The sequence below is a fragment of the Perca flavescens genome, chromosome 9 (assembly GCF_004354835.1).
Source record: "Perca flavescens isolate YP-PL-M2 chromosome 9, PFLA_1.0, whole genome shotgun sequence".
Taxonomy (NCBI): Eukaryota; Metazoa; Chordata; class Actinopteri; order Perciformes; family Percidae; genus Perca; species Perca flavescens.
The window spans coordinates 31,703,559-31,775,647 of NC_041339.1; the positions used below are offsets into that span (position 1 = coordinate 31,703,559).

The 72,089-nt window shown below is 40.1% G+C and overlaps 1 protein-coding gene across 1 annotated transcript; it reads left to right on the forward strand.

Annotated features, from left to right (window-relative positions):
* The first annotated feature begins 15,936 nt into the window (after window positions 1-15,936).
* On the forward strand, window positions 15,937-51,023 carry LOC114561897 (BMP/retinoic acid-inducible neural-specific protein 3). Its single transcript, XM_028588051.1, has 8 exons — window positions 15,937-16,222; window positions 31,551-31,741; window positions 37,162-37,352; window positions 41,291-41,396; window positions 41,620-41,856; window positions 43,858-44,080; window positions 48,797-49,139; window positions 49,776-51,023. Exons 1-8 carry the CDS (start codon window positions 16,002-16,004, stop codon window positions 50,544-50,546), a joined length of 2,283 nt encoding a protein of 760 aa, XP_028443852.1. The 5' UTR covers window positions 15,937-16,001; the 3' UTR covers window positions 50,547-51,023.
* The last annotated feature ends 21,066 nt before the right edge of the window (window positions 51,024-72,089 follow it).

Here is a 72,089-nt window from a genome sequence, read left to right on the forward strand (position 1 = left end):
CTTAGCATTTACTTTATCAGCACTGATCCCTGTTACTATAATGTCTCCTGTCATAGTCATAAAAAAATGCCAGCATCTACTTCATTCACTCAGTGGCTAATGCATCTGCTGCATGTTGACTTTAGCAGAGCTGCCCTTTGCAGTGCCACTAAATGACTCATGGTTCATGCTTAGACATGCTCCACAAGACAAAAACCGAAGGGGATTAAGCTTTATGCTCAACACCTTCGCTCTCCTCTTCTTACTAATGTGACAGCTCAGACAGTTACGGACTTAAAAGTAGACGTCCTCTCTGGTGTTGCTTTTTTTTCTCTTCTTTTTGGATGACTGGACCAGCCAAGCAGTTATGGGGATATTCAATTACTCCATTGGCCCCTTTATAGATAACTGCGACATTAAAAGAACGATATTAGGGCATAAAGTAAATGACAAGAATGTCATTCCATTTAGTGCACACCAGTGCTTTTCATTCAAAGTTAGAAGGAGAGAGGAAGACTGGCAACAAAACGCGCGTTATCATTCTCGCCACGTCGCCCACCTTAGTCTTCACTCCTTTGGCAGCTATTACAGAGGGTTACTTGTGTCTTAAACATGTGACTAAGTGAGAGAGGGGCACAGGGAGATCTCAGGCGCCCATGCCTTTTTTCTGCTGCTGGGCGCCTACTTTTTTTTTTTTACAGGATCTGGCTCCTCCGCTCCTCTCCACCACACAGAGATGCGGAGTAGGCGGGTCAAGTAAGAAAAAAAAAAAAAAAGAAACCGGCGCCGGGGTGGAATTCTTAACGGGATATTTAACCATCTTCGTGGGGCGGCTGTCCGCGTCACGGTAGCTGCATTCCGTTGCATCTGTCCGACACAGGACCTCATCGGATTCTGGCTGAGACAAATGCGCAAACGTGTCTTTTTAATCTTCTAATCGACATCCCCCTTTGCGCTCCTTGAGTCTCTCTCCTCCTCCCCCTCTCTCTCTCTCTCCTCCTCTACTCGTCTCTCCTCTTGACTACATCTCCTGCTGGATGATTTCATTTTGTAAAGTCATTATCCCCAGAAAGGTCAAAGCCTCTGCTTCTAGGAACTGAATTACACTGGGATAAACCGACTTTTCACCCCCCCCACCCCTCCAGCGAAAGTCAAAGTTTCTCATTGGTGTAGAACCGTGCGACGGATTGGTCCGGAGCAGTCTTCCTCGCCGATCACTTTTACCTCTTTTCGGATCCCTGAGTGTGTGTAGGCTACTAGTGTTTTTGGAGTGCTGTTTTTTTTTTTTTCTCCGCGGAGTTGCTATTGAACCTTGACAAACCCTGTGAAATGAGTTTACAGTATCGGCAGTTGAGAGCCACCGAGATTCAGCAAGAGAATGGGAAATACTGAGTTAAACTTTATCTGCTGTTCCAAACCGCGGTGAGTTCTTGAAATTTCCATCTATTTGTTGAATTTGGATGTGTGAATACAGAGTAGAATTCCTAAACATCTTAACAATAAACCTGTGGATATTTACTGCTATTTTAGTAGGGGAAAATTACGACACACCAACAGTGTATCTCTCTCTCTCTCTCTCTCTCTCTCTCTCTCTAAAATCTGCTGTGTTGTGACATGTGTGCAATGCTTTCCGATGCTTGACCACAATGCAAACAAAAACTTCCACAGAGACACAAATAAACACACTCATCTGCACAAACATGACTACAGACTTGCACATGTATACACACACACACACACACACACACACACACACACACACTCACAAAACAATATTCATGCTTTCATGCTTGTCTGTATATACATGAGCACTCAGACTCATCTCCTTCCTTTCTCACTACCCGCTTCCATCCCACCTTCCCCTTACACTGCCTCCCTTTATCTGCCTTTCCAACAAACAAGACAAATTTCCTTTGGGATAATAAAAATCTATGTTATCTTATCAAACATCTCTAATCTATATTGCTCAGTGTGTATTGGCATTCTAGCATGTAGAGGATCAGATCTCTAACACTGATGTGTGCGCGGAGCAGGGTTTGCCAAGCACCAGCGAGGCAGAAAACCCAGCTCGCTCTCAGCCTGGAAAAAAAATAGAAGAAAAAGTCCCACTGATTTCATAATTATACATTTCACCCTCAAGCGTCACCCTCAACGAAGGCACATGAGTCAGGGCAGCCTTATGGGATCGTCAGTGGAGGCTCTGATAATGAGCCAAATGCCCTTGAAGAAAACAAATACCATTTTAAATGCAATCATACTGGCCCAAGGGTAGGCTGACATAGGTGTTATTTGCAGTATTTTGAATTTAACTTTGTATTAAACCACTATCTAAGAGTGAATAACCCTCTCCAGTGGCAGAAAGTTAGGTTTGTAGCTTAGCTTTATGGAGGAAAAAACAATGATTCACTGCTGTAATTCTCATTGCCACTTGCCAGTGTTAGGCAGAAGTGCCAAAGCCTCAGAGTCTTTATAGGGCCACAACAGGGCCACTGTTCAGCGGTGTCCTCATCTATCCTGGGAGACTGGTGAACCCGATCGTGTCCAGGCCTAAAAGGCACACTGTCTCCTCCTATAAAAAGAGAGATTTCTCTCCTTGTATCACTCACCTGCCCCACAAAAAGAAAGTAGTGACCAGCTTAACACATTTCTACATTTTCTAATTGTTACGATGTGCAGCCAGGCTGGACGTATTGTGTTCTTGTTTTTGAGTGTGTGGATTTGTGTGTTGACGATAATACCAGCTGCCTGTGATGGGCACATACCTCAGAGGAGACAAATTGAGCTTAAAAAACGCTTTTACACAGCAACTGTGACTGAGCAAAGAGCCATCTATAGGCTTCCAGTCTAATGCCAACAGGAGGAATTACATGCCTGAGAGCGCTACAGTTTAGTGCTGGGTGCCTGATAGGACTGGATGAGGCATCATTCGTAGGTGTGATGGCTGGGGAGAGAATGGGAGAGGAGGGATGAAACCAAATGAAATCTTCCACCCCTCCTCCCACAACTGTAAACAAATCACACAAGGGAATGAAAAGACTCTGTGGAGTAAACGCAGTTTCAGTTTTATGCAAAATGGTTCTCCGTTGCTTGGCTTTGGTGTGATGGTGGAAAGCTAACAATTGTTCAACCTAATGAATGAGGGCCCTTCCTTTGTGAAATACCGCTAGCAGTATTTTTGATCATAACAGATTTTTGCTGGGAAGACGGAGTTGGAAGAGGCAGGTAAAAATAAAGTCTTAAATAAGAAGATAAGGTGTAGAAAGAAAGGAAGGAAGAAAGAAAAAGAAATAAGCATGAAAAGGGGAAAAAGAAAACGATTGACGATGCAGGTTTTGGTGGTATTTCGGGGTCAAGTTTTGCCAGGATCTGCTCAATATCCGCAGCCCATTATTTTATGATAATGAGCAAACCGACAAGTTTGACTTCAATCTAAACTGATGGAGACGAGCAGTTGGAGGGAGAAAATGGAAAAGTAGGAAAGATGAGAAGAAGAGAATAAAGCTAAAGAGGGTAAAATCATAAAAAGTGATAAAAAAAAAAGTCTCAGAGTTTGTCTCAGGGTTTGAGACTGACAAGGGCGTTAAAATAGAATATCTCAGATTAAGTGCGACTGGGGCATTAAACCAAAATCCCTCCCTGAGGCAACTGGTAATTGAATGTAGAGTCTCAACATATTCTGTAAGAGCACACACACACCAGACACAATTCTACTCTTACAGCTAATTTGCAGTCAGTCAGAAAAAGTAATGGGCTACCATGGACTGAACCATACACTTACATGACAGTAATGACTCACCGTGTAAATGTACGTCAAATAACTCATCCCTAAAATTAATCAAATAATTGCTATGAGAGAGCATAGTTAAAGCTGCCTTCAAAAAGAAGTCGTGAGCTTGTGTTTTTGACATGAGACAAGTTGATAAGTTGAGGATCAAGTGGTATTAAGTTGCAAGAACACTCAAAAAACCCTGGTTCCCTTTAAGGGGATGCTTAATAATTGTATGTTTCCTACTGTATTACATGCCACAACAAGTGCGAAAGGTTGAGCTTTAAAGAAGATGACATGAAAATTACAGTTTGAAGACATTGAATGCTTTCGCCTCATTTTCAGGGAGAGAAAGTGAGAGAATAACACAGTTACAGTATGTCTAATTTGCTCCATGTGTGCGTATTCAGAGGGCCAGTGTAGCAGTAGTAGACACTAGCAAAAGAAAAAAGAAAAAGAAAAAGTCCCTTTAATTTATGAGCGACCTCTGTCCCTGTTTGGACAAGGCCACCAGCAGAAGAGGTCTCTTTGTGTTTTACCTTGATTTATAGAGACCAGGCTCTCTGTATGTTCCTGGCCACTCGGTGATCTGCAGCCATATACTGTAAAAACCTGCGAGTGAGAAGTTTACAGTCGGGTTAGCTATTAGTAAGGTGACTTTTCCCCTTTTTGCTTTCAACTTAAGTTTTTTTATGTACAATATCTTAAGATTATTTACTACAACACCCTTGCATATTAAAAATGAACACTTCATTTTAACTTGTTAAAAGCTACATATGTGCACACATAGAGACCCCCAGCTGAGTAATTGATTGAATCTGCCGGAATAATTAATCTCCTGTTGCTACCAAAAAGACACACACACACACACACACACACACACACACACACACACACACACACACACACACACACACACACACACACACACTTCATGTCTGTACTTCCATCGTTGTATTGATTGTCAACACTCAAAAGTCAAGGTTTGTTTAGAATTGATTTTAAACAGATGAGAGGCAACTTTTTTTGGATCATATTTGTTCATCTTTGCATAATGATGTGAATTTTTTATTACAGTGTATGAGGTGACTGTGCTCATTTCTATCATCTGTCATCTACGGTCTTATTTTGTAAATAGCAGTAGAAAGATTAAATGGGATTTTACAAAGGCATGATGTGACGTACATTAATGCTCCTTAAATAAAAGTACACATGGAAATAAACTGTCCCACAATGCATATTGGGCACTAACACTGTGCCCTGTTTATCAGCTGCTTCCATCTCATATGGAGAAAACAGAAATGTTAGACTGTTTGGAATTCTGTCTAACATTAGTTTGAAGCAAATCAGATCTTTAAGCACGTAACCCAGAAGCCTTGCTTATACTAAACATTGTTTTTATCAGCTTGATACATCATGGCTTTCACTAATTTTATGATAATTGCTTATTAACATGATTTGGATGACTAATGACATGTTTCAGAAGCCAGCTACAGAAAATGGCTTCTGTTTGGGCTCTCAGAGACTCGTGCTGTAAAACAAGGTTAGATACAATAGATTTTCATACGCTCTATAACCGTGATTGATGTCTAGTCTAGTCTATTTTGTACGTGAGTTTTTTTAACAATTTGTTCGCGAGTTCTAACATGGTCTCCTAAAGCATAATACATGTCAGTAATGTATGTAAGATAACATACAGTACATCTTTTTTTCTGTGGATGACATTTGGCAAACAAAGGGGATATATAACTGCTGATATAACACTAGATACATTTAAATCGGTGTAATAACTATATGGTAATTTCTGTATTTCAGATGTTTTTTTTTTTTTTCTGATCAGCTCAATCTGTTTCTATCTTTCCAAAAGCATTACAAATCACTGTTGTTTAATGATGTGGCAACACCATAGTTAGGGTTTGGTTAGGTCAAGGCACAAAAACGACTCGTTTAAGATCGTGGTTTAGGCTAAAATAACTACATAATTAAGGTTGAGCACCTCCCTAGGGTTAGGGTTGGGGTATAACAATGTCAATCTCCCTTCCTCCTTTGTTCCTGTCATAATGTTTTGGGGCACTTGCTAAAAAGACTGATGCCGTCATTCTTCTTGGAGGACAATCTCAAGGATGTGCAAGACCAAACTGTGGCAAAGAGAGCAGTTCAAAATGTCTTGGATTGTTACATATTGGGTTTTACTAAGGTCTAAAGAAACGTAGACAATATATAAATGTCAAAGTAAAGTTGATTTGCAATTTATATAATTATTTTTTTCAGCATACAGCAGTGGGGATTAAGGGACCCCAAACAATGAGGAAGGTTTAAGAAAGCTATAGTTTGTGTTGTCTTCCTATTAAATATGTCCACATATACAGTGTCTCCATGTGCAATATTCTACATAATTAAAGCAGCAGCCCATGTAAATAACAAATGTAAATAAGTTCATGTGTTGTGTGGCTTCACTAAACTTATTTACATACAAAGAGGATTATAAGATATAAAGAATATTGCAGCCAAAATGCAAATCATCATAGTTAAAGTCAGAATTTACAGCAATAAAAGCAGGAATTATATATTTTTTTGAAAGTTAATCTGCATGAAATTATGGTTCATAATGTCCACTTACAGTACTAAATCTCAATTTAGATTTGAAGACTATGGTTAGAAAATATGTCTTGAGGTGGCTGAAGGAACAGATTTGTTTTAGATCCTCCCATCAATAAATGTGATCCACAGCTTCTCCGGGAGGCTCAAAAGTAAATCCAGCAGTCCACAGAACAACACCTACACACTGTATACTATACACACGTTGCGTTGACCTTCCCCACAGCAACCTAGCACTGTTGTTGTGCATGTACTATTGCTTCGAAGCTTCATGTCCGACGCTCATGCGTGCTTGTAGATCTTGTTCATGATTGCGCGTGTAAGAGCTTACAAAGGGACGTTATTTTGTCTTTGATGTCTTCTTCCTAGGACACCACGGGAGCTCATGCTTTGTGTTTGTTTGTGAGACAGCCGGATGAGTGCAACTGGCAGTCATATATTATAATTTCACAAGAGCTGTGTTTCACCCCTGGCGCTAGTATGAGAAGTATTGTTGACAGTTGTAGGAGGAAATATAACTGGGTTAATTAGGACCAAAAACCTCATTAGTCAGCACGGAGGGGAAGATGTAAAGTTTATCAGTTCCTGTTTCCCTACTTTGAGGATGGTTTTGGGGTTGGCTCGCAGACAAGTTACAAAGTGGATCCTGTTGAAGAAATTCTAACGAAATGTTTTAATCAAACCCTCCAACCCTCCCCCCTTCCTGCAAAGCGTGCCCCTTTTCTACCATCGTTTTCCTTTAAACACATTCAAAGTGTGAGATACAACAAAAAGAGACTCATTTCAATTTACATACTTGCAGTGCCAACTAAGAGGATCTGCTGTGGTTCCAATCATGGAGATGAACACTGCAAGAATCACACACACACACACACACACACACACACACGGCTCAGGTAGGTGACCGTTACAGCTCTGGCATCCGACAATGAGCGAGCAGATGTTTCGGGCCTGAATGCTCTGTTTTGTGGTGGTCTCCAATGAAAACGGCTGCTAAAATCCTCAAGGAAGATTAGGCTTGGGAGTTCTCACATCTCATCAAGCTTCCTGTTTCCTCCAAAAGACAGGGCGAGAGTCGAGATCCAACACTGCAGTCAGTAGCCAGGCCTATAACTCCTGGAGGGAACATGTCATTCTGGCAGTCACACAAAGTTACAGATTACAGCCTGAAAGACATGCTTCGAAATCTTGCAAAGACATACATCTATTCATCACAAATGCCACAGGTTGGTAGGAAATGCCAATAAATTAGCTTGTTTCGGATGTTCTTGTTAGAATCAGTCAAATTAAATAACTCAAAGCGGCAAGACTGGTAATTGGTAATTTAAGAATTTAGCTCAATACCTCGGTGAACCAATCACATACTGTAATTTCTTGAATAATGTCAAGATTAGCAGCAATCACAGCTTCAATAAAATTATGTCTTTCACTGAATGACACATTTGTAAGCATTTTAAGTTGTTTTTCTGTGGCTGATCATTTTGATTTCAACTCCATTCCAGTGAAGGACCCAACATTATATGTATATTTTTTATAATTTGAAATTGTCCTTTTTGATCATTCATAGAAAAAGTGGAAAAACAAAGAGTTATTTCACACAGAGGTTCTAAATTGCCGCAGGACATGCCCGGCCCACACTGTGTACATCAAACTGTAATGTAACCACCAATAGTGCTTGTAATGAAAAAATGCCTTTGACTCACTGTCTCATCATTCTGTTGATTTTTATTTTTTTACATCATGCCTCAGGGAAGAAGTTATGTTTAAGTTTACTTTTGCTCGAGTGGAGGTCTTCCAACACGGACTCTTATTTTTCAATCTCAAGTTGCTTCGATTCCTTGAATGAATTCATGTTGTGACGTTGTCCATATCTTTTTTTTTTAGAAATGATCGTAGCAATTGTTTTGTGGTTTTTTGTGGTTTAGGTTTTCATTCCTTTCAGAGAACTTCATTTTGAAATCATTTGATACGTATTCTGTCTTAGTTCAAAAGTAAATGGCATGAGGAAAAAAAAAAGCAGGAAAGCACAGCACTCTATGCTCTGCCATTGATCAGCTCGGCCTTTTGGTCATTAAACCATTGTAGATGACAGGAGTCATTACAGCCGACTTGTTAAATATTTTCGCTGCTGAAGTATTTGATATCCAGTGGTGCTTTCTGAATATAGCCTGTCATTATGACGGGCAGTGGGCGGAAAAATGTTGTAGAGTTTGATCCACTGTTGGCTGTGGCTGTGCCTCACTCGAATGGCCATTTGTCCTTTCTCCATCAAACTGGCAGAACATAAAAGATGGATATTTTTTCCCCCGCAGAAATAAACAGAACCTTGTCTTACTGTTAGGTGCCATTTAAAAGATAAATAGCAATCTCTGTGCTTTCTCTCTAAAGAAATAGATTATATGTTTCCTTTGGAAAAGGTGTTGGACATTTTTCAAACAAATGAAAAAGAAAAAATTGTGCTTCACATGACAAGGCTGAGGCTATTATGCATGGGGTTACATGCTGACTGTTTATTTTGCCAGAGAGCCATTTCTAAACCTTGAGGGCCCCATAACAGATGTTTTTTCGAAAGCAGGAAAAAAAAATGCTTCCGACAGCTCATACCGTGTTTTAATTTCACTTTTTAAAATTATGATTACCTTGGTGCTTTGAGAGTTTGTCTGGCAATGTTTTCATGATATGGAAGTAGATTCTGAAAACATTAGAAAACAAAACAGTCACTTAACAGCTAAAATCAACATGGTAAAGGGCTGTATTTGCCGTATGATGCTACTTCTTGCCTTTCACCAACACTATTCTTGGCATTTGTCTGTTCAGGGAGCGAAAGTCCTCATCACATTCATGTGTGGGAAAATCTATTCCCCCATCAATTGCACTCTGCTCACAATTCCATCGAGAGGACCTCACAGGAACAAACAAGAGCTTTCATTTAATACTGTGGTTCCAAACAGCCCCAGGTTATTGGTGGCCCACGTTGTGCAAAATCATATTTGAGTGGATTCACTGCAGCCCGGGTGTTTGCGTACCGCTTGAATTGAAAATCCCTTCCTGTTGTATCTCCCAACATTTGATTTGTTGTTTCTAGATTATGTGAGGGCTTCCTGCCTCAAGGAGGAGCGTTTGCTAACGTTGTTTGATGAAAAGCTGTGTTTGCATAAGGTTGGAAATGTGACTTAACGCCCTTGTAAGAGAAAATGGCATGTATCTGATATCTTCCAGGCAGCTGATAACAAAGGCTTAGTGGATGGCTTTGTTTGGGTGATAATATGTTTATAAGGTTGGCGCAGTCCTGTCTAAAAGACAATCTTTATAGACAGGACTGTCATAGCAAGTTTGTTAAAAGTTTGTTGAAGACTTATTTGATAATGCAGAGGAGGAAGAGAGTGGGTTGTTTGAGGAAGGGAAAGACAAAGGTGCGTGAGAGGGAGGAAAAGAGAGTGAGTGAGCAACGGGGAACAGACAGTGTTCTCCTGCATCCACTTTTTGGACAGCTGCCTGTCAGATGATAGGATTAAAGAGTCTTTTAAAATGACCTCTGTGCTCTATTTCACTATTAACACACCGCACAGTCCCCTCTGAGATAGGTCACTCCATACACAACATGCACGATGTAAAGCAATACTATTTAGTCAACATGGGAGCGAAGGGGGGCTTTTGATTCAGCTAAACAAAAAGATGCACTGGTAGCTGTTTTGTGGCCAATTTTTTTGTTGCAGCAGAGACACGTCGGCATACGTTATCATACTGCAACTTATTCTCAAACCTGATGCTTTAAGATAATAAGCCACAACTCCAGTGTTAGATTTTGTCAAACCATACACAAAGTGCTCATTGTGGGGCCATCAGCTGCTGTAGGAATAGAGAGAATAGTGAGGCCGACCATAGAGCATGGCAGAAGATAACAGGAAAGCCGGGAAGACAGCTCTGTCTCTGTGCAAATGAACTCCTCAACACTGGTGGAATGAGAGCAGAGATTTCTGAAGGACTCGATCAGTTTAACTGCATCAATAACAAAAGAAGTTAAGAGAGAATTGGGGGAGGATTTGCTCAGTTTCAGTGTTGGAAAACTTTATCCCTGCCTCTATTTAACTGTTGGTAGCAGTGCTGGGCAGGTGTATTGCTGCATTTCATGCAATACGTGAGATCAAGCGTAATGCGTGCAGAACTGCAGACGTGAAACTGGAGACCTGAGTCACACTTAAGGCATGGACACACATCGCAATTATCGTGCCGATTACAATTTGGCAGCATGACCATGTTGGACTATTACAATCGGCACCCGTTGGTGTTGACAGTTGGGATATAAAATAATACAGTGAGTGATTTCCTTATTATAATCACTGGCCTTCTGGTCAAGTCTCTGCCCGTTTATCCCAATTCCATTATTTGAAACGTGTGATTTCATCAACTGTAATCAGGACCAAGAACAAAAACAAAACAAACAGGCTAAGCAATTAAGTACTGGGGTGTGTTGAGTAAGAATAACTCTGATAATTAATTTATGCTTCATTTCCGCACTTAAAAAGCACAGAAACCAACACAACAACTCTTATCACTGTATACCTGTTGTTCAGTGTGTTGTCCTCCTTTCTGCCTGTCAATAACAAAACAATATGTGTATGTTGGTCGAAAAAGTTATGTGAGGTGTGTGGTCTTTAGTTTCAGTAAATCTAAGGTCTATGCTAGTCTCGCTTTGCCAGACCTTCCTCCACAGCGCTGCGGAGGACGGTCTGGCTAGGCGACACAGCATTCCCGGATGGGAGAAAAACCTGCTCTGGTATATTGGCGTTTCTTTTAACCAATCACAATCGTCATGGGCGGTGCTAAGCACCGGACGGAGCTCCGGTGCCGCTGCAAAATAGCATTGGGAAGGAACTTGTTTTGTGTACGTTCAAAAGTTGATTTAGTCGTGCAACAGAAAACTCACATTGAACAGATCTGAGGAGCCAGCCCGGTCTCATGGAAGTTCCTGTAAATGTGACGTTATTTGAATCTATTGATACGTGTTCACAGAGACGTTTTTGTCGGTTTTTACGTGGTGGACAACACAAAAATGTAAAGTAATGTATTTCAGTGGGAAGCATATTTTGTGTCCACAGCACGAAATTGTAGGGAGTAATATAAGAAGCCAAAAATACGCGTACGGAGGTTGGTCGGGGTGGTGGATGGGTCAAACAACACAGAACTTTCACCCGGGCGAGCGGGGTTGTGTCCCGCGTGCGGCGCTTTGTTTCCCGGGGATGGCGTCCCTGCGTGTGCCGTTTTGTCCCGCATGTTACTGTGGCGCGTCTCCCGGTGTTTACGGCGCCCTTTCCCCGTAAGTTTTTCCTAAACCCAACCTCCGCCATCCCGTTATTGTGGGGCGTCCCCAGCGGGCCGCCTTGCAGGCCGTCTCGCGGCGCCCCGGCTTATGGGCGTCCTGCCGCCTCCCCGCCGCCTCATCCATGGTCCCCAGCGGGCCGTCCGGGCGCCTCGGCTTAGGGGCGCCTCCCGGCCGCCTCATCCAGCGGGGTCCCCAGGCGCCCCGGCTTATGGAGCGTCCTTTTCGGCCGCCTCCCGGCCGCCTCATCCAGCGGGTCCCCAGCGGGCCGCCTCGCGGGCGCCTCCCGGCTTAGGGAGCGTCCTTTTCGGCCGCCTCCTGGCCACCTCATCCAGCGGGCCGCCTCCCGGCTTATGGAGCGACCTTTTCGGCCGCCTCCCGGCGTCCTTTCCCCGAGAAAATAATGTGACATTTACACGTAAAAAATAATGTGACATTTACACGTAAAAAACGAGAAAAACATCTCCGTGAACACGTATCAATAGATTAACAATAACGTGGACATTTACACGAACTGCCGTGAGACCGGGTTGGAGGAGCAGTTAACCATAGTTTACCGTCCTCATAAATTCGACCAGAGTCTAAAATTCCAACACAAAGAAAGCGGAAGGTGACGGACATCCGGTAGAATTTCTGGTGGCACCGGAGCAATCCCGGAAGTGAAACGTTGTGGTTGTAGACTAGGTATATGCAGACTGAAGTCACACAAATAAGAATTTGAAACTGGAGTTGGACCTGACCGTTTTGACACTCACACTACTTGAGACTTCACAGCCATACGACTGAATTCGCGATCCAAACTATTGAGTCTCAATTTAACCAGAGACTCAGGTCTTCAGTTCTGACCACACAGAGCTTTGAAAGGGATTTGTGCAAATATTGTGACAGACCTGAAAACCTTGGATCGTGACTTTGCAATTTGCTTAGAGGAACTCCACCGGTTTCTTTACAGGTCTTGGGGAGTTGTGTATTTAAAAAACAGTTGTGTGAAGCCTTTTGTGGCTCCAGGGAGCTGCAATCTGAAAAAAAGCCTTTAAGTAAAATCACTTGAAGCAATTTATAACTTTTGGAAGTCTGTAGCCTGCTCTTCGTCTCTGCTTGAGCCTAGAGGTTTGAGGCTACATTAGCTGCTACTAGCATAACACATCGAAACACACCTGGATCTCCAACTCAAAAGTTGCATTGTGGGCAGTGTTAAAATTAAACTATAAGACTAAACTAGACAAGAAACAGCTCTGTTGAATATGCAAGTTTTTCTCAAAGAAAGAGTCACACAGAGATATTTAGCTAAATAAGATGTGCTTTTTAAAAACAGTAAAAACTACACATAGTGCCATTGAAATCCCATTGTCATGATACACACACATACAAAGGCGCACAACAACAACAGGCCTTGTCTGGCGAGCGATGACAGAAAGCAATTTCCTAATTGCCAGCTTATAGTCTCATTTAAACTATTAAATGAAAAGAATCAACTGAAAGAGACAGAAATAAGAGTTGATTATTGAAACTGTACTGGATATTATATTATATTATATATAATATTATATTTTAAATCTGTTTCTCCTCGTTCTAGCTGTTGTGCGCTCTTCCCATGCTGTCTGCTGTGTTGTCTGAGAGTAATGCTTTTTGAAACCCACGCACATGTGCACACAGCCACACGGCTGAGTTAACTTGACAGATTGTCATCAGAATACTGTAATGGGACTCAAACCCCACCTACACCCCAACATACACTCACACACACACACACACACACACACACACACACACACACACACACACACACACACACACAAATCAAAGAAGTGTCACTGCAGGGGAGATGATTGACAGGTCTTGAGATAGTGATGGAGAGTAATGTGAGCCCTGGACCACAGTGTGAGCAGCAGGTAGTCTGATAAAACACAGCAACCGAGACTTGGCAGTTAAACTAACTAAAGTGTGTGTGTGTGTGTGTGTGTGTGTGTGTATTTCTCTCTTGATTTGCATGTGAGTACTCTTAATTGTTGCAGGGTTACAGTAAAGCAAGTGTTGTCTTTTGTAACTGCACAGCAATTATCCGCTGAGTTAGGGAGGGATGAATTCACAAATAGAATCATAACTTCTAAGTTTAGAAGCAGTTGTACTTTTATATCAGAACATCTATGTAAGTCACAAAGTGGGGCTGCAACAGAAATGTGTTACATTTCTTATCAAGAAACATACCCATCACACTTTCCCAGACTTAATTCCATTTTACAGTTTTACAGTTTTCATAGTCTGAAATTATTTATTTTTCTCTTGCGGTGTAAACTGTTTAATTTTACTTCTTGTTTGGATCAGATTAACTTGACAGTGGAGGACAAATAAAAAAACAACAAAGTTTGATTAGAGTCAAACAAAGTCTGTATTGATTTATATTACATCATCCAAAGATGTGTGTAGGCAAGCCTCCCAGCGTGCACCAGGGCGTTAAACTCATTGATTTCTTGCATTGTCTCTGGTGTTATTCTGTTCTACATCATGTTCTACAGTACAACATATCTACTGTTTAAATTTAGAGAGCTGTTCTTCATAATTAATGTGAACCATGAATCTCATCAACCTCAAGCCCACCCAAAATTTGTACTTATCCTTACCTTGCCCTTATTAAAGCACTCTAGTGAAAATTATATTGCTTGCAATGAAATTTGCTGCAGTTAAATCAGGTGTAGTTGTATTAAATGATAGAGACGAGGAATGAAAATAATTCACTTTCATCTGCCTTGGTTGAATTGACTTCTCTGTTGTAATATGTCGGTTTAGAAACAGATTCATGTTGTGGACAAGGTAATTGCAGGCGTGTTTTTTTTCAAACTGCATATGTGATCAAGTTATGTGAACACTATTCTAGTTGAGTTCTGTTCACAGTTGCATATGGTTTTTAATAGAAGTACATTTGCTTTCCCTTGATAACATTTTTATTGTACCATCACAATGATGTAAGGGAGAAATTCAATACAACTGCTAGTCGTCGCAGTGGACAATATGCTTTATGAAAACCCTATTCATGGTTTATTAGTAGGCAGACTGCATTAGTTCGCCTGTGTTGCCATGCAGAAAGGTTTTCTCACAGCCGACGTTGAGGTGGCTGAGACACTTCAACTTAGATTCAAAAGCCACAAAAGAAATACAAAAGCCACAACACTAATGCTCTGAAGATCTGACACATGCCTGAATCATCATGTATTTTGAGCAGCGACGTTACTATCTGCTGTCTTTTGTCATTTTCTGCTTCCTTATAAACCCTGAGGGAGTCACCGTAATCAGGTGGTCAACTGAAATATCTTCAATTGGCACTGGAGGAATATTATGATTTGTCATGGCATGGAGTCTTATTTCTTGCATTGCTGCTGGTTATATTGTGCTCTGCATCATGTTCTACAGTAACTGTACTGTTTTTACACATTCACTATTGCCATAATTAGTTATTGCCAGTGAATGTGGTTAGATTGTGCGTGAAGTTGTGTGCACAATCTGTGACATTCTCCCCAATTTGAGCACTTAAAGTAATGTGGATCAAAGAAAGTCTGAGGCTGTCCATGAGTCTGGGGCTTGGCAGCCTGAGCCCTGGCTCTTCCTTTCCACATAATGAAGGATCTTTGATGTAGACGCTAACCCCCAATTCCCTCTCAATAAATAGACCATGGTAAAAGCACTACAATAATAATGTACAAGGTCACAACCAAAAAAGAAGATGACATATTTCAGAAAATGTGAATCATTACTACAGTGTTTAGAGGTTGAGACAAGGTTTTTTTTTTTGTGTGTGTGTGTGTGTGTGTGTGTGTGTGTGTGTACGGTGACAGTGTCACGTTTCGTGTTTAGTTCCAACAAGAAACAAAGAAGTATTAAAAAATATATATGTAAAAGAAAATCTATGAGAAACACAGCAAATCTTCACATTTAAGAAGCTGCAGTGAGTCAATGTTTGCCATTTTTCTATTGATCAATAACTTAAATGATCAATTAATTATCAACTTCGTTGACAATAACTGATCATCCCACGTCTTTGTAATGAAACCCCCTTAAAAATATTGCCACTGTAGGCATCTAGCTGCCACATGGATCTGTTAAAGTTTGTAATATTGTAAGGTTTCTGGCTATCCTTTATTGTTGGACGTGGGTGTTTCTATGTTTCCTTATCCGTGTGTTTGTTTTTCTGTAGGTGTTCGGGGGGCGTTGAGGTGATGCAGGTCCCCCGGTCATCCCAGTGGAGGAGCCAGATAATGACTAGTGACTTTGGCTGCTGAACGCCCCCCCTCTCTCCCCTCTAACATCACCACCCTCATCCCTCCTTGGCTCCCTCCATCTCTGATGGCTCTATGGGGCGTCGTCAGTCTCAGCCTTCACTGCTGGGTGTGTTTACGTTCTGCAGTAACAGCAGCAGCAGCAACAGCCAGCCTCCCCAATGACAAGCCTGGGGGCCCCCTGGACTGGCTCCTGTCTGATAAAGGACCTTTCCACCACTCCCCAGAGTACATCGACTTTGTGGAGAAGAACCGGCAAGGCTTCTCCACCAGATACAAGATATACAGGTGAGTAATGACATCAGGAGGAAGAGGCACTTTACACTGTATTTACTCCTGCTTCATCACTACTCCTATTATATAAATGACAAATCTCCCAGCAGCCACATCAAAAGGTCTCCATGGTTGTCCTTTCAAAGATAGGCTGCATGTATATAGAGGCCATATACAGAATCTGATTATGTTCATGTGTTTACATATTAGGATGAGTATAACTCACAAAGTCGTAATCTGTAATAGAAATAAAAAATAAATATAACCCACAGTAAAACCACAAAATGTAATTTACACTTATTTTTGTATAAATTAAACCCCTTCATACTTAACATACAGACATGAGAATGGTATATTTCCAAAAAGGTCGAACTATTCCTTTAAATGTAGTTACCACAGCATTAACACAGTTAACTGTTTACAACCACAGCTGCCCAAAGCCTGAGGACCTCCAATATAGCTCTCAGACACACTGCAATGATTTTCAACTATAATTTCATTATTATTACTTTCATTGTGTGTATGTCCAAGTGTTGGTTTGGGGGGGAAACATTTTGCACGGAGGATTTTACAGTATAAACCTAATGAGCATCTAATCAGCATCATTCTTGGATGTTGAAAGAGAAAAGGCATGTTTTCATTCGTATTGAAAGTTTCCTGTCAGTACCGCAAACCTATTAACAGTCAGCTGTTGCATATTTTGAAATTTTAAGTAAGAGAGAAATATAGATTTAGTGAGGCGTTCTTAATAAATGTGAACTGTGAACTTCAGCAACCTCAAGCCCACCCAAAATATGTTCTCACCTGACCCATATTAAAGCACTCTAGTAAAAATGATATTGCTTGCAATGGAATGTGCCGCAGTTAAATCAGAAGAAGTTAAATTAAATGATAGGAGGAATGAAAGGAGTGAACTTTCATCTGTTTTGGTAGAATTAACTTAAACGTGTTCGTGTATGTGTTGTCATATGTTGGTTTGGAACATATTAAAGTTGTGGACAATTATTACAAGGGTATTTTATCGTATAGTAACAGCATATATGATGAGGTGTTCATAACTGCAGAGGGTTTTTCTTAGCAGTACATTTGCTTTTCTTTGCTAACTTTTTTATTGCAACATCAAAATGATGTAAGGGAGAAATTCAATACAACTGCATTTTTGATATTAGAGCACACAGTGGATACTCAGCTTAATGAAAACCCTATTCATGGTTATTTAGCCTGCATTAGTTTGCCTGCAGTGTCATACAGAACAGGTTTCTCACAGCCGATGTTCACTAGATATCTGGCACATGCCTTGACAGAATCATGATGTATTTCATGCAGACACGTTGCTATCTGCTGGCTGTACATCACATCCTGCTGTCTTCCAAACCCTCAAGGAGTCACCTGATCAGGTGGTCAACTGAAATATGTTGATTAGCTCTGGAATAAAAGGATGATTTGTCTTGACAGCAACACAGTCTGAGGTATCGGCATGCACGCGAAATTAGTGGAGATTGTGTCATGAATCATTTCCATCGTCATTTAGGAGGATGTTGTCCAGGCTTCTGGAAATAGACGGACAGGGTTCCTGACATCTATGGATCAGTACAAGGATGCTTTATGGCTTTTGTGATCGGTTGCCGCGTTAGAGCTTTTTAATATTTCCGTCTCTGGCAAAAGGCAGCGATCCATTGCTGTGCTGCATGGGCGGCAAGATTAATAGTCTTATCATGTGGCCAAGTGATTAGTGAGCTCTTAGTACTTATTACTCTGCATTATCACAGAATCCCCTGAGAGGCTTCTGTCAGCTGCAAAGTTGTGTTTGAGGCTCTCTAGATTACCACAATGCGGCATTGATTAATAGTGATGATATTAAAAGGAAAAACGTGAAAAGTAAATAGTCTGTAAATCTTCTTAAATTGAATTCACTTGGATTCAGTCCCATTCAATTTCAGAAATAAAATCTGACGAATACAGCGGTGGCTTCTGTTTTGGAAAATAATAGCTCTCTTTTAGTGCCTGTGTTGGTGGGGTGAATTGTGGTGCTGATGATTTTGGCAACTAACACCTGCAGCTGGCTCATAAAAAAGACAGTAGGGTTGTTTTATTATATATAAAACATAAGAAAGTGGGCTCACTGCAATCTCTCGAATGGACCGCATTTATGCTTCTGCTGTGCAACAGAGGTCCTTACATTTCCAAGTCAATCTCTAACCCCCGTGTACAAACAAGAAGAGAAAGTGATTCTCTGTGGCAAGGATTCCCGATCCATTCTATTTTGTAAATGGCAACAACATGTCACTCTCAAAAGGTTGAAACTGTTTGATAAGGAAACATCAGCCTTTGGTTGAACTGCTCACAGCCCAGAGAGTTTATTTTCTGATAAATTGCAAAATGATACTTTTTACATTTAGTTCAACAGTTCGACTGACAATATGCCGAAACCTCTCAATGCATCAGTGCTTTACCAGCTGTGCAAGGCAAACTGACATAGGGATGTGTACTGAAAGAATTGTTTGTTATAAGATAGATGTTTAGTTCATGTGTGAGTAAATGTTAGTGTGTGTGGGGGGGCATGTATGACACACCCACCCTTTAACTTTATCAAAAGAAAGCAGCCGTTTGATGTAAGAGCCACTTCAAGCACAATGAACAACAGCAGATTTGCTAAACCACAGGGGAGTCTGCAGGTGCTCTGAAGAGGGTTGAGGGGAGTGTTTTAGAGCAGACTCCCTCAGCGCTGCTCCTCAGCATCCCACTGCTAGATTCCTACTGATGTTCTTTGTCCCTTTTCTGCTTCTGAAATTCCCTCAAAGGTTTTTGCATCTGCAACTTGCTCCTTGTGGTAAAAAAGCTGGTGAGGGAAGGGTAATAAATAGTAGTTTTTCATCCTAAAGACACCTTTCCTCAGCCGATGTAAAAAATATCAGAGAAAGTCATAAGTCATAAGAGACATTATCCCTTGAATCAGCTGCATTAAGTGCTCCGTTTCTACTTTAGTTCTCACTTTTATTCAATTTGTTAATGCTGCAGGCAACTGCAGGCAATTTCTCTCTAGTTAAGCTGTCTCGCTAGTTTGATTCAATATAGTGTATTAAAGTGTAAGCACTGTAAATAGAGGGAAGCCTCATTATGGTTTCCATTTTCATCCTCATATCAGGTTTAGCTACACTAGTGGCATGGATAGATGAGTGTCAGTCTGTCGGTTGGTTAATCGATCTACCACTTTGGTTGAGACTGAAATAGCTCAAGAAATATCGGCTTAATTGCCATACAAGTTTGTAGAGAGATTCATGGTCCCCACAGGGTGAATCCTACTAACTTTGGTGATTCCCTGACTTTTCTTCTAACACCCCCATGAGCCAGTGGTTTCATTTACAGTAATCCCTTAACTTTCCATATCATCAGGTCACATGTTTTATTTGTGCAATACTTTGGTTTATGACCTGCTGATACCTGCAATACAAATGACATTGCAATAAGCAGCTGACATACTTTACGTTTAGTGCTACTTAGCAAATGTTAGCATTCTAACACACTAAACTAAGATGGTGAACATGGTAAACATTATACATGCTAAAGTTGCACTCTTAATCTTGCTGACTTAATGCCATGTCAAAAATCGAAAAAGAACCCATTAAATATACATTTTTAGTGATCTGCTTTCTGACTGCTAATAATATTCACACAGTGTGTTACATTATTGATGAAGTTTATGATGCAGATTTGTCAGAAACTGGTGCATGAATGGAATTGTGACAGCAGCTTTAGATATAAAATAAAAAACAGCTTTTCTGGCTTTACAAGAGCTACATTATGATAAACTAAAAAAGGTCCATGCGCCTGCTAAACTCTAATTGTCTCAGCAGTTTCTGTGCTGAATATTCTACGTTGTGTTTCTTTTAATGTGAGGAACTTACATCAATGAGTGTCAGTGACCATTGCTTACATCCAACAATAGTAATGTGGACAGATACTAAGCTTGTGTTTGTTGTAAATTATAATTTTTGACTTTCAATTTTTATTTTGTAAAGAAATAGAGGGCAGAGGTGATTGGAAGTGACAACTTTATTTTCTGGTCTGGTCTTCCTCATGTGTAGCCCTTTGCTAAATCCTAATAAATGCTTGATGACTTAGGAAGATGGATCACCAGTATCTGAGCTTGGAGTTACAGTGTTTCAGCTACCTCAGCAATGATGGAGTAATAAATTCACACCATGTTACTTAATTTCCCACAATTCTTACTGATTGAATTTGATTGAATTTTTAGCAAGTCGGAAGGAAGGAAATGAAAGATGGTTTGTGCTCTTGTGTCTGTGTGTGCTTTGGCGATTCACTGGAGGGCATACCCATTGCTTTGAGTGCAAACACAATGTGGGCCTTCCGCCTTAGCCACCTGTCCACAAGAAACACTGCCAAGGGAAAGCAGCCATATTCACCAGGGTGAAGGCAGGAGTGTTGACGTGTATTTGGCCGTGTTCTAAACATATTGCATTTGGATAATGGATGTGATTATTTTTTTATTGCATAATAATTAATTATACATGTTATTTAAGTGTGGAAAATTCATTAAATAGTATAAAACTACTTGAACATTAGGCCGCATGCCAGCGAATAGTTGTGGATAGAACAACAGACACACAGTGGCTCAAGAAGTATATATATATATATATATATATATTATAGCATGCCGTTTAGGAAATTATATATATATATATATATATATATATATATATATATATATATATATATATTTATAGCATGCCGTTTAGGGAATTATTATATATATATATCATCTGAATATATTGAATGAATCTTGAATATATTGAATGAATGTCTGAATATATTGAATGGCAGTCTGAATATACTGAATGAATATCTGAATATATTGAATGAAAGGCGTGTTGAGTGAGCCTGATGAAAGGGACCTGCCTGACCAAAGACGTTCCTTTCATTCAGTCTTCCACGATGAAAAAGTGAATAAACTTCTTCATTGGGAGAACGGTACTGGATACAGTTACAAAATAAAAGCCCACAATGCAGCAAATATGCCCTTGCAAAATAGATAGCGGAGATAGCGGAATGTAAGAGATGTCAGGTTTTATCCCAGCAATGTTCATTTTCTGTTGTAGCTGTTCAAGGTGTAGCTCATTTTACCTACTTTATATGCAGTTGGGTAGTCCAGTGGTTCCCAACCCAGGGGTTGGACCCTATCCAAAGGGTCACAAGATAAATCTGGGGGGTTGTGAGATGATTTATGGGGTAGGAAAGAAGGAAAGTTCTGCTAAACAAATTTGTATTTTTTTTTTGGACTTTTCTCCAATCTTTGCTTTTCTTGTGAACTATTGGATGAGTTTACTTCTTTGGACCTTAACATTTATTAAAATATGACCATCTGGGAAGAGGGAAATCATTCTATGGAAGTGCTAACAACTCAATAGAAGTAGAAAGAAACATAAAATAGAAATACTCAAGCTCAATTTATGAGGCACTTGTACTTTACTTACTTACTTACTTACTTACTTACTTACTAACTACCAGTACTTTAGTTAATCTACCTGATTAATTTCCACCACTTGCAGACATGATGAACCAGCCAAGAAGAAAATGGGCCTCTTTGAATTTGTAGAAAATTCAACAACTGAAACAACTTGGCTATGATAGCATCCAAAGTGTTAAACCAATGAAACTGATGTACCTTGGTGAAAAGGAGCAACGGAACTGATAATAATAATGACTTAGCTGGTTGTAGGGAGGATTGCAGCCCCGAAAGTCAACTCTGTGGTGAAACCCATTTCATTTCCTCCTCTCTCCGCAGGATGAACCATTTGGCCTAGCGAGGGGTTTAAGATAAGACGGAGCTAGCTTATCACATTTAACGATAACTGAAGAAATGAACGACAGCGGGGATTTGCGAATACTCTTTCTTTACCTGTTTTCTACCCCCCCCTCTCTCTCTCTTGCGCTCCCTCCTTGTGTATTCCTCTTCTTCCACAGAACGTGCTGCGGCAAGCTGCAAAGCACAACTCAAGAGACACAGTGTCCCATTTGAAGAGGTCATTTATTTGTATGGCATGAAATGAGGTGAAGATTAATAGCTACACTAGATATATCTGAGCAAGAGATTAGTCAAAGGCTTTGTCTGAATACTACAGCGTCAGCAAAAAGGTCATTGGATAACATATATCCATTTAAAATCATTATGTTTACTTCCCACGCTCTGCCTACGGTTTCTGCTTAACATTATGCGAATCAGTGTCTTGGTTCGTGATTACATAACAGAAATTGGAATTGATGTATTGCAGATCTTTGCCACCAGCTTATTCTAACTTGTGTGTGCAGCAGTTTAAATTTTCAGGGATTTACACTCTGTATCATTCAAACATCTGGGTATTTGAGCTTTCCTCATTACTCCTGGTTTAATGTGATATATACCCTTTCAAAAGGCCACACTCCCTCAATCCATCATCAGCAGCCAAGGTTGCTCAACCCGTTCTGATTACAGCAGTCAAGCTTTTATTTTGGAGAAAGAAAAATGCAACATTTGACTGATAGAACGATGCAGTTCACATAAATTCACTGACTGTTTATTTTCTTGTCACACAATGTAATCTGACAAAAATAATGCTTCAGTCTAGACAATTAATCATGTTCATTTCTACTTGGCTCCTTCATGGTTTTGATACCCACGTAGAAAGGGTTATTTTGGATGCTTTCTAAAAAGTATCAGATTGTAGCCATTCAAAAAACTTTTTAAACGAACAGAGTGCTTTCTTAAAAGGCAGACGGAGGAACTTATTTCCAGTTCCTTTCTTCTGATATAAGCGTGATTATATGAGTAAACTGGGGGCAGTGCCAGGCGGATAGGAAAAATTGGCACCGTACTTAATTTCAAAGTAATCACAAATGATCTGTTATAATTACAGCTTTGATATATGTCTGTGACTTCATAACTGTCTCTTTATACATTCAGTGCTATGCAGATTTGCAACGGAGGGAAAATGCTTGCAAAAATAAATACATTCTCGCCTATGGCGTAATATCAGACTTGTACTTTTTTAAACATCAAAGATAGTTATGGTCTTCAAACTGAGTCTTCATTTTTGCAATTAGTTCTAGTTACAGATGCTGAAACAGGTTATTTCTCTGTAGGTGGGTTGCTTAGCTAATTTTCCCTCTACATCATGATTTCACATTAATACCAGCCCACACATAAATATACTGCCTTTATCTACATTTGAGTTATTCTTACTTTCTCAAAATGTTGATGAAACAGTGAAAGAGCCCTGCTGCTCTTCCAATTAGGTTCTTGATGTAGACGAGGGCTCACTTCCTCTACTAACACAAGATTTTATGACGAACATACTACTTTCTAGACACATAAGTAAGCTGTTTTTGGGAGTCAAATAAACTAGAAGAATTAGATAGCAAAACATCCCTTGGGTTTGTATGTCATTTAAGCCTCTAAAAGGAAATGTCAAAGTGTTAACCTTATTACACTGAAAATACAAATAACTCTGAATTGTATATTTACTGGTGCGATTTCATAGTTACTATGGAACCTCCTTTGTGCTCTGCAGTAAAGTATTTTTAGTCTGGCCTGGATGTGCACACACTTGGTCCCTCTCCTGCCCTTTCATTGTTAGCCATTGTACTGGCTTAAAACAAGTTGCTTTCAATAATATTGTTTCTGAAAACTGGAAAGTAAAAGATAACGGTCAAGACACAGACATCATACTGTATGTGAGCAAAAGCTGTATAGAAAATGTGAATTTTAACATTGGTATTGATGTGGAGTCTCTTTTAATTAAGTGCTTAAACTTTATATGTAATATCTCTAACAGTAGGTATTGTATCAAGGTGCAGCACCAAAAATTTTATTTGTGAATTAAGCCAAAATTGAGATACTTAGAAATCATTTCTACAGGTAAAGACAGGTATAACATCATATTTTAGGGCTTTCAAGCCCAAAGCAGAGCTACGGATTTGGAATTCCTGAGCTAAATGCCCACTTCTGAGAGCATATTTTCAGTAAAGCAAGCTATTTTGACCTTGCATTTTTGATCTTGTGCTGCCTTAGTCATAAAGAGTTTGGCCGTTGGTTCTTTTATCCAATTTGTTATGACAGCAGGTTAGCCGTGGTCAGAGTACAACTTGTAGCTTTGCCTGCTTGGGGCGAGTGGAAGCACTTTCATCAAAATTAGTTGAGCTTAATGACCTGGCATTGCAGTTTACTGAGTACATGCTACTGTGTGGTTTGAAGCTTTGTATCCATAAACACATGGTACAGAATATCGGTTAGCAAGAAATATTATATTATATAAAAGAGCACAGCGTTTACAAGGTTAATGGCTATGTCACTTCAAATTTTTTGTTTAACAGATGTAATGGTTCCCTTTAAGCTCTGCATCAGTCTGTTGTAGATGGCAAGTTTTGTTACTTTTTCACTGCTAAAATTATTGTTATTATTAAAATTATGCTAGTGGCCTAGAATGTCGGTTTTTCAATTGGTCCAGACTGACATATCTCTACAACTATTGGATAGATTGCTATTGCTTTTGGTACAGACATGCATGGTCACAAGAAGATAAATCCTAATCCTAAATCCCCTGATCTTTACTGTAGTGCAATCAGCAGGTCAAGGTTTTAACTTCTCTTATGACGTTTTTCCATCACCTATTTCGTTTTCCTCCAGCACCACCATGAGTTTGACAGTTGTTATTTTGAGTGAAATGTCTCGATGACTGTGGGGTGGATTTACATGGAATTTGGTACAGACATTCATGTCCCATTCAGGATGAATTTAATAATTTTGGACATCCCTCAACTTTTCCACTAGCGCCATCATCAGGTCAACATTTTAGTTTTTAAACACTTTGGTCAATGATCACAGACCTGCAAAACTAGTGACCTTCCCATCTCTACTTTGTGTGAAGTGCTAATTAGCAGATATTAGCATAATAACATAACAAAACTAAAATGGTAACCATGGTAAACATTACACCTGCTTAACATCAGCATGATAGCATTTCCATTGTTAGCATGTTGCCATAGCGTTAGCATTTCTCCCGAGGCTTTGCAGAGCTGCTAGCAGAGCTGTTGACTCCTGTAGTATCTCAACTCTTACAGCCTGTTCTCATGAACCATATGTTGGAAAAGCTACGAAAAGATAAGCACTGTAATTTTTTTTTTGCTGTGCGCAACACATTGACAGCTGCTGTATAAGAATGCGGCTGGCTGCGTAGGGAGGTGGCCGGGTGATGGGTGGGTGTTAACACACAGGACTTTAAAGCCAGGGAGCGGAGTTTGCTTCCTTGGGAAAACAAAGACTTTCACCAAGGAAATGCATGTTCATTGGGAGTGTTCAAACCCCAAACATTTTCCTAAACTTAACTCTTAACTCTAAACTTAACTTAAAGGAGAACTCCGGCCAATTTTTATGTTAATCTTGATCGCTATAAATATGCTAGTACAGTCGATAGAGAAAAAAAAAGAGCCAAATCGGTGCTTGTAAGATGGAGCTGCTGCAGCTTCATGTAGAGCTCCAACTTAGCTAAAACGGCAGTTGTGGGGGCATGATCTAAAGAGTGCCTTTGTGCCTCTTAACAGACCCAAAATACAATTCAAATGTCTATGCAACATGAACAGGGCCCTTACGTAGCGAGCTCCCCGCCTTCATCACCTGCCACGGCCGCCAAAAATCCACCGAGCGCCCACTGTTCTGGCTATGTCCTCCAGAGGACAGTTATTCTTACTCCATGCTTCCCTTGTGAACACCTCTGCTCTTCACTCTTCACACACTACGCTCCGATCTGCACACTACTGTTTACCTTTTCCTGCTACAATTGAATTCCCACGGGACTTCAGTGTGAGACTACAGCTAGCCTTCTCTGCTATCACTGTGCAAGCCACAGACATAATTTGGACCGTTTCCATGTAGTTACATAGTCACTGATATGGTCATTACCACTACAGTGCTCAATTACCTATTTTTGAGGGGGAAATAAACAAAATTTTTGACATGACCTGTCCTCTGGAACACATCCACCAGACCACCGGGCGTACAGTCGATTGTTGTCGGGAGCGGGAGGCGAGGAAAAGGCATCTTGTTGTCACGTAAGGGCCCTGTTCATGTTGCACAGACATTTTAATTGTATTTTGTGTCTGTTAAGAGGCACAAAGGCACTCTTTAGATCATGCCCCCACAACTGCCATTTTAGCTAAGTCTACATGTAGCTGCAGCAGCTCCGTGTTACTAGCACCGATTGGGCTCATTTTTTATTTTTTTTCTATTGACTGTACTAGCATATTTATAGCGATCAAGATTAACGTAAAAATTGGTCGGAGTTCTCCTTTAATTCAGTTGTTGCAGGAAATGGTAAACAGTAGTGTGCAGATGGGAGCGTACTATCCCACGGGACTTCAGGGCAAGACTAGAGCTAGCCTTCAGTAACGCTATTACTGTGCAAGCAACAGGCATCATTTGGACCGTTTCCATATAGTTACTTAGTCAATGATATGGTGATAACCACTACAGTGCTCAGTTACCTATTTTTGAGGGGGAAATAAACTTCAAGTTGACCTCCGTGATTGACTCCTCTGGGCTTTTAGTGAAGCGACCAATGGAAAAAGGTTGGTGACAGTACAAACTTTGAATTTAAACAGTTTCTTCACAATGTCTGAGTTGAAAACACATCTTGTTGACACGTAAGGGCCCTGTTCATGTTGCACAGAAATTTGAATTGCATTTTGTGTCTGTTAAGAGGCACAAAGGCACTCTTTAGAACATGCCCCCACAACTGGCATTTTAGCTAACTGGGAGGTCTGGCCATTAGCTGCAGCAACTCCAGTTTGCAATAAATTTGATTTATTTATTTATTTTTCCTATCGACAGTACTCAGTGACATCTAGCGATCAAGATTTAGGTAAAATTTGAATTAGAAAGCGTTGCAGCGCTCTTAACATTTTATGTCACAGCTCAGCCTCCAAGAAAAAGCTGCTGATTTAGGTTTATCTTTTCTCCTTTAGTGATTAGTTTACACTCATGAGACTTCTTTAAATATTTCCAATCAGTAGTGTCTATGATGAAAACTAAAATAATAAAATTAGTTACTTTCTGCTATCAATCTTATTGAGAGGGTGCCAATGTACTTTTTGTTCCAATTGCAGCTGCCATTAATGAAACATTATGTTGGTCAGAGAGTAATACATAGTTGTTTATCATTTAAATGTCTGTGTTGTTCTTAATCAAATCGACAAATAATTTTTTTAGCAAACTAAACTGGATTATATTAAGATTCTAAAATAGTAAATAAGCTTAATTGTTTCAGATGACTTATTTGAAGTTGCAGAGCTATTCAGATGAAGGATGCCATGCACACCTCTTTTCCCCAAACATATTAACCCAATATTCTCAGCCTAAAATACCTACTATTTTGCCAAATGTCAGACAAACAAAACACAAATATGTCTAATTTTAATTCATAGAATGCTCTCTCTGTTAAGCTGAGTGTGGAAGTGCAAGTCAGCAGTACACAAATGTATCTGTGAAGGACACTTCCCATAGACAACTTTGTATATGAGTCAAAGCACTGCTAAGTGCAACATCAGTTCAAAGAGCTTTTCTATGGGCAAATGTTTTGCAAAATATATGAGAGAGAATGCGTGCAGGGTGCCAAGTTGGTCTTTATTGATTGAACATCCGCATCCTTTCAATCCTTGAGTTTTGCTCCAGTTCAGCCTACCATGTTGCCTTTGACATAATGTATTTTTCCCTTCCATAATGTATGTGTTAGGTTTTTACATGAAAGTAGAAAATCATGGTAGCTTTAAAGCTGTGAGAGGGAGATAAGCAGGAACAAAGTCCTGCCTTAACAGTACACAAAGGTTTATTCAAATCCAGCTCCCTTCCTGCTGCCTGCGCTATCATTGTGTTAATTGTCAGCCACAGTGCTCAGCAACAGCGACTCTGAGTCTGGGCCTTTTACAGAAGCAACAGGGGTCAAACGGTTGTATAGTACCCACCCTGTTGCCATCTTTATTGCTACCATATTCTCATTACACCTCATTGATGAAGAGCTGCCACAGGGAATTCCAATCCTATACCGAACTGATGGCAGGCTCTTCAACCTTAACAGGTTTAAGGCCAAGAGCAAAATCAGGAACACCACCATCTTGGAGCTTCAGTATGCGGAGGACAACGCCATCGTAGCACACTCCGCATAAGACCTCCGGGGCATCCTGAATGCCTTTGCCAAGGCATACAGGGTCCTGGGTCTAGACTTAAACAACAAGAAGATCCAGGTCCTCCTTCAACCTCCACCTAATCAGCCACCAACTCAGCCCACCATAAAAGTGGACAACGTCGTCCTTGAAAATGTTGAACACTTCCCTTACCTTGGCTACCTCCTCTCCTCAAAAGCTGACATTGACTCTGAAATCAACCATTGCCTGAACTGTGCCAGTGGTGCATACGCCAGACTCAGTAACAGAGTCTTTGAAGACAGAGACCTAAAGGCCCAAACAAAACTCTTGGTATACAAAGCTGTGGTCCTCCCCACCCTCCTGTATGGGTGTGAATCATGGAACACCTACAGCAGGCACCTGAGAGCCCTGAAACAACATCATCAAAGACACTTAAGGAAGATTCTGAGGATCAACTGGGAGGACAGTTGTACCAACATCAATGGACTGGCCATGTTATTCACATGTCAAACACTCGTCTCCCCAAACAGATCCTATACTTCCAATTCAAGCAAGGTCCCGGTGGTCCAAAAAAATGCTTCAAGGACAATATAAAGATCAGCCTAAAGAAGTTCAAAATTCCAGTTAACAAGTGGGAGCAGATCATTTTGGACAGACGTTGCTGGAAGACAACTGTGCAGGAAGGAGCTTTGCGCAATGAAATGGAACTCCGCCACGTCGCAAAGACAAAGCGACAGCACGGCAAGGAAAAAGAGAAAAATGCTCCTCTCCACCTCCACTTTCCCCTGCCCACACTCCACCAAAATATATGGATCACATATTGGCCTGTAAAGCCATCTAAAGACCCACTAGAAGACGACCCTACGGAGAGGACAGTCAAACTCGTTTCGAGTGACTGCCGATGACGATGATGTGTTAAAGGTCCCATGGCATGAAAATTTCACTTCATTAACTAACATTAATAGGAGTTTCCCTAGCCTGCCTATGGTCCCCCAGTGGCTAGAAAAACCCATGAGAAAGAGAGAGACATCATGGCTTGCAAACGAGCGAAGCATGGCAGTTGGTCAAGGCCACACCCCCACCCTCCACCTTGCCCCCCCTCTCTCCTCCTCAGTAGCATTTAAAGCTACAGACACAGAAATGGCACACCCTAAGGAAAGGTCATTGTGGGACTGGCTCGTAGTGGCTGTAATTCTGCACAAAGGCTGAATTTCGGGAAAGAGACTTCAGATACAGTATTAGGGGACCACTGAGGCCCAGGGGCGTCGGACTGGGGGTAAAACCGATACTGATTACCAGGGCCCAAGGGGAGAGAGGGCCCTTGAAAAGTCTGTAATATAATTTTATTTCACCTGGATATTTTCATTTCCTAATTAAATTTCATAATGCATGTCAGATGAAATGTAAAGTTAATGTATTGGCTGAATAACTTGGTTGATTGACTGACTACATTTTGTATACAGAAAAAGACTAAGGTCTCACCCATCCCTTGCTAATGCGCCAAATGGTTTAGTCCATCTGGAAGCTTGAGCGTCTGGTGGAGTGCAAACTTCTGCTGTAGAAATGTCTTTCTCAAAGAAAGTCAAATCATGCTACCAAAAAAGAAAAGAAAGACAAGAGAAGGAGAGAAAACTAAATGAGGGGAAACAATTGGTAACTGACTTCTTTTCAAAGAAAGGTGAGGACAAACTAAAAAATGAAATCCACGGTGCTAAATTGCTTGAATATCTCCGTGACTGTTAGTGCTAAAAACAAACTGAGACAACCCATATAAAGAGAGAACATACACTTTCAAATGATAATTTGGTTATACATGTAATCTGAGGTAAAGGCTAAATAAATAAACTACACTAGCAATGCTGTTTGCATATAACACACCATTGTAATAGCCTAATTTAAAACATGTTTAATTTTAAATGAATAGGCTATAATGTCTATAATTAGCAATATGTTGAGGAACATGGGGGCCCATCAGGACTGCCTATGCATAGGGCCCAGGGTCTGGGGCTACGCCCATGCTGAGGCCTATATAAAAGCATCCAAAAAGCAGCATGTCATAGGACCTTTTAATATAATAACGCTTACATGTGATGCAATCAATTTTGAACATGTCCAAGGCTTATCAATGAGATTCATATTAAGCACAGCATATAAGATGCACTTATTGTTGGGGTCAGAGGGAAAGAGAAGAACATGAAAAGGCAACAAAGTATTTTGTTTCCACTGCTTTCATTTTTATGGCATTTTTGCTACCACTTTGTTTCTCTCTCATTATATAATGCATTCTCTATTTGAGCAATGGGGTATTTCTTGTACCACCTTGTACTTTATTCATTTCGATGTATATCTCTGTCATGATGGGCTATTAAGGAAAGCATCTGTCAGCTGTGCAGCAGGAGCACATTTCCGTTCCAGGTGACAATCATGGTTTCAAATGATACCAGTTTTTGTTCTGGATGTTTTTTCTTTTTTTCTTTTCTTCTGTCTTCTCTCTTTTCTCATTTTCTCTTTCTTTCTTTCTCCATCAATTCACTTTGACTTTGGTTCAGGCTGTGTCGCCACGGTTGAGGGATTCCTCACAAAAGCAAAAAGCACAGAGTGACAATGAATTAAATTCACACTTTCTCTTTCTCCTTTTCACTGTCTCTCTCTCTTCTAGTCATTTATTCTGCTTACCTAGGCAAATGATGTACCTATATGATGTCGCTACAGTAGAAGAAGCAGCGAAGGTGAAATTGCCCTCTGCAGGCTCACCCCTCTACCTTAGTAGTACTAGGGCTGCCATAATGATTATTCTAATTCTGAATTAATCATTATTGTTAACTAATTAATAAATCATTTAGTTTATACAATTAACAATTCTGGGAAAGTCAAAAATGTCAAGAGCTCAAGGCAATGTTTTTAAATTGCAGTTCAAACCCAAAGATATTCAGTTTGCTGTCATATAAAAAGAGAGAAACCACATTAAGGCTGGGACCAGTCAATTTGAAGCATTTTTTTGGTACACACTTTACTTGGTAAGTGATTGTTAAAATGACTTTTCTGTTAATGGACTTAGAAATTGACCATAAATAATAAAATGACCACACAGTTAACCAAACTCCACTCTTAATACAGTGTAGCCTTATATTTGTTGTTTTGTTTCTTTCCCCAGGGAGTTTGGGAGATGGAAAGTGAACAACTTGGCAGTGGAAAGGAGAGATTTCTTGGCGTCTTCGTTACCTCTGACTCCTGAGTTCATCAGGAACATTCGACTGCTGGGCCGCAGGCCCACCACCCAGATGATCACTGACAATCTGATCAGGAAGTATGGGACTCACTTCCTGTTGTCAGCTACACTGGGAGGTAAACAAAGATACTGTTAAGCTTAAACGGATATACACTCTAAAAACAATTATAGTGGCTCAACTTAAAAAAATGAAGGTAACAATTTGCATGGACTTTTTTAAGTAGTTCCAACTCAGCCATTATTGAGTAAATTCCGTGATTCTTTTATAGTCAGACTAACTCAATTATTTAAGTACAATCAACATGACTAACAAGCTTAATTAAAGTAAATCTACTTAAATTTCATGAAAATGTTTAGGCTATATAAAGTTGTCAAATTACCCAATTTAGGCTATTTTAACTTATTTGTTTTACTTCCATTCTATTCAGAAATGTCCATGCAAATTGTTACCTTAACTTTGTGTTAGTAACTTAATTCACTTTAGCCAGAATAAAATACACACAGCAATTCCTTTTTTATGATCAGACCTTTTATTGTAAAAGCAAAGTAAACTTAAAAAACTATATTATTATAGTACTATTTTATAACTTATAAACTAAATAAACATGCCTACTTAGACAAAAAATAAATAAATAAATTCACACCCAAATCAGTTTTAACAGGGAATGGTATGGAAAGCTATCCTGGTTAACACCAGACCCTTCTCAGCTGTAACTGAGAGTGGGTCTGGGAAAGGTTCATTGACAGTTCATTTCCAAAGGGGCGTCATCAACGGACGCCACTCAAATGCCTCTGGGCGCATTGGATAGTCCTTCAACCAATGTGCGTGCGTCCTTGAGAACTGTAACTCGTATAACTTATGTTGTCAGTTAATTATAGCATTGACCGGTATAAAATCGGCATATGTCAGACTGACCTGCCGGTCCCTGGTCTTAGTGGAGCACGGCTTCGGTAGCCGTCATGTTGAATGTAAACAAAAAGCTGCTTGCCATCGCTGCGCTATCCTCATTGCGTAAAGCCCGCCTCAACGGTTGTGATTGGTGTTAAGCCCGCCTCAGCGGTTGTGATTGGTGCCTCAATTTTGAGGACATTGGAAATGGGTTTGAATGGGCTCTTCGCCAGACTGACCTGCAGAGCAAATCTCAAATTTGACGGAAGTTCGTCAGGGTTTACCCAGGCTAATGGAAAGCATTTCCCTTACCCTTCACTTGTTTCGGCTGTGTAAGTCTCCTAAGAACTATGTTCAAGCTCCTTTTGTGGCTGCCAGCTGATGCTCTCTCCATCAATACCGGACCAATTAAAGATATTCTTTTTCCCATCAGTCTGGCACACACACACACACACACACACACACACACACACACACACACACACACACACACACACACACACACACACACACACACGGGGCAATAGGGCCCATGTTGAAAAATACCAAAGTTCCCCTTTAATCAAAATTAAAAGTGTGTTTGGGAGCTTCTAAGTCAAATACTTGCAGGCTTTTACAAGGAAGTTGCCCTTAAAAAAAGGAACATGCTCAAATTATTAATGAATGTAAATTTTGGAGGACCAATCCCCTGAATCCAGTGCTTCATTCTCTGTGCATGTGCGTGTTAAAGAATACAATAAAAAAAAACACCATGCACCATGTGAAAAGGAATACATAAATTAAATGTTGCTGGTGTTGGAAAAAAACATATTAAACAGCTACATGTATTCTCCATGGCGAATATAGAGGCATGTTTCAAAGGGACTTTGTAAATAGTGTCTGATACATATTAACACTTCCAAAAAACTGGCAAGAACACTAAGCATTGTAAGTAGGTGTGCCTAAAGAAGTGCCAACTGTCAACAGTGCAAGTGCTGTTTCTTACACAACAAAACTTTACAAACATAACAGTGCAACATATCCTGTTGAATTTGAGGACAGTTTAATTCTTCACATTTTTAGCACAGCAGTTACTTTTTAAAGACATTACCTTCGGACTGGCTTTCAGTCCATCCAGCTCAAGGAATATCTTTTGAAATACCTCAAAAGTATTTTTCAGTTCAATTGGGTAGCTGAGGTTGAGTCCGTATATCAGCCACATTAGCAAGGCACAGGCTCTGGGTATGACCAGGTCTCGCAGGACTTCTGTTCCCTCAATGAAGATCCTCGCACTGGTTGGATCAGACATGGTGGCACCTCTGGATATGACAATCTTCATCACTTCATTGACAATATCCCCAGCATCCTGGCATAAGTAGGTCAGAATCAATGTCAGTGTTTTAGTCATCATACTTAAAATCAAGAGTAACACAAAGTACAGTGTGTCTGAACTTAAGTGTCTGATTTACCTACCAACTGCTCTTTGAAGAGATCCTTCTCCTTTTCTCTGAGATACACCATTAAGCCACGGACAGCAACCTCTCTCCTTTTTTCCACAGACTCTAATAAGAAAAATATGCTAAACTGTTCTTCTATGAATTTGGGTTTTTAATAATTACATCACTAGGAAAAAAGACCAAAGAATGAGGTTTATAAGACTTAGACTGTACAAATTACCAGTCTGTATTGTTTTGAATTAAAATCAAATAATGAACTGATTAGTTAAAAACAAAAACCCTTATAAATATTAAATCTGTTGGCCATGTATAAGTCTGAGATCTGTCCTTCTTGGTGTTTCAAATTTGCAAATTTTACAAATCCAATTCATTTTAAAACTAAGAAATCTGCTTGCAAAAAACTGTACAGAAATGTGCTTTGGTCTTACTTCATGCTTTTTCACAATGCAAACATTAATGGCAGTTCATTGCCACATAACATCATTAAGATACCACTGCAAACAAAAGATACAAAAGACTGCTCTGAAGCATGGTGATCTTAAGACACTAGCTAGCTAAAAGTATGCTAACTCAACAGTCGGTGAATTAGATTAGGACAAGCAACAACTTCAATTTTAGTGTATGAAAACCAATTCTGTATGTTGATACAGTTAGTATGTGTTGCAAATAAAACAAAGACTTCTACTTCTTAAAAAAAAGTTATCAACGTACTAAAACATGTATTTGTAACAAATTCATTATTTTATGCTGTAAAAGCTCATGATTTTAAGCTTTACTTACTGATCCCATGAATGATTTTTTAGAGTGTAGGTAGATTACATTGTTTTGATATCTTTATGGTAACTAATTGAACCCTTGGAATAAATTGGCCAAACAGACTCCACCAGTATTTAGTTTGTTCACAAAACCATGCACCCTTTAATTTTTTGCATTCTAGCGCACCATACAGTACAGGCCAAAAGTTTGGACACACTTTCTCATTCAATGCGTTTCCTTTTTATTTTCATGACTATTTACATTGTAGATTCTCACTGAAGTCATCAATGCTATGAATGAACACGTGGAATTATGTACTTAACAAAAAAGTGTGAAATAACTGAAAACATGTCTTATATTTTAGATTGTTCAAAGTAGCCACCCTTTGCTTTTTTTATTAATAAGGGAAAAAACTTCTACTAATTAACCCTGACAAAGCACACCTGTGAAGTGAAAACCATTTCAGGTGACTACCTCATGAAGCTCATTGAGAGAACACTAAGGGTTTGCAGCGCTATCAAAAAAAGCAAAGTGTGGCTACTTTGAGGAATCTAAAATATAAGACATGTTTTCAGTTATTTCACATTTTTTTGTTAAGTACATAATTCCATATGTGTTCATTCATAGTTTTGATGCCTTCAGTGAGAATCTACAATGTTAATAGTCATGAAAATAAAGAAACACATTGAATGAGAAGGTGTGTCCAAACTTTTGGCCTGTACTGCATATGAAATTAAAGCACGTTAAAAAATCAGCGTGATCACTGAAACAATGGGTCCTTGATTTCAGGCAGACATAGACAAAATCTTCTCATTGTTAGTGAGCAACCCTACATTTTCCTGGATGAAATTGATGTAGTTGCTATCATCTGTTTGATAATTGAGAGTAATTGTTGAAAACTGTCCTGACTTGATTGAAAATGACAACCCTGCGAAAATGGCTAGAAAGATGATGATCAAGCTAACTGAATACAGCAAGTATGCAAACAAGTTTGAAGACACAGAAATTAAGGAGAAGTAGTGTTGGTTTTCAGTATAGAGCGTATTAGCCTAAGTATTACGATGTTGCAGTATGAGGAAAAATGTGCTTTTAGGAATTACTTCCCTCCCAGATGATATACAGTAGGCTTTAGTAAAGTATACAAGTTGTGTTGATAAAAGCTTTTAGAGTTTGCTCCACCAGGCGTTGCATATGGAAAACAGATGGACATGGCACAATAACTCAGTCACAGTAACTGAATAACACATCACAGCAAAATAATATGCCACTGGCAGCACAGATATCGCTCTTCAGAGATATATTTTATAAATACATGTAAAAGCCTGTGTACTGTAAACCCGCCACTCCCCGTCACAGTCACCCCATTTTTGGTTTTCTGCAGTGTGATGAATGGACGAGCATTAATGGTCCTCTGAGTGAAGAAAAAAAGAAGGGAAAAAAAAAAAACCCGAGAGAGGTCCAGACAAGTCTTGCAAAGCCGATTTGCTTTTACAGAGCAACACTTGTCAATTATTTTAGACCTTACTCCTGGCTTAGAAAAGGTCACTGTTGTGAGTGGCTGCATATAATGCAAGCCTATCAGCTGCCTGAGCTGATGCAGCCCCTCACTCTGGCTCCCATCCAGCACTTAGTGGTATGAAGAGAGGAGAATGAGGAGTTTGACTTGGCTTTTTGCCAGAGATATGCCTCTGTGGTTCTGAATGAATTGCCTCTGTGTTGAGAAACATATGGACTTAATGAAATTAATAAATAGATTGTGGTATTAAGAGGGTGCCCTTCAGCAGCTGAGGAAGAAAAGGCAGTGGGCAGAAAATGGCCCTGAAGCATTAACACTGCATTATGATGAGGAATATGATGTGCAGTGTCTTGGGGACTCTCAAGAAAAGAGTGTGCTGCACCGTGGCCCCTATACTTATGAAGTGCTGATTGCTATGATCCGCGGCTACTGATACAGGATGATGTGGCTTATCCTAATTGTGGTCAAGTGTCTTTGTACTTCAGAGGCTCCTGTATGGCTGCTCCTGGGTTTCTCCTGGAGCAGAGCCGGGGCAGGTTTTAAAAGTGTGAAATTGTAGATTATTTGGAATATATAAAAAAAAAAAAAAAGTATCGTGAACCACCATGAAAAGAGTGGCAAACGCCTGACACTCAAACCTCATTTACAGAAAATCAGTAAAAAGGCCTGACATACAGTAGTTGGCACGCTTTTTGATTTACAAGTGATTTGCTAGAAGTGCAGCACATTAACACATCAGCAATGAGTGCATAGCACAAAAGATCAGGACAAACACCAAAAATCACTTAAACACTTAAGATTATTAACTCTTTGATTTTCTGTCAGAGTAGCGCACCTCAGCCTTCGAGAAGCCCTTAATAGTAATAGATAATGTGCACACCCTATGCCTTAAAAAAATAAAACTAGCATTTTGTTTTTAAATGTTATGTTTCTGTGCAGGAGAAGAGGCCTTAACGCTGTTTGTGGACAAGAGGAAACTGAGTAAGAAAGCAGAGGTGAGCGATTACTCGGGTAACTCCTCCACTGTGACTCTGGAAGCTCTGCACCAGCTGGCTGCCTCCTATTTCATAGACAGGGAGAGCACCCTGCGCAAGCTGCACCACATCCAGATCGCCTCCACTGCCATCAAGGTAATGCCTTTGTTTCTCTATTGTTGATTTCTTTGGGCACATTCACAGACTAATGCATTGATTATTAAAGAGTCAATTGTCTTTAAACTTCCATCAGCCTAAGATGGTAAAAAGCTAAAAGGCTGGTAGTCTTTGTGGATTACGGTCTCTCGTCCTTCTTTGGCAACCTTTTGTTGCTTTTGTTCCTACATTATCTTCTCTCATATTTGTACAAAACTAAAATGTCTGACAATGTTTTCCTGTGTTTCCATACTCATTTTCAAATGATGCTATGTAGATAATACCAATCCAAACTGAGATAATTTACTTTCTGAAAATCAGAATTAAAACACCTAGACTTGACCAATTAAAAAAAAAATTCTATAGCTACGGGGGGGTAAGTATTTTCTTCAGCAGCAGAGAGCAAGTGCTTTATTCTAAAAACCTAGGAATCACAAACATAAGAGCTTGTGCTCCTGTTTCTCTTTTATCCTTTGTTATTACGAAGCAGACTGGCTTTGATTGTAAAGATGAGCATGCACTAAATCTCAGTACATGATTGGTGGGTTGAAGGATTTACTTCTCACTGCCAACTGGAGCTGCTAACATGGGAAGCTGCCCAGAGAAGCTTCTTATGATACTCTTCTTTAAAAGTAGAGCAAAGCACAATTACCATAGCTGGAAGTGATACCATATGATATTCTGTCCTAAACTAACTATATCAGAAAGATTCCAATAAATGATGCCTTTGGCATTGTCAAATTAGTAAATAGCTGAGTATGGAGAACAACTATGGTACAGTAAATTAGTGTTTCACTGCAGTCCACCAGGAATTATATGGACATAATGACACAATCGAATCGAAGATTCAAAATTTAAGAGACCATTTTTGTTGTTGTCTCTGATGACAAAATAGCAATGTAATTCAATAAATAAACAATACATATGTTATATGCAATGTAAATATAAAAGCTCAAAATCTTCTCAAATAACAACAAAGAATGCTAAGACATGCAAGAAGTGTCAATAAGATAAATAGTATAGGACTACTAAACAAATAAATTAAGTCTTTAGTAAGTTTAAAATTATGCAAACTCTGTGTGTACCTATTCATCTCTACGGTGCACACACTGTGAAACAATCACAGATTCCAAGGTCTTTCTCCAAGTTTCAATTTGTCTGCGCCTTCCTTCATTTGCAAAGTAAAAAATATTTCCTTGTTATAATACAATTAAAAAAACGGTGATGAAAATACAGTGGACAATGATGGTTTTTATCAGCCTGCTTGTGATGAGATGTGAACTTCGGCCTCCGTGAACACATCCGGTCTGGAGGAAACTCCGTGATGAACACATATGGTGAGGGGAAGATAAATGAATCTTGTGAAACACAGCGTCCGGACAGGTTTCTGCCTCCGGTTGTCACCTTCAGGCAGCATGGGGTTAATGAGGATACATAGCAGATGATGACCCTCCTTTCTGCCTTTTTCATTCCACGGAACACAGCGGCAGTCTGCTTTTAAAGTGTGGCTTTCTCTGCTGTAGCAGAACATGAATCAGACTCCCTGTACTTATATCAAAGCTCTGTCCTCTCGCTACATTATGTTCAGCGAGGGTTCTTTGCAGCCAAGGTGGGCGCATCAGAAGTGCAGAGGCAGATGCTTTTGTCTGTTTCATTCCTTGGGAATTAGTTTTTCTTTTCTGTAGCTACAGAGGGGAAGAGAAGAAGAGAGAGTGTGCTTTCATGCTCTAAAGGCAGTCGTCTGGCGTAACTGACAGGTAGGAAGTGGAAAGAGGAGAGATTCACCTCCGTCACTGGTAGAAAGTGAGTCAAAGGAGCGACGCATTCCTCCACGCTCGTGCATCATTTCCACAGGGCGTTGACCCACGCAGCAGTGGAACAGATAACTAAGCACTCCTCTGCATGAATTTGAACTCCAACAAATTGAAGAATGAATGAGAAATTGTTGGTGAGGCAAAGACTCCCCCCCCCCCGCCCCACCTTTTGACTCCATGCAAAGAGGAAATAGAAGCACATTTTGGAGGAAAGGCATGTTACTGTTGTGGTGTGCTGGGGATTGGCTTTGGTAATCTGAGCTCTCTTGAAGAAGTCACGGCGGTGTCTGTGATCAGGTTGGCTTGTTTGTACAATGAGTATTAACTACAGTTGTTCAAGAGCGTCTGGGATCATTTTTGTTACCAATTGAGAATTTCACAGACTGAATCGATGACGATATCCCCACTCAGGCCATATTTGCCAGTGTGTGCACACCGTGATGAGCAAGGTGACACACTTGAACGAGGACACAGCAGGAATCTCTGGTTTCATATTTTCATTTCGTGGGCAGCCTCTCGATTGTATTGTGTTCGCATTATGGTAGAGAAATAGCCTACAGCGATTGTTGTTTGGACTATCACGGAGTATATAGACAGCTGACTTCCTCATGTACTCTATGATCACACTCAAACCAAACTTTATTTTAACACTATTTGAAACTGCCACAGCAATACATTTCAGACAGAAAAGCAAAAAACGTAAGCTCCCACATATGACTAATAAACTAATACAATTTAAGACTTAAAACTTCTAGTAATTATCACCATTTCCTGACCAGCACCAAACAGAAGACAGTCAAACTTTGTGGCTAGCTGGTGAATACATTTTAAGATCTACAGCAAGATAGATTTCTCAGGAGCTGGTGGAGACCAAACCAGAGCTAAAAGGAGCACAAGTTAGTTGTAATTCAAAAAACATTTGCTACATGTGGCAATGATTGAAACTTTCTTCTTCCTGTGTTTGTCTTGCTCCCACTCTTCTGTTTGAATGAGTCAGTGCAATATTTTGTATGCACTTTAGCACCTGGACTAAAAGTTTACATGTCATAATAATGAAAATATACAAAGGAAAGGTGCAAATCTTTCACAAAGCTCCTGGTTTTACTTCGTTCCCAGAACGATGTACCAAGATACAGGTGGCCAATAATGTCCTATTAAGTTTTTTTAATATACCACAATGTATCTACAGTGAATAGCAGCTGCTATGCAAAGCGGAAATTGAATGCTCTGCTCATCATTCAATGTTTTGCCATATGGCATATCATATGGCATATCAAATAATTCCTTATAAGGATTGAATGTGCATGTGGTCTGAAACCCAGGGTTGTATCTCATTTCCTCACATTCATATCAGCATTAAAATCCCTCATGAGGGAAACAAGGGATTTATAATGTGATATGAATATTATTGATGAGGAATTGCTCTCAAATTATCTTCATTTTACTTTTCTCATTCACACAGCATATTTATTCTTCCTCTCACAAACGCCTTTCTTCTGGATTCTGCTTTTGATTAAAGAGCCATGTACTGAGTTTTCACTTTCCTGCAGCACTGGCCTCATATGAGTTCCCAAGCCCTTCAGCCCTCCATGATTGTGTTACTGATCGACTGACCCTCATTGTCTCGCCTCATCCATCTGTCACTTTACACCAACTGTCCTCTGACAAGCCTGACCAGGACAAATCGCTGAACAAAATATGGTGTCCCGCAACCACAAAGAGAGAAAAATGAGAATCAGTTAGATGCTCTCCACCGTGTCAGAGCAACAAAAAGGAGAGCGCTAAAATAAGATCTCTTCTTGCAAATGAAGTGAAAAAGGAGGTGCACGAGGAGCTGATTTGTGGCATAGGTCAATCGGAATGTCTTCAATCAGTCTCTAGATAAAAAAAGAAACGTGTAGCATTCTTGCAGATAAATGAGTGCAGTAAAGCCATCTTATAGCAATTTAGAGGAATCTAAATGAGCTTACCCCAGTTTTCCGTTTCTTTCCCATTCTCAAGTACAATCGATTATGTAGAAACTACTTCCTTTGAAGAGAACAGAGAACGCAATTTATGGCATGTTTCTTTAAAATGGAGGCTGTCGAGGATTTATAAATTAGCTTTTTATTTGTTGTTGCTCAGGTGACAGAGACCCGCACAGGTCCTCTTGGATGCAGTAACTATGACAACCTTGACTCTGTTAGCTCCGTGCTGGTTCAGAGCCCTGAAAATAAAGTCCAGCTGCAAGGTTTGTCTGAATTTTACCACTTTATTGTGATTGTCATTATCTGTTTTAGAGATTCAACAATATCCTGAATGTGCAGTAACAGTTCGGCATACAAACATTTAGATTTATAGATTGTATTAAGTAAGTTATTAGCTCAGCCAGCAATATATCGCTACTGCACTTTCACTGTCCCTCCCCAAGTTCACAGTTTGATGATGGTACTAAACCTAACTTGGTTTTATAGGCTTGCAGGTGATCCTTCCAGACTACTTGAGAGAAAGCTTTGTGCAGGCTGCTCTCAGCTACATAGCCTGTAATGGAGAGGGTGATTTTGTCTGCAAGGAAAACGAATGTTGGTGCCATTGTGACCCCAAGTTCCCAGAGTGCAACTGTCCCTATATGGACATCCAAGCCATGGAGGAGAGCCTGGAGAGGATCACAGAGACATGGGGGTTGCTGTATAAAGAGTTTGAGGAATCGGGTAAGAAATCCCTCTAGAAAAGAATGGATTTTTTCTTCCTTTCACGATGCATGCCTCATCCAAAAATGTAGGAAAATCTAACTTTTAGAATATAAATCATTCATATGAGAGGGGGTGAGCTCTGAGTGAGGTTCCTATGTGTATGTTCCTCCCTGTTTTATGATGTATAGGTGAGCTATAATAGCTAGGTTGTGAATCCTAGGTCCTGGAACACTATCTTCATAAAGGAAATTAACAGTGCAACAGGGCCAAATGAAAAAGAAAATCAACAGCTTTCGCTCAGGTAGTTTACAATATGTCTAGAGCAGATTGATCAGCTATAAAAGCTTTATTATTGCCTGTCCAGCTTTTCATATCACCGGGGAAACAGAGTTTGAGCTAAAGCTTTTAACATAATGTTTGGGTATTTTTGCTGTGCTCGGTCACCCTGCATGGTGATTATTACTCAGGTGAAATCAAAATGGCTGTCTTTTTTACACTCCTTAGATTTGGCTGAAATATCCCTAAGTGCAATTACTTTCAAAGTTTATGTTTTAATAGCTGGGTGGGAAGTAAGGGCATGAGCGTGCCCAGAATGCAAACGTGCCCAAGTATCATAAATGTGTCCTTCAGTGAGAGATATCACAGCTTTCTAGCTGGCTGCTTTATCTACAGACAAAGATGCCAGGAAGTGGTCTAACCACTGAAAAACACAGCGATCAAGAAGAGACTCCTCCTGAGTACCAATGCTTTTGTTAACCTTGGACCAAATGGTGACAAAACATAACAGACATAACAGAATCAGAAATCCAAAACCGTTACTTATTGTTTTAGGGAGGACTTTCAGTACTGTAGCTCATTCTTCCCTTCAGAATAGCTTCAGTTGCATTCAAACTTTACACATAGTTCATTTTTAATTTAGCAGATGATAAAGAAATGATGAATGGGACAAAATGGGACAAAAGTCATCATATTTTTGACTCAATTAAAATATCGAAAAAAACAAGATTTTAAACAACATGAAGGAGCTTCACCTTTAAGGAAATAAACATGATGGTCATTCTAACAATACAGATCGCAGTAGTGATTCTGCAGAGATTCTATATTTTGCATTTTTAAACAATAAATATAGCTGAAATAATTATGACCCATAGGCAAAGCTTACCCTCTATAAAACATGACCATCTTGCTTTCCGCTTCAAGTGGACCCTCTCATGTCTTTTATCATCTTTATTATCTTTATCTTTATTCCGGGTGCTTTTGGTTTCCTTTTTGCTTTACTGAACATAATGAAACATGTTTGAGCTGACTTTTCAAAGCACCACCTGCCAGATGCTGTGTCTCAATTCAAGGTACTCCAAAATGTACTGTACATTTCTAGCCTGAGTAGAATAGGCTGCCAAGGTCTGTCAAATGTTAAAGGCTCCTGCAAATGCAACTAATACAGCCATCTTTCACCTAAAGCTGAACACAACTGGTGCATCCTCTGCGTTTCATAGCATCCCACAATCCAATGTGTACTGGTCAATTGTTTAATGGGGCGTTGAGGTGATACCTGTCGAGTCGTAAAGTCAGAAAATATCACATTGGCACATTGTATTTACGAGGTATTTTGGGTGGTCATCATTGACTGGTAAATATATTATATGAAAGCAGGACGTTTATAATGGAGGCCACGCATGAAATTACAATGTGATTTTATTAGCAACCAAGACATGTTGTAAACACAGAACAGAAAAAAATCCAATTAAGGCCACGTAGATATATTTACTGTTAACATGGTACACTATTTGCCAGTTGTCCATTATGTTGCAGTAAAATGTTACAACTCATACTGTATAATATGATATCAATGGACCAACATTTGTCATGGTAATATTTAATGTTGCATGCATTAAAGAGGATAGCGTATTCTCACAATCCTCTTGGAAATAACCGTGGCAGTGTGCTGTATTGCTGTATCGATGATGAAATGTGAAATGATAAGATGTCCCCATGTATGTGTCTTTTCTGTGGTTACAGATGAATTCAAGGTATTCTTTGCGAGGCTGCCCCAGAACCTTTTCCTGAACGTGTCAAGCATCCAACACTTGTGGTCGATGGACAACTTGTTCCAGTTGCGATATGAGCAGCTGGAGAACAGCATGCGGGTCCTCTCCAAACGAGCCCAGAGAGTGATCTTCAAGCTCTTCAGTCTCAGTAAAAGATGTCACCGACAGCCCCAAGTCCGCCTACCAAGAGAACGGTGAGCCCAACTGCTGAAACACACATCTCATGTGTATGTTAACTATGTATGTTTGATAATTTTTGGACATTCAATTCAATTGGTCAAAGCTTTTATCTGTTTTAACTTTGATCCTGAGTTAATCTGCAGCCAACATTTTTATATTAAATCTGTCCTTTCTTTTATTGTAATTCTCTTTTTGTATATCCTCTCCTTTCTGTTTTATGTATACCCCCATGAGGTTGCTGGCATTTTTTGCCCAAATCTGCAGTACATCGAGATAACAACCTGTGATTCTCCCTATAGACTAATCATGTCGGCATGTCGGTGGGAGTAAACAAGCTGCCATTGCTGTGGTGGCATTGCACATGGCTTTTGCCAAGACATTGGGTACATCCTGCTAAATGCTGAAATGCAATGAAATACCATTAAACAAGCCAGAAATCTACTGTAAAAAAACAAACTTTTCAACCAAATGCAGTTCATTTTTTATAGACACGTGTATTCATCTTGCAGATCACCGTAAATGACCTTACCTGGCTCCCTTTGCTTTTATCAGCTGCTCCAAACTTCAACTTCAGAAATCCACAAGCCTTCGCTCCATTAAATCTTTATTGGGCTTCATGAAATCTTCATGAAATCTTCATCTCATTTCACTGGATTTTATCATCATGAAATCCCTTTAAAACCACATTCTCTGCATTGGTTTCATGGCCGCAAAGAAGAAAATTCCACTTTTACAATTGTATTGTTCATATGTTGTTCAGGGGTCAGTTTAGGGAACTAAAACTATTTGGTTAATTAGGTTAATACTGCCCTCAAGGAAACCGTAAACTGAAAGAAAATCAGTTTTCCAAAAAAAAAAAGTTGGACATTTTATACAACCTACGTTCCATTTGGATCTCCTCCGTGACTTTTTCAATGTTATTACAACATCAGGTGACTTCAGCCTTTGCTGCTCAGAGAGGACAGTCATTTTTATTATGCCAGCAAGATGTCACTTGTCGGTAAAACAAATACACATAGGCCAATTTAAGTGTATGACCAATGCTGGCGAGGACAGTTTTCGAATATAAGACTGATGTTTTAAGTCTGGATAAAATTCACGTTCACTCAGGCTACCTTCCTCTGTCAGAGGGGCTGATTGCCGAAGTGATGAATCCAACCATTACTGTCAGTCACAGTGCTCGGATCGACTGAGCTTCCAAAGTAATGGTGGCGATGCTAGAGAGCACAACACATAAATCAACCGGCAGATTAATCTATACTGTACGCTCTATTCAATGTCCAGTCTCTCTCTCGATTTCTTTTCCTATTCCTTCTTTACTCTGTCTCATTCCTAATCTGTGTCGTCCTCTCCACCACATTGCCCAAACACACATTAATCACTGATCTGTGCAGCTGATATTCCCACCCACTTGCCAGGAAAAGGAGTGGCAGCGTCATCGGCCTCATCCAGTCAGTGTTTATCTACATTATTACCGCCGCATCTACTATGAAGCTTTCCCTTTCTTTCCTCTCGTCAGAGAAGTCTCCATACTCAGTGGAAAGAGATTGAGAATTCGATGTTTGTCAGTTTTGCCTGAGAGAGAAACGCAAGCTCTTGAAAAAACCCTCACTCTCTCTTTAACATACTGTTTGAGGCACTTGAGATAGATGAGAGATATGTGATTGATTTTGCTTCCTGGGGGCTACTTTTTCTCTGTGCTGACAATTATGAGCGAATAAGCCAGTCGGAGCAGCAGTCAGCTTGGCTTTTATTAGCCGGGTAATGATAAGACTGCACAGCATACTTTGTGCTCAGACTTTAGCCATTAGGCATAATGATGCACATTGTCATTCAAGAGATGTTTTCTGTACTTCTGCTTTAATCAGCTTAGTAAATGCCTTTCTTGTGCGTAGGCTTCTCCCAAAAAGGGTGCTGGATTTTTTTCATGTATGTAAAGTTCTTGAATGCTTCACTGGAGGAGTAATTTCATCTTTGTTTGACGACTAATAGAGTGCAATTAAGATTTGACTCTAAAAATGTTGAAAAGCTTTTTAATTAACTTGTCAAGGGATTCAGTAGATCAGACCATATTCATCTTTGCGACCTCACGCTGTTTCAATAATATGGATTTGTGTAAAGGAAAAATGGCAAGAAGGCCTGATTATTGCATATCATGACACTGGCCTTTTCTTCCTTTACCTTCTTCATATTTATTGCTTTTGCTTTCTTTCTTTCTTGCTTTAGTTTTGATTGAATTATTGACTGGTTTGCCTCTGTTGTTGTAAAGTACCTTTCTGGCTTCTAGTCACTCTTATTGTGGCATTGCCGTCACTGCTGAAAAGAAAATGTTTAAATCGAAAATCAAATCCAATCGTGACACCCCTAGTTTATACCCCATTTTGGTTTGTGGTTGCTTGTTTTGGTATTTTAGACCACATTGTGTTTCCATTGTGTTTGTGGCTACTGTTTGGGGGACAGACTCAGCAGACAATGCCCAAAGCCAGGTCCAGACAATGACAATGACAATGCACAAAGTCAGGAATTTTTTTTTTTCACCATTTGGAGTTGAATAACTTGAAAGAGCCCTGACCTCAACCCCATCCAATACCGTTAGGATGAACTGGAACGCCAAATATGAGCCAGGCTTTATCGCCCTACATCAGAATTGGACCTCACTGATGTTGTTGTGGCTAAATGAGAGCAAATCCTTGCAGCCTGGTCCCAAAATCTTATAGAAAGCCTGAAACCAGAAAAGTGGAGGCTGTTCTAGCAGCAGATTAATGCCAATGGATTGAGAAGGACATCAAATATCACATTTGGGTGTAATCCAAAAAATGTCCGCATCATTTTAGCCAAGTTTTGTACATTACTTCAAGCAAAGCTCTATAGTTTAAACTACATATTGGTCTTCTGTCATGGAATCCAATATTTTTTAATTATAAAGTCCACCAATCTCCAGAAGTCCCTTAATCCTTTCTACATCCTTGAGATTTGCCTTTATTAAAAAAATATTATCGGTAGAAACAGAGGAATCAAGGACTCTGATGAAGATGTAACCTTACATCGAAACGTTAGTCACCGTTATGCACCTTAAAAAATAAAAATAAACTATAAAGTAAGACATCTGTGTTGCACTGGCGATTCTTTTTTACTCTCCAGAGCTTCAGTGTCCTTTGAATCAATGCCTGAGAGTAGTTTTTATTGGGTTTAAAAAAAAAAAAAAAAAAAAAAAAAAACTATTTGTCTGATTTCATTTTCAGTTTTGGAAGCTTCTTATAAAAGCGGCACAGAAGTTTGAAGACACTGATTTACAGCAGTGGTTTGGACTAAGAGTTGCAGGGAGCAGGAAGGCTGTACATAGTCACACCAGGGAACTAACAGTACAGCTGCAGCCTTGTCTTGATGACTGCTTTGCTCTGCTAAAGCTGTCGGAGGTGAAATGCCTTGCCCACAGGTAGCGCATGATGAAAAGGAAGAGCCCTTTCGGATCATTTCCCATGACCGCTTTTTCCATTAGGGGGTTTTAATATGCAAATCAGTGATTTTAACGCACACTTGCTTCCGACTGCCAAGCACACAATACGGTTGGGATACAGAGGAAGGATGCCCCAAATGTAATCCAGCAAACATTTTCAGATTAGCATAAAGTTTACCGCAATACACCCTCATCCAAGAAAATGGTTTTATTTTTTGTTTTCTGAAAGGAAAGCCAGCGGTATGTACTATGCATTCATTCTCTTCAGCAAGCAAAGAAGATGAGAGGCATTAAAGGATCACAGTCAAGAAAGTGCTACAGACGGGAATCAAACTCCGGCCCACATTGGGAATTTATATGTATGTCTGAGAGTCAGTCACCCTACGGCTACAGCGCACTTCTAATATTTATGTCAAAAACTAATCAAAGACAACTTTCTCCTTCTCTACTGTATCTCACTTCAAAGTAGCTTCCTATTCAAACAACGATGTTTATGCTCAATATTCTTCAGCGGGACCTTTATGATGCATGTCTGACACAGCCTGACTTAATAACAAGGAAGTATTTCTTCCATACAATATTGAGATCATTACCCTGCTGGGAATATCCAACTAAAAAAGGTGGACTGTGGATTCACTTTGCTAAGCCAGAAATTTGTAGCTGTGACATTAGAATACAACTCTAAACCTTTTGATGCTGATAAATGCTAGACGGAATGGAGGAGGGATCTACGTAATTTGGCTGAAAAGTGATTTGGATGTCTATGTTGTTAGCAGTGTTGCGTAGACCTTTTTCATTGTGCATGCTGAATCACTGAAATAGCTTACTTGGACACTTGATGGAATTGAGCCATTGTTAGGGTTATTAATTTCAGCTGTGCTTTTTCTACTATGACAAGTCAAAATGTCTGCTGTGAAAAAAAGTCTATTGTGTAGTCCAAAGTATGCATTGCTATATAATGATTGAAAAGCTGTTGAAATAATAATGTAACTCAAAAAAACTCTTTCACTGAGGTATTTTGACCTCAACTAAACCATGCTTACTTGAATCCCCTCAGGCCCGTCCACACGCCTTACATTATGCTGATTATGCTTTCAATTTTTTAATGAGCAAGCTGTCTCTACACCCAGACAGGTGTCCTGGACCTTATAAAGCAGCTACCTTTAACACCAGCTCATCCTATGAACCACTTTCAATAACCACTCCCTCTCCCTCTCTCTCTCGCTCTCTCTCTCTCTCTCCTCCTTCTGTTTTACTGCATTCCCTGGTGCAGGCCTCAGTCCTACTGGCTGAGTCATTTGCAGTCCCTCCTGTATTGCTCAGAGAATAACCAGCTTGGTGCATTCTCTGAGGAGCTCCAAAGCTGCAGCTGCCGATACGAACACAGCCCCTGTCAGCTGCCTCCGCCCTGCTCTGTTGGGGAAGGCTCGGCCTGCGCAGCATGTGCACCAGACAACCGCACCCGCTGTGGGAGCTGCAACCCTGGCTTCGTGCTGACGCAGGGGGCCTGCAGGTCCATGGTGGCGGACTCTACGGAGAACTACCTGGGATTTGAGACGGACCTCCAGGATTTGGAGCTGGGCTACCTACTGCAGAGAGCTGACCGCAGGCTAGAGGTATTTTTTTTCTTTTAGCCTTTTATTCAATCAGGTCAACCTGACTGAGAGCTGAGCTGTCTTTCATAGCAATATCCTGGGCAGGATAAACTCACCTATGGGATCCACTCAGCATTACAATGTCTTGGCCTTCTGGCTACTGAGAAACTTCATAGTTTCCTCATGTTTTTTCTTGTATTTGTTGAAACACATTTTAGATGTCCTGTACATCTGAGGATGCTTGTGGTTAATTGATGTTTTAATTAAAATAGAGAACAATATTATACACAATCAATTCAGATTTTTTAGGGATTTGATCTGTAGACAATGATATATGAAATTAGACTTACTTTTTACTTTTCTTTACATTCCTTAATATTACATACAGGCATTGTTTGACAAAACATTGTTTGACTAAAACAGTGTTACATACAATAAAACCAGTGTCAGATGCCTGAACTTAATACTACTTTATATAAATAAAAATAGGTGAGCTCATTATTGACTTTAAGTTTGACCGTGTGTTACCATATTACCATGCTACATAAAAATAGATAAAATGGAGTGAGGGCTAAAATGCTAAAAAGAATAAGCCACCTTATGCCTATTTTGCAGTAAGTCTTTACATTTTTTGTGTAATGTCTGTGTTTCTGATAGGTCCACGCGATCTTCATCAGCAATGACATGCGACTCAACAGTTGGTTTGACCCATCGTGGAGAAAGAGGATGCTGCTGACGCTGAAGAGCAACAAATACAAGTCCAACATGGTCCACATGCTGCTGGGAGTATCCCTCCAGATCTGCCTTACAAAGAACAGCACCCTGGAGCCTGTCCTTACTCTATACATCAACCCCTTTGGAGGGAGCCACTCAGAGAGCTGGTACATCCCTGTCAATGAGAACAATTTTCCAGACTGGCAGGCCACTAAACTGGACCTGCCTTTCGAGTGCTATAATTGGACTCTGACACTGGGTAACAAGTGGAAGACGTTCTTTGAAACCATTCATATCTACCTTCGGAGTAGGATAAAGACTCAAAGTGGAGTGAATGACAGTATGTATTATGAGCCTTTAGAAATTACAGATCCTGCTCGGAACCTGGGCTACATGAAGATCAACAGCATCCAGGTCTTTGGCTACAGCATGCACTTTGACCCAGAGGCGATCCGTGACTTGATTCTGCAACTGGACTACCCATACACACAAGGGTCCCAGGACACTGCCATGCTTCAGCTCTTGGAAATACGAGACCGGGTGAACCGGCTGTCCCCTCCGGGTCAACAGAGGCTGGACCTGTTTGCCTGTCTTCTTCGGCACCGGCTCAAACTGACTGCCAGCGAGGTGGTTCGCATTCATGCCTCCTTACAGGCCTTCAGCTCACTTCTGCCCAAGTCGATGGATTACGAGACCACCAAGTTGTGCAGTTAACAGCTGCTTGAAGGGATATCTGGACTGTACATGGCCTCTAGGAGAACTCCTGGACATAAGAATGGTGCCCATTGTGGTGCAGATGCTTACAGTTGTGTCTTTGTGGATTACCAAGCTAAATGATAAATCAGGAGAGAACCAGTCGTGGACAGCTGAAGAATGTACTCACCTGGTTGTTTTGGTTTCTGTTTTGTGGCAACTACCTTCAGTTCTATATTATAACGAATGAGGTGGATCAGCAAGAAAACGCACAACTGTTTGACAAAAACAAACTCTTTAACAAAATAATCCTACAGTAAATTCAAATACCGCTCCATAAAAGTTGAACCATCCTGTTTCAATATGACTCTGCTCATTTATACTGTAAGTACCAATGCCAAATGAATGGACATTTTATGGTAAAAATGGTACACTGTTTGTTTGTAACTTTTATATGTTCCTTTGCTTCAGTGACAGTGAACTTCCCATGAAGACCAGAATACAGTGGTGTCAGTCAATATTTTGTAGATAAATTGATATTAAAACATCATGTTATAACAGATTCCAGCTGTTGAAATGTTTTTCCTTATACTTTCAACAAACTTTCCTTTTATTCTAAAATACACTTTTGACAAATTAGAGCTGGCATAAATTAATTTGATGAAGTGATTGTAATGTCCATGCAGTCATGTTCAGATTATTTTTATTTTAGTTCCATGTGTGTGAAAATGTTTTTCTCACTTCACTGAACAGAAATTCACCAAGGAAAATCTGTTCTAGGTATAAACATCCCAACATGTAAAAAGAGTTGAGGAATGGATAGTCTGGCTCAACGGATGTACATTGCTTGGACAAAGCCTGGCATCACGTGCCGGATGTCTAACTAGGGTTAGTGCTTTAGGGTTAGGGGATGTGTTAGGGTTAGGGCGTTAGGGTTAGGTTGGGGTTAAAACGCAGCGCCCAGTATAGGCGCTATGAGGGGCATGCGCACAAGGGGAGCACTGATGTGGGAACACACTTTAAAGGACAGATCCGGCACAAAATGAACCTAGGGGTTACAGTTTTTCTTGATTGCTCTGATGCAGCAGTCAACTCAAACCCCACATTTTCAAAACAGTTAACACACAGGCCGAAATAGTGGCACTCATGGTCTAAATGACACATTTTGTTTGCAAAAGGCTCTAACAGTGCCAAAACATTTAAAATATGCAACAAAAGCTAATTTTCCCTTCAAACAACACAACTTGCAAACAAGCGTATGAGCTCTTCCAATCAACCATTACACAGTGGACAACAAAATACAACACTCAGTGCGAATCAGTGCACCATTGCTTGTCAGTGTAGTCTATTACTGTACATAGCTTTCATGCCTGTGCCATTTGTTGTCAAATTTGCCTTCTTGCAAAGAATTGGATCCAGAATCAGAACTGCTTTAATGCAAATTGCATTGATTCTTATTTTCAAACTGTGGCTGAAAACTGAAATACTGTAAATATTACACATAATACATATATAAAATCTGTTAGAGTATAAGATATTAAGAAAATAAAAATAAAATCTATTACAGTAAAGTATAATCATCTATTACTGTAGAGTATAAGAAATAGCCACTATTGATACTCAGTCTCTTTTGTCTTGACGATGGGGCCACATGGCCTAACCCTGCAGACTGAAGACTTGAAGATTTGTGTGAAGGAGTGTCAAACAGGTGCTTCATTGATTTCATACTGATGTAGGTAGTTATGGTTACTATAGCTAAAACAATGGAGTTTGGACTGCTTGAATGACATCCGTGTTAACTGTTCTGCAAAAGGGTGGGGAGAATGTGTCAATCCAATGAGAAAGGGTTAACACATTTGCAAGAGGTGTCTTCTACTCTGCTGAGACAGTGATGATGAAAACCGAGTGGATCCCAGTTTCTTTAAGCAGGTCAAAGCAATCAAGAAAAACTGTAATAACGTGTACCGAGTCGACTCTTCTCTGGGATATGTTTTCATGCTAATCGAATGTGACCAGATTAATCGCAAAGTTTTAGCCTAGAAATCTAGTCGCACCCTAGCGGCAGCAAATGTAATTTGCAGCCAGGGGCGTCTAGGCACTCTCCATTGACTTGCGAGCTGGAAAAACCAAACTCTGGTCAAGCCAATCACATCGTGTATAGAGTCAGTGGGCGGGGCTTATGGCTGCTGCTGCTGGGAACAGCGGTCTTCTGGAAGACTTAAAGTTAAGCTTTTCTTTGAGAAAAGAACAAAGAACGGCACTGAAATCATTCTTAAAAAAGGAAGATGTGTTCAGAGTTTTGCCGAGCGGATACAGCAAAAGTTTAATCTATCAACTAGCTTGCCTTTTATCGTTGCTCTGCCTGGTTGTAGCGCTATCCTATTACGTGCAGAGGGACTTTGAAAGACAACCGTTTATCCCGCCCCTCGGATTGAGCCCTGCCAACGGTGTATTCAGGCTAGCATAGTTTAGAAAGACTGTACCGTTCACGTATACAGGCAGGCTCCATCTTGGGAATACAGTCACAACCAGCCAAACGACTTGAGCTATGTTACTGGTTACTGGTTGCACGGCGTTCGTCGCTCGACTGGTCGTGACTGTTTTCCCAAGTTCTCAATGCTTCGGTTTCCATGTAGGGACCCTCATTATGCTACCGTGGAAGTGTGGTGCTATTTTGAGCCTTGTTGGTGGTATAAAATAGCGATTTCTTTTTACTTTACCCTTGCTCCAATGACTAGCGTTATAAGCTAATTAGCGGTTTGCTATAAAACTGGTCACATTCGATTAGCATAAAAACATATCCCAGAGAACGGTTGACTCGGTACACGTGTTATTAACCCCTAGGTTCATTTTGCGCCAGATTTGTCCTTTAAAAACTCCTTTAAAAAGAAACAGGTTTGGTTATCTAAAAAGCCATATAAAAATGGACATAGATATTAAAAGCAGGTTAAAAGAACCACTGGACAGGACGGTCAGCGGGAGTATAGGTTTAGGGTTAAGTACCATGCGTACGTGTTGTAGCCATGTTTTCCAGTTTTCTGTGTGATGTAACAGAAAATTGCATTTTAACCAGTGAAGCTGACTACACCAGCTGTGTTGTGGCTCGTGCCTCACTCACACTTCACAACTGCGACCTGGGGGCTTTTTCAACACTTTTCAGCATTCTTTTTTTTTTTAAATCACTTAAACAGATATGCTTGTGTAAAGGGGCTGTAAGCTCTGTCAGATGTGCACAGTAGTATTGGGGCTGAACAGATCCAGTGTAGACACTGACAGAGGAAAGCAGCTGCTTCTATTGTGCTGCTGACAAGCTGCTTCCATTGCATGACCAGTTCAGACAAAGTGATGGGACCAAATACCAATTAAGCTCAGGCAGCACACAGCACTTCCTGTCCAACCCAAGTGCATTGTAGCTCAACAAACTATTGTTAAACTGTGCCAGCAAGACACTCTGTGTGTGTGTGTGTGTGTGTGTGTGTGTGTGTGTGTGTGTGTGTGTGTGTGTGTGTGTGTGTGTGTGTGTGTGTGAGTGAGGAGAAGAAGAAAACAAGCGCTTTAGCTACTTTTAACATCAGGTGCCATTTTGTACAAACAGATGGTTTGTTAACACAGAATCATCTGATAAGCTGTCGTTTGGAAACAGGCAGGCATTATCAACAAATTTCCTAGCAGGTGATTGGATGAACCATCTTGTCATCTTTTCTCATCTTTCATGTCCACCATTGATGTTCTGAACTTACAGTGCGGCCATCACAGCTAAGCTAAACCACACACGTAACTGCCAGTAGCTCCTCATGTGACTCAGATTGGTACAGTTAGCCGGTAGTTAAGACACAAATGCATTTCTTGAAACCTGATGGATTCTTGTGTGATCTCGTGATATTGGGACAATCAAGCTGCCACGCAAGGTACATTTATCACCTCTTGTCAATTCATAAATAAAAGTAGAGTCTACTTTGTTTAGTAATGAGACAAAGTGAGATTCAAGCAGTTGATGTGTTTCAAAGACCACCACTATTTGTGCCAAAACAAAGCTTTTCAGAAATTAAATGTGTACCCTTCTGTTAGCAAGCAAGCTAACTAGCTAGATCAATGCTCAAGCCAGACTGTCTTTATGGCTTATGAATGGTGCAGTTAGAAGCTGTACACTCCATGCACTCTTGGACAGGCTTGGAGGACTGAGAAGTAATAAAGATGAAGTCAAACTAACTGCATGAACCCCTGCTACTTACACATGTTGGCAGTGAAACATCAGTAGTCCAGAGTTTTGCATGAATGTTAAATTGTGTTTGCAAGTGATTGAAGCATACTGTAAATTGCATAAGGGTACAGGTTTAACAGCCAGGCTCAGCTGTGTCGGTTCTATTTCAGTCATAGAGAGGGCAACATTAATCATACTAATGTCCTTAGATTAATAATGATTTATTGATGTCACACACACACACACACACACACACACACACACACACACACACACACACACACACACACATTTAGTTTAGTCACTGATCAAACGCTGTTGTGCCTCTCTACTGTAGGTCAAAGATTCTGTCTGCATTATTAATGTCAGGTACAAGATGCCACCTCAAATCTGTTAAAATGCATGTGCTTTAGTGACACCGAAGACCAAAGGGAAGTCAAGCACCTGTGAAGGTTAACAGTCATCGCCTCAATTTGTCTGTTCCTCCTATCAACTCCAACTCATGTCAAAAGCTACGATGGACAAGGGATGTACATGAATGTGATGAGATTTGTGAGTGGTGAAATGGATTACCAAATTTCAGCATGTCCTTTCCTGAATACAGACGTGTCAGTTACGTGCGAGGAATGAGTGCTTCATCATTGCATTAAAAAAGCAGGTCCAAAAGAATGAGCAACTGGTTGCGTTTGTAAGTTTGTCGTGACTTTGTTTCAACTTTGAGGTTACTAAATTGTCACGGGGAAGGCGAAGCTGGGACCCAAATGCAGTGAAGACAGAGTCGAGTAGCGTTCAAAAGATTTAATAATAGAAAGAGTCCTCGAAAAAGAAAAACCAGGAACACGAAACAAACTGGACCACCAAACCACCAAACCAGGCAAGAGTAGCACAACACGACAAAACAGAATCCACGACAGGACAGGACAGGACAGGACAGGACAAGACAGAACAGAACAGAACAGAACAGAAACTGCACAATGAGACAAAGACATCACAGAGACTAAATACACAGGGTAACAAGGTTAAACAAGGGACAAGAAGGGAAGGGACAAGGACTCAGGAACAGGTGAAACACATCAGGGTGGGGCAGACAATCATACAGGCGGGAAAACACAAGACAGGAAGTAAAACAAGACTAGGGAGGAAAACAGAATACTACAAAATAAAACAGGAAACACAACAACAAACACTCGTGACATAAATGTCCAAAAACGGGCTCTCACAGCTGTTTAGCAAACCATTTTATAACTCTGAGCACACGAAAGAAAGGGATCACAAAACAGAAAAATGCAGGTGTAAAATACTAATACATTTTACTCATCTTCACCAAAAAAATAATTAGACATTCGCACAGCCTGAGTCTCAGTAATTAGGGGTATGGGTGGTGTTTTTCAAAGACACATGGAAATGGAGGGCGAATAATCCTATACTCCCGAAAGTAGGTGTTCCTTCTCCGGCAAAATAAAAGGATGCCAAGGTAGCATACCCATAATTAAGATGTTTAATAGCACTCTGCTCATTGTGCAATTACCAGACTCGGTTCTAAAAACCCATCCTGCAGATACTATAATACATTATTGTGCGCTTGTAAATAGCTAAATGTTTTAATCCACCAGTGTCTTCATAGCAGCCTCCCTTATGGCAATGTGAGTGGGTGGCAAGAGGCGAGCTTTGATTAAAGAAGCTCTGACCTTTAGTAGTCTGTCAATCAAAGGTATCAGAGGCAAGAAAGGTCCATCTGATTCACTGTAATCCTGTTAGATTAAATTATCTGTGATTTCTTTTATTTTTTTTCTGCTTTGAGTGAGCCTTAAGGGAAAAAACAACAACCCAAAGGCATAATATTTATACTGATGATGACGTTGGACATCTTCAATCAACATTTAGGGAAATGAACAACTCTCATTGATGGATGGAAACCAGAGAGTCTAGTTGATTTGTAGAACTGTAGAGCATTTCATGCTGACTAAAAAAAAGAGGAGAAAATGCAGAAAAAAACAGCATAGGCTTGACTTAAAAGCAATTGCAAAAATATTGAAACAAACTGACCAGCTGGAAGTTTGTTCTTGATCTGGTCAACATTGTAGCTAAACACATCTTTACCATGTTTGTATTGAATTGTGTGAACAACTGAGAGACAAGTGTCATCTGACAGGTTCCTGCAGAAGATCTAAGATGTAGTTAAAGGACAAATCCGGCGCAAAATGACCCTAGAGGTTAATAACACGTGTACCGAGTTTGACCGTTCTCTGGGATATGTTTTCATGCAAATCGAATGTGACCAGTTTTATTGCAAACCGCTAATTAGCTTATAATGCTAGTCGTCGGGGGACGGCTAAAGTAAAAAGAAATCGCTATTTCTATACCACTAACAAGGCTCAAAATAGAAGCACACTTCCAGGGTAGCATAATGAGGTAACACATGTAAACCAAAGCATTGAGAACGTTGTAAGTGTGGAGACAGTTTATTAAAAAGATAGTTTAGAAAGACGGGTGCCATGTTGGGAAAACAGTCACGACCAGTCACACATGAATTCATTGAATTCAAGTGACAATTCAGCCCACTTTCCCAAGATGGCGCCCGCCTGTATACGTGAACGGTACTGTCTTTCTAAACTATCTTTTTAATAAACTGTCTGTAGGTCCCTAGGTTAATTTTGTACCGGATTTGTCCATTAAGTCATTTAAAAATGAGTAGTCACATTTTGAAATCTACTCTTTGACGTTCTGGAATACAGAACAGACTTCAGAAAGGCTCATTACAATAGTCCTTGTAGAGATACATGTTTCATCTAGTTTTTCGTAAACTTGTTTGGACATGCATTTTTGTAGATCTATTTGTGTATAGATTAGTAGGCTGACTTTGTTATTGGCATGATGTAAGTTAAGGTTAAGATGTATGTCTGAATCCATGACAACACCAAAATGTATGATTTGGGTTTTACTTTTTCATTTAAGCAGAGAGAAAATATTTGCACTAACTTTCAGGTTCTTAGTTTTGTAACCAAAAGCAATTAGTTTAGTTGTATCCTTCAATAGAACCATCAATTAATATATTTCCTAAATAACAAAACTACATGGGACCAGTGTGCATGACCAGAGGTGACTGAATGCAGTTCTGAAAGAACTTTGTGAAATTTCATCCTTTTCTCATTAGCAATTTGCAGCAAATGTGCTGTGAGAGGAACCCACATTACATTTTTTATCAACAAAATGAGTAGACATTTTTATCAGCCAAGCCACACAATTATGTTTGCTGATGACATATTTGTATTGCTTTCCTACAACATCCTTTTCTAGCAACTATGGCATGATACCCCTTTTAATGGTTATGTTTAGACACTCAAAGAAATTGGTAAATGTTAGGCAAAGACATGGTGTAATACTTGCCTAAACCTACGACACACAGGAATAACAGACAGGGTTTCCCCAAGACATTTTGGTACATCCATGCATTGACCTGATGCATGATTTTGTCTGGAATGCATTTCCAGGGGTCCTTGGAACCAGTGTAAGAATTTGACACATTCCACATTCCATGGTTAATATGTTTTCATTAAAACCCTAGGGCTCAATTGAACCAAGCAGTATTTTTTCACATCATTTGGTGATATGGAGATAGATATGTACATTTGAAGTCAATCTTAGAACAGGAAGCAGGAGCTGTTCAAAATTACAATTACAGTTGTGTAAAAACAGAAGGTTGGACATTGGCATTCTGTCCTCTTGGTGCAACTAATATTTAGCTGAGTCAGGTTCTGCTCTCACATCTGCCACTTTGTTTCCTGTATTAATTCCTGCTCACATTTGCACAATTATGGATGCTCACACGATTATGATAACTTGAGTAGATCATTAAAATCCCTGAGTGGAGATTAGTACTAGGCCTGTTTTGTCATTTGACAGAGTCAAAAAATCAGCAAAAGTCTTTCTACATGATGATACCCTAGTCCTGACGAACACCCATACCAGAAAACAAATCTACTTGTCCAGATCTATCCATCTTGCATTGTGTTTTCGAGGAAGCTTGAATGTCAATGTCAGTATGGATGTGTATGCTGTAGCAAAGTGTATAGCTACAGCTTCCATACAGACCAAACTTTTCCTCCCTTGGGACCCGACAGTGGAACGAAACAGAGAACAGGAGGAGGAGGCAAAAGGTAACTGTCGCCTGCCAATAAATCAATACGCTTCTTTATTACTTCAGAGAACAAAAGGCTCTGCACCAAGATCGATTGCACCGCCGAGGAGCCTCCGATAAGAAAAAAATATAAATAAATAAAATTCTCCTGGCATTTGGCTGCTCCATCCCCACGAACAGATCAGCATCAATTTATTACTGATGTGATGGTTCCTGCCTGATGTGTTTTTGTATAAGCACAAATCAATCCTGAGTTTATTAGCCGCTATGATGCATTGTAAAATGACATTACTCAGGGTGCCAGATGAATGCCATTCATTAGGAAGTAAGGCTGCATCGACTGTGGATGTGCAGAGAATAAGAAAGAGAGAGAGACAAAGAGGGTTTGAAAGAAAAAAAAAACTTTTGGTGGTTGGGGTGAACTTGTGTGTTTATTAATTGGTTATGTTATTCAGTATTAATTACTAGATATAGCCATTACGGCTGCATAGTACAAGGTTGCAAACATGGTACAAACAGGACAGAGAAATAACTTATTTATGACTATTTAAGCTGTGCTTTAAACTCACTTATCTCTGATGCAATTAACAAGTAAGCATTTCAGTGTTCAGTGTAGCTGGAGTTGTGGAGACTACAACAGCAAAACGGATATGCAAATAACATATTTATAACTATTCAAGTAGGCTGCTTAATAAAAATCAATCATATACACTCATTTCAGAAGTTAATAATCTAGTGCATCTCTAGTTTTTATTCTGCTCAGTACTATTTATTCATTTCTTTATCTAGAGTAAACAGACAATGGGTCTTAGAAAACACCAGAATAGAGTGTCCTTGCAAGTCAAAGCACACAGAGTGGAGGAAACAGCATGGAGGAGAGAGACTGCCTTGAACACTGCTTCTACTTTCATTATGGAAATTTTCTTTTGAACGTCACACACAAAACAATAAAAAACACTGTTCAGACAGCCCAACAGAAAACAACTGTGAAATGTTTGAGTTGAAATGTCACTCAGAAGTCATTAAAAGCACACTGTAAGCTTATTTTAGAGCTTTATGCAGCACATGTTACATACTGTGCTGCATTCAGGGGTCACTAGCTTTAGTGGTTCAGTACTGCTGGGAAGCTGCATGGCAATCTGACACAATACTATTCATAATGTATCATACTGTGTTATAATGCATACCACACTAATATTTGGAATGTAATGCTTATGCAACGCAGAATTATATGGTTGCAAATGCAAACAGATATTTCTGTTCTTTTCTCTTTCTGTTACGAGAGCGGGGGAATCAACAGAGCACACATCTGATTAGACTTGATAAACCCTGTTGGATCGTGGATCAAGTGACATTTGCATTCCCCAGAGTCCCCAGAGTCAACATGGCAGTGAATATAGAAAATATAAAATAAGGAGGGGAGAGAAAAAGAGCTGCTCTCTTTATCCTGCCATTTTTCATACCGATAAATTATAAATTGCTTTCAATATTCCGGAATCAACTCCAGCAGCTTCTCTGTGTTTGTTTCCACCGCCCTGCATCAATGCAAGTGATAGTCAATAATCAGACTTTAATATCAATGTGCAGACCCTTCTGGTCTGCAAACACGCATTTAGTGATGAGATGAAAGACACACGACAAGACACACAACAATGTGGTCGGGTTTAATGGGATAATTCGATGCCAAACTGTCATTCCACCTGGTGAGTGACTGTTTGTGAGAGGCGAGCGGCTAGACAGCAACAAAAAACCAACCTAATAAGCCTGGCCCACTGAGAGCCATTTTATGCTGCTACATCAATTACAAAAGAATTGCTTCAGGGATCCTCTGGCCAGGCTTTCCGATGCATCACTTATTAGACAATCCTTTGCTGTGACATGTACTCATCAGAGGACTGAGGCACCGGCGTTAGACTAGGTCATTTATGAATTATTTGGATTTGTGTCACATTTTTACAAATACGCTGCTCCACAGTCAACGCCTGAGTCTGTCGGTGTGTTTTACGGGAGCGGAGTGGGAAATCAGCACTATTTCTTCTCTGGATAACTGAGGCCATTTAGGGCTGTGCTGCTTGAATAAAGTATTACTTAAGGCTTCACAATCCTCAGACTTAATAATGCTAATTCTGTCCAAATGCAGTAATTTAAATTGAGCTCATTATGTAATATTTCATGAAAGTAATGGAGGTAGGAAGACCAGCACACACCTTTTATAAAAGGGGAAATCAGCTGTGAAAAGAGTTAAATGAAAATGAAACGCCTATTCATTTTTCAAACTATTGTTAGGTATGTATCTTACCACAGTATCAGTAATGTATGATGGGGGTCATTTATACTATAATAGCAGTGATGGGAGAGGTATATTCCACGTACTGACCCACAATTGTCTGTTCAAATTTCCATTTTTCTTTGCACTTAACGGAGTAACTTAACATCAACTGAACATCTTGTTTTTGCTCACCTCCAGTGGTTTGACTTTTCTCCTTGCTGCAGTGATGTACTACCTTAATCCATTCGGATTTGGGTCTGGATTTCCAGGCTAGTGATGTACAGGTGTACTCAAAGACTCTAAGACCCCATGAAATCACTGTTGGATGGAGTTACAGGTGCACCAAAGCACACTTCTGACCACGCCCAGTCAGAGGTGAAACAGGCTTGAAACATTTATCCAGAGAGGACAGCAAAATTCTGCTTTTTAACATTGTGTTAAATTACTCCATCAGGACTTTTCATCCATGTTGGCCTAAAGGTTGAGGTTTAAAATGTATTACTGACCTGGAAGCAGTAATGGGGAAAGTACATTTTGTATATGTGTACTTTAATGTATAAATTGATCATGTGTTTTATTTCATCTTAATCTGTAAAGTAAGTAGTGAATATACATGGCAGATAGTGGATACAAAGTACAATAATACTATGTCATATGTAATGGAATAGAAGTATAAAGAAGAACAAAATGAAAATAACATTATAGCATTTTAATGAAGTACAATACATAAGCTGAAGGAGCCCTGTAGAGTGGACTTTGTTGAACCAAAGTTTCTGTAATTTAGTTACTTTACAGATTACTTGATTTTAAAAGTAACAAAGTTATATTACAAGTTACTTTATTAGTTACATGCAGCAGCTGCCAACAACACCCCCACAGCCTCAACATAAAAATGACAACTGGTTTACTGTGAGGCACCTCGGCATTACCAGTAGTAGGATCTGGTTTATTATGGCACGAAAGAGAGTGAGTCAACCATGTTTAAGGGCAGCATTTCCGCTACAACATAGGCCTACTTCCCGACCAACTTCTTCAACTCTCCACTTACTGGTTTTGCACCGAAGTCCAGCTTTGGTTGTTTGGGTGGTGGGGGACCTCCTGCTCTCTGCTTCGTTCCACCTGCTGGGACTTGCTCTGTAAGTTTGACTGCAGTGCTGCGACTTCAACGCGTTACGTGGCATCACTGGTTGCTGTACACATGAGCTATAAAACCTGTGCTTCATGTGTTCAAATCTCAACGATTGAAAGCTACGGCATCAAGAAAACAGGAGCTGGTTGCACAACATGGAGACAGCTAATGGAGGCGATCAACGAATGCTCTGACTCAGGCAGCCTTCATACAGAGAGCGATGTACGAAAAAAGCGAAGAAAGACCAGTACTCAAAAAACAAACCATTCAACCTTTTACTGGTTTAGTCGGTGCGGAAAGCGACGGTACCGACCTGAAAGAGAGTACTGTCTCTCCAGGTCGTCCATACAGGCAGTGAGAGTGTGAATTAGGAAGGTGTGTGAAAAAACGTGCTTGGATTTCGACTTTACTTCTGTTATTGACTAGGCGTAAGAATAACGCCCGGTCTTAGCGAGAAGAGAGCTTAAGCCAAGATGGTGCAACTGGCATAACTATTAGGTTGGCGTTAGAACGCTAAATTAACACCTAAATAGCTTAAGACTAGGTGTAAGCCCTGTTGGTGCAACCGGCTCCAGGAGCCTATGTAGTATGGCTCATAAGGAGATGCTATTTTGCTTATGACTTCTTAAGGTTAATGCCACACGTTGATCATATCTTAATGATATTACAAGAGAGTCGATTGTATCACTCGCATTGTTCCTCTGCTCCTCATTTGACACACATTTAATAGAAAAACCTTAAATCATGAACATATTCCAAGATCAAATGGGATGATAATATGCATTGAGTTTTCCTCTATTATCACAAATCTCAATTTTATGTAATGATAGCCATTATTTCTGTGGATTTGACTTTATTTTCCTCAGTCATACACAGCAGCATCACACACAATATGTACAATGAAGTGGAGGCGGCTTCTTCACTGCGCATTTTATGATTTTTGTTTACTTCTAAGACATTTTGTTAATGCTTATAATTGCTACAAATCACAACATTAAATTCAGCATACATCACTGGTTGAAATAAACCAAATCTTAATTTAAAGCATTTTTGTATGCTTGTTAATGAGCAGACATCTTCTTATGTAAATAAAAGAGCTAATCCAATTACTTCAGAGGCAAACAGGTCTTAACATCCCTAAGAATGATAATTCAAGAATAGGCGAGTTCATGAAAAAAGCAATACTTGTTTGTTGAAAAAGCTTCCCCATCCAATGCGCGCACAAATCAAATCCCGAGCAGCCTGGAGTGCTGGGAAATTATCATTAGGAGCCTCAGTGGCACTTGAAATGTCGCTGTTGACGCACGCAGGATGCTGCAACCTCGTGGTGACATGCGTCGGCAATCAGAGAGAGAAGATGCATACGAAACAGCCGTGATAATTAAGGTTGAAACAACAAACATAATCAACCCCCAATCAGGCTGTATAGTGGGAAACAACTCTGCCTGAAGAAGACTGTGTGGTTGTAGGTGAGAACATTCAAATGAGTATTTTGCACTAAAGAAACCTCATACATGAGATGCTTAGACGTTCACTAGTTTTGTTGTGAACCTATCCCTAGTGGTTTCCCAAACCAAAACCAAGCCTATCTATCCCAAACGTTTCACTTCCAGTATTGTTCAGGTGCCGCCGTAAATTCCGCCAGATGGCTCTCATTTCGTCGGCTGTGTTAAATTACCTGACAGCCTGCTATCTATCACCTTAAGAACTGTGTTGCCGCTATTGCTATAAGAAAAATATAGACCCATACAGTAGATTAGATTACTTGTCTCTGACATCAAAATGAATCAAACTGGTAAAGCAGAATTTAAGAGAGCGCAAACATTTTAATGCAAAGGATTAAATTCAAATATGGAGTTCCCTCCTACCCCTAATCTGTCTTTTCTTTTAGCTTAATGACTTTTTTTTTCTCTCGCAGAGGCATGAAATTCAGTGAAATAATGATGAGGCAGGGACGCCTTGGCTTTAATTAAGAAATGCTATCATTGGAATCATTTTTATTCATAAACAAGAGTTAAAAGCTGCAAAAGATGCTTTAGAGAGAGGGATATATTATTGATTGAAGGAAGAGATTAGAAATTAATGACCCATGTGTCCCAGATTGAATAATCAATTTCAATTAATATCAATTTCACAGTGCAGCTGCTCGGTAACAGTTCCCAAGATCGGCTTTGGTGCTCTTCATTTTTCAACTCTGGTGGAGAACACACCCGTAGAGGGAGTGCAGAACTGTGCAGGGGGGAGTCAGCACCTCCCAGGGGGCACAGGACACGGTTCTCTATGTCTCTGGTCCTGTTCCTCCACAGGTAGTTTAACGTGAGTCCCATTGACACCTAACTCAAACCACACGTTGCTTTATCTCCAAATGAGAAAAGTCTCAACAGCACATACTAACTTTTTTTAAATTTTTCTCCTCCTCCTGGCAGAGCAGAGAGCAAGACATTGGAAGAGCTGGGTGAGAGAATACATAGCAAAACCATCCATCATTCAAGTCTTATTCGAAATGACAATGATAATGTGCTTGAATGTGTGTGGCTGCGTGCATCTGCGCATGCAACTACATGCTGTGGCGAAGTAACAATCTCCCTTGAGACGTGCAAGTGATATTTTGAATCCAAATTGAATGGATGGGGTGATTGCCTCGCGAGAACAGAATAGTGACATCTCAATAGGCATGCCCTTATCAGGAAAATAATAAAGCTATTTTCATGACCAAAATTAGATGTGCAGACTGTCAGATGAGAGAGAAAAAAGTCTGAACCAATTGAACCAAAGAAGATGCTTATTAGAGAGGTTCAATTTGCATATATTGCATGTCAGACATATTGGCAAAAATGTCAAAAACTAAATAAAAAAAAGCCCTTCTTGTGTATCTGCTGAAATTGCTCCTTGATCAGAGTGAATGAATTTGACAGAATGGTGACGTTATGGGTATCTGGCGGAAATAAATCATTGCTGAGACATTTATCAGACATAGCAGCAGTGCAAGTTTCTCTCCCAGATTGGTTTGACCATGAGGGGAGTGAGTGGAAAGGCTATACTTCAATGCAATTTGCACCAATATCTATTTTCTTACAACCTATTCTGACATATATACATCTATAGAAACGATGTGGTACAGAAAGTATGCAGAGTTAGATCATTAAACAAGACACATACTGTACGTTATATACAAAATCTATTCAAGTGCTTTTCTGCCTCCTGCAATTGTCCATCCCACCCCTTACCTTACTTGGCTTTGGATTAATTGCTAAATTGGCCAAAGCCCATTGTGCTGCAGAACTGAGTGAATTATCTACTCATCTTCTCATTATGGCGTCCTCTATACAGTTGAGGTTGGGTCTCAGGCCTCAGCTCAAGTTCCTCGAAAGTCATAGCGGACACTTTTAAAGTGCATGAAGAAGAGACTTCTGACGGATCAGCCCTATCTCAGATGGCTTCAAATCGCCTGGCAGATCCCTGTCAACCTCTCTTTGAGATGCGAGCCACAGGGGCCAGGAATCTCAAGTGCCTTTGACGCTTAAGACAAATGACGCTCTCAGCCCATGTTCGAGAATATTACAACGCCACAGATGGATGTCTGGCAGACTGGTGCCTGCACTGACACACAGGAATCTAAATAGAGCTGTTATCATCATCACCATCATCATCACCATCATCCCGTTCACGTTCACTGATTCCAAAAGGCGAGTGTGGGGTGGTTAGAAAGACTTATCATTTGCTCAGGCAGCAGAGCCTTTCAAAATGTACAAGCATTAATTAAGAACCCATTATGAGCCCAAATCCATCAGAAATGTGGACATTATGCAGAGTGACACTCCATTATATGAGCCTTCGTTGTGTTTTGTATGCAAGAGTTGTAACAATTTCTTGTGGGTTTATGTAAAAAGAGCAGCAAAGCCATCTGTTTGGTAGCGGTTCAGGATGCAGAGTGAATATTGATAAGGACACCAGTGTTCTTGGTAATGTGTCAGCTCGCAGCAACATCAGATAAGCAAGAGCAGCAGTTTATCATGTAACGTTATGTCATAACTATCAATCTGACACCTGTAAAGCATTTGTCTTTCTGCTGGGAATCCTACATATCCTTACATGACAAATCCAGCTAAATTACAGCCCATTTGCTCTCCGGAGACTCATTTTCTCAAACATTTATTCCTTTCAAGACTCGAAATTTCCATGCAAGGTTACTGCAGGTCTCACAATGCAACGGTCACAGACAATATTGATTTTCCGATACAGTACCTGTGTGGGCACAGCATTCACATTTAGGTGTCGGTCAGTGAGAGATCCAAGTTGAGATGTGAACTCTTGTTCCAAATATCCATTCACAGACCAACCATTTTTTATTTTTTATTTTAACAGGGTGAATCACTGGCTCTTCTCCAGCTTCGACTCTTTATTTAATGAAGTCTGGTCTTCTCAAAAGAGCAAGGTTATATTAAATGTGTGAGATCAGAGCGGGTAGCACATTTCGAATATGTTCAGGGTTTCTTGATGAGAAGCTTTCATTTCAAGGTGTGAAGGAGGTTGGTAGGATCATGTGGAATAAAGAACCATCAAAACGCGTCAGAAGGCATCAGGATCAGACCTTGATAGGATTTTGTTACCGAAAGACAAGTTATTTTAGAGTGATTATGGATACATCACCTTTGAATCTGAATATTTACAGGGTCAGATAGAGTCATAAATAAATCAGCAGACAAGTCAAATGAAAGACACACAGCTCCCAACACAAAATTTTAAGGTTGTACAGTTCCATCTAATCTTTATCTTGAGCCTTCATACCAGAATCAAACGGGGAAAACGACAGAGAAACAAGATTCATCTCAAATCCCTCTAATAGCCGGGACACATGGCTCCATGGCCTGTTTCTCACTTAAAATGTTTTCAGAAACATGTTTCAGTGAACTATTTTAGTACAACATGAGATCGTATTCTGAACGGCCGCCATGACAGTCTGGATTTGAATTTCCGGAGAAAACAAACCCATGTGACGCGTTCGTCCAATCAGCTGCCGGTTTTCCTTTCTTGGGCAACAATACAGATTAGCGCTGCCTGCTGTTATAGAGATGTATTACGTCTCGTCTTGTCTTTTTGGTGTGTTCTGTGGCACTTTTTGGACCAACACGGGGAGACTGATCATTTCGACTGGCTTTTCTGTCAACGGTCGGCTGTCGGCTATATGTGGAAGCAGCTTAAGCCTTTATTGAGTGCATTGGAACAGATGTAAACAAGGATACACACACACATACAGTATACACACAATTACACACACGCGCGCGCACAAACACACACACATACAGTATGCACACAATTACACACATGCGTGCACACACACACACACACACACACACACACACACACACACACCCCTATTTCACTATAAGGCAACTAATAATTATTTTCATCGTCAAATAGTCTATTCAATTCAATTCAATTTTATTTATAATATCAAATCATAATAATAAAATAGTTATCTCAGGACACTTTACAAATAGAGTAGGTCTAGACCACACTCTATAATTTCCAAAGACCCAACAATTACATTAATTCCACCAAGACAAAGCATTTAGGGCCCTATCTTGCACTCAGCGCAATTGACTTTGTACACCGACGCATGCATCATTTCTATTTTGCACGCGACGCACATCGGACTTTTCCCTCCACAGACGCACGTCGGTAAATTAGGAAATGTATTTGCGCTCCTGGGGGCGGTTCAGTGAAAAGAGGAGGCGTGTTCATGCGCAAACGTTCCCTGGAGTTATTTTGCAGTTTCAGAAAACAATTCCGCCACAGACCAGGAAAAACCTGTCAGTGGCGTTAGTCTAAAGTCAGTAGCGCGTTATTCAGATGCTATGTTAGGGGCGCATGCTTGGCCATAATGTAGCGTGTGCACAACACGCGTACACTTTGGTTCTCTCATATACACGGATGCAGCAGTTCCCATTTTTGCAAACCATACATAATTACAAGGAAAAATATTACTGAAAATGCACTTCAGGTGTTTGAATAGGTCAGGAGGCACTTTACAGTACAATCCTCAAAAAGTCGCAGCATTTGTTGTGGCTTGATGTGTTTTACACAACATTTCCATGAATCTTGGATGTGTTGATGTCACAAATGAGGAAATATTAGAGGACTTAAGGAGACGTGATGTTGAACTACGGCGGGATTGGACACTCCGGCGGGATCTGTCTGGGAGTAATGCGCGATGCTCTCCTGGTGGAGTGAGTGGACGGAGATGGAGTGAGGGGAGGAGGAAGGGGCACAAAAGGAGCAGGTGGTGTGTTCAGAGGCCCACGCACCATGGCTGCAGCAATCCTCTCCAGACTTGAGGAGATGCGCCCGAGAGGCCGCAGCAACATCGCCACCCGGCCAAGACGGGCAATACTTTGCCGCATCTCGGACAGCTCCCGCTGGCGTGCGCCAGGCAAATCCGCCGTCATAATAGCAATCCGTCATGGAACAAGCACGTCTGCTCTTAAAGGGAACGTGAGATGACGCTCTGATTGGTTATTTTCATTGTTACGCCCAAACCCAACCTAGCTACTTCAGACCAACCCATTTTAGATTTGCATTGGGCGAGAGAGTCATTTATCCCGCCGGTATAATAGCAACAGCGCCCGAGATCCGCCCGCAAAGCTACTTGCGTTTCACGTTTGATACTTGCGTTTGAAATCATTAAAATAGGGCCCTTAGTGTGACAGTGGCAAGGAAAAATTCCCTTTTAGGAAGAAACCTCGGAGAGACCCAGGCTCTTGGTAGGCGGTGTCTGACGGTGCCGGTTGGGGGTGTGATAAACAGTGGCAATAATAGTCACTTTAAAGATAATGGAACAGTGACTAGAAATTGTAGTCGTAGAAGTTCAAGGCATAGCAGGGCACTGCAGGGCTATTGGTTTATTCTATATGTTTTACCTTTTTTTTTTTAAATAGTTCTTGATCTTGATTTATTAATGTAAAAAGAAAGTACAAAGACTATTGACACATTCCCCAAGCAAAGGGGACATTTCATGTATTTATTTTTGTCAGACCAACAGACTAAACCCTCATAATTCAGAAGCTGAAGCTGCACATGTTGTAATTTTTGCCTAAAGGGGAACTCAAGATCAATTCTTTCAAGATCAATATGCTGGGCAGTTCGCTGAAAGAGTTGTTACTGTCGTCAAGGGGCTTTGGAGGGAGACTACAACATCAGAAAGCCTGAGTATGAACCAAAGGCATGAAGCTTCGAGGCATGGAGGGTCTAACACATGATCACACATGATCAGTGGCGGAAGCTGTTCTCGTTGCAAGGTAGGGCACTCCAGAGAACAGTGCAGAGGCAAAATGTAGGTTCATGGTACCAACCGTGGACTGTATATTAAGATGGACGACATGACTCCACTGTATTATTTGTGGAGATATAATAACACACAGACACAGAGCCAAGGTGAGTGCTGATTTCAATTCTGCTACATACAAGCTCCAGACGAGAGTGGCCCATCCCATTACCGTATTTACTCTAGTACTGATACTATCATTACCGTACCGTATAACTACTACATCCACTTCCTCCCACTGTGCAAAAGTGAACCCAAAATATCCAGAATACGGGCACTCCAATCTTGTAATTTTGCAGCCAGAGTCTGCGCAGTTGTGATTAGGCGGTGGAACGGCTGTATCGAAGACCCGCCCTTACACCCGCCAACCAATTGCGAGCCAATCACAGCTGTCAATCATATTTTTTCTTTTGATGCTACTTGGTACTGGGTTATTTTGGTCCTGATACACAGCCCGAGACATTAGGTGCACACTACTTGGCAGAATTATCAGCACATCACAGCCTCTGCAGATTTACCATTCTATGTTAACTTTCTTTTGCAAGTTCTCATCTTAATAAAGGACTTATATGATTTATCAATTGTCAAAACTGTTATTCATTTGTGTTGATCAATGAGCAATCAATCGCCGAATCATTTCAAAGTCTGTACTTTCTCTTTTGAACCATTATTTACTCTAACTATTTAAAAATTCAAATGAAGAATGACTACACATTTACTTATAGTGACGATTATCATGGAAAACAAACATGAATCAGTTCTCGAGGAAATGAGCTTGGTGCCAAGAATACATTTAATGTCAAAAATGTCTAGAGTATTGTGATTGCTTTTGGAATTACTGACCCGGTGGAAACCTGATTAAAGCTAATTGCTCCCCAGCGTGCTATGACCGAGCATGACAGATTGCATGGTTACGTACGTTCACATTTACACCCACATAGCCGAGTGTGAATGAATACCTCTGTGGGTGCTGTCAAGAGGGATTGCAGATGAGGGCTAACGTGAAAGCTATACATCATGTTTTGATTACTACATTCTTGAGAGCTACTCAAAGTGAGCCTGTGATAAACTGATGAAAACCCACATAATCTCTCCTTGAGCCTGCAAGCATTACAGCAATTTTTTTGAGAGAGATTATTTGTTTAAAAGTAATGACCTAAAAAAACACAGTACAGGTCAGAGTCGGTATTTTTTTATTTTTGTTTTCACTTGCATGCATGTCTCACACACAAAGACCCAATGATCCAATTCCGTCTTGGTTCACTCAAAACATTCTCAGCACAGATCTGAGGATTGATGCAAATGTACGGTAGATCGCCTCACTTGCGTAAGGGAAGTGCATTATGCATAAACTGTGTGAATAGAAACAAGTGCAAATCTGATCTTTTGATTAGACTGGGGTAATGTGGCGGTTATTAAATATTCAGAGATTGTTTCCTCTATTCTCAGCTCTGAATTCATGTGAACATTCTCACCACAGTATTATGTCTCTTATACTAATATCCACTCAATTAAATCCCACTATGTAAGATGATGGCTGTTACATGTATTTCATTTTTTGATGTGGAGAATGGTCTGCACAATGTGTTATAACAACTACAGAGCGGATAGCACAAGCAGATAAAATAACACCTGAGGACTGTGACCTCATCAAAGATGATTTCAAATAATTACACAAAACTATCAAAAGACAATTAAGAAAAAAGATGAGACCGTGCCCTGTGAATTTGCATTTTGAATTCTTTTAAATTCATAAATTCATTGTGTTGTTTTGGTACATTTGTAAAGATGTTTTCTTGGAGGTCAATACTATTACATTTGTTAATCAAACACCTCCCTCTGATGCAGCATTCAAAACAACAAAGACAACCCATTCTCCAACTTGCAAAGAATTAGGAAAAAAACAAATAAAGGCAGTCAGAGGTAAATAGTTCCTCAAGGGGAACCAAACCCAGCTACAGTGACGCCTTTCCTGGCTTTAAAAGATAATAAAGACGATTACAGCTTGTGTGCTCCTCAGAGGTTTTAACTATTCTTACACTCATATCCTGCATTGTCCCTATAAACCACCATGCACATGTCAATACAAATCTTTCCCTGCATGACTAATGTTTTGATCAAGGGCTGACTGATGGTGTCAGTGGTATAGCAGCAACAAGGAAAGCTACATGAACATTTGTAGGTAGAAAATATAAAAATTTACAGATTCCTTACCTCAAAACTAACTGGTTAAACTATATTTCCATGGAAAAAAAATAATTTCAAGTTGCTAGCAGTTACCTCAAACTGAATGTGATTTAGCACTATGAGCAACTTAAGGTAATACAACTTTGAATTGTAAATGTTCTGACAAACTTTATAGGCTGAACAATAGTCATGTCAGGTCTATTGTTGTATGGTTAGACCTGACGGCACACTTTGTTTTAGTGTTGTGACAGCGCAAAGAGAAATATCAGCAATTACCAATTATGAGGATGAAATAAAAGCATTGCCTGGCATGTGT

What these genes read in the sequence shown, in the direction of transcription:
- LOC114561897 (XM_028588051.1), top strand. Translation starts at nt 16,002, where the DNA reads ATGGCTCTATGGGGCGTCGTCAGTCTCAGCCTTCACTGCTGGGTGTGT. An exon ending in ACCAGATACAAGATATACAG is followed by an intron (nt 16,223 to 31,550) that starts GTGAGTAATGAC and finishes TTCTTTCCCCAG; the next exon opens with GGAGTTTGGGAGATGGAAAG. An exon ending in AAATAAAGTCCAGCTGCAAG is followed by an intron (nt 41,397 to 41,619) that starts GTTTGTCTGAAT and finishes TTGGTTTTATAG; the next exon opens with GCTTGCAGGTGATCCTTCCA.